The 60,948-nt window shown below is 32.8% G+C and overlaps 7 protein-coding genes and 1 long non-coding RNA gene across 9 annotated transcripts in view; 4 read left to right on the forward strand and 4 right to left on the reverse strand.

The window, feature by feature from the left end:
- The window catches only part of LOC107905487 (uncharacterized TPR repeat-containing protein At1g05150), a 3,196-nt gene extending 2,513 nt beyond the window's left edge, over positions 1 to 683 (forward strand). The window contains exon 1 of the mRNA XM_016832145.2: positions 1 to 683. This exon is cut by the window's left edge and continues 2,513 nt beyond it. Coding sequence (XP_016687634.2) covers positions 1 to 233 — 233 coding nt within the window. The 3' untranslated portion in view covers positions 234 to 683.
- Positions 684 to 2,509: 1,826 nt separating this feature from the next.
- LOC107903174 (RNA-binding protein cabeza) lies at positions 2,510 to 4,623 on the forward strand. Its single transcript, XM_041094056.1, has one exon. It carries the CDS (start codon positions 3,734 to 3,736, stop codon positions 4,391 to 4,393), a length of 660 nt encoding a protein of 219 aa, XP_040949990.1. The 5' UTR covers positions 2,510 to 3,733; the 3' UTR covers positions 4,394 to 4,623.
- Positions 4,624 to 6,810: 2,187 nt separating this feature from the next.
- LOC107905486 (B-box zinc finger protein 21) lies at positions 6,811 to 8,460 on the reverse strand. The gene is made up of 3 exons (XM_016832144.2): positions 8,036 to 8,460; positions 7,468 to 7,935; positions 6,811 to 7,321 (listed from the first exon to the last, which is right to left on the reverse strand). The coding sequence occupies exons 1-3, from the start codon at positions 8,222 to 8,224 to the stop codon at positions 7,049 to 7,051; spliced, it is 930 nt and encodes a 309-aa protein (XP_016687633.1). The 5' UTR covers positions 8,225 to 8,460; the 3' UTR covers positions 6,811 to 7,048.
- A 5,945-nt stretch (positions 8,461 to 14,405) lies between these two features.
- LOC107903173 (uncharacterized) lies at positions 14,406 to 16,832 on the forward strand. Of its 2 annotated transcripts, none has more exons than XR_001685718.2 (3): positions 14,406 to 14,475; positions 15,782 to 15,853; positions 16,610 to 16,832. It is a non-coding gene; the product is annotated as an uncharacterized lncRNA (long non-coding RNA). The 2 variants fall into 2 exon arrangements; XR_001685719.2 differs by having other exon boundaries at positions 14,407 to 14,499.
- A 9,576-nt stretch (positions 16,833 to 26,408) lies between these two features.
- LOC107905485 (S-type anion channel SLAH1) lies at positions 26,409 to 28,429 on the reverse strand. The gene is made up of 2 exons (XM_016832143.2): positions 27,498 to 28,429; positions 26,409 to 26,864 (listed from the first exon to the last, which is right to left on the reverse strand). Exons 1-2 carry the CDS (start codon positions 28,341 to 28,343, stop codon positions 26,589 to 26,591), a joined length of 1,122 nt encoding a protein of 373 aa, XP_016687632.1. The 5' UTR covers positions 28,344 to 28,429; the 3' UTR covers positions 26,409 to 26,588.
- Positions 28,430 to 32,748: 4,319 nt separating this feature from the next.
- LOC107903172 (S-type anion channel SLAH1) lies at positions 32,749 to 34,281 on the reverse strand. Its single transcript, XM_016829216.2, has 2 exons — positions 33,336 to 34,281; positions 32,749 to 33,217 (listed from the first exon to the last, which is right to left on the reverse strand). The coding sequence occupies exons 1-2, from the start codon at positions 34,239 to 34,241 to the stop codon at positions 32,921 to 32,923; spliced, it is 1,203 nt and encodes a 400-aa protein (XP_016684705.2). The 5' UTR covers positions 34,242 to 34,281; the 3' UTR covers positions 32,749 to 32,920.
- A 7,181-nt stretch (positions 34,282 to 41,462) lies between these two features.
- On the forward strand, positions 41,463 to 44,329 carry LOC107905484 (protein SHI RELATED SEQUENCE 5). Its single transcript, XM_016832142.2, has 2 exons — positions 41,463 to 43,213; positions 43,704 to 44,329. The coding sequence occupies exons 1-2, from the start codon at positions 42,634 to 42,636 to the stop codon at positions 44,066 to 44,068; spliced, it is 945 nt and encodes a 314-aa protein (XP_016687631.2). The 5' UTR covers positions 41,463 to 42,633; the 3' UTR covers positions 44,069 to 44,329.
- A 10,602-nt stretch (positions 44,330 to 54,931) lies between these two features.
- Positions 54,932 to 57,132, reverse strand: LOC107941581 (cysteine proteinase 1). Its single transcript, XM_016875147.2, has 4 exons — positions 56,241 to 57,132; positions 56,015 to 56,134; positions 55,512 to 55,758; positions 54,932 to 55,415 (listed from the first exon to the last, which is right to left on the reverse strand). Exons 1-4 carry the CDS (start codon positions 56,460 to 56,462, stop codon positions 55,123 to 55,125), a joined length of 882 nt encoding a protein of 293 aa, XP_016730636.2. The 5' UTR covers positions 56,463 to 57,132; the 3' UTR covers positions 54,932 to 55,122.
- Between the last annotated feature and the right edge of the window lie 3,816 nt (positions 57,133 to 60,948).

A 60,948-nucleotide genomic window follows, 5' to 3' on the forward strand; every position in this document is an offset into this window, starting at 1 on the left:
ATAGGAATCGTCATGAACGCCATGTCTGCTCAGTTTGCCGTTACCCAATTATCGGTTCTCGCTTTAAAGAAGTAAAGTCTCATTTTAGTCTTTGTAATCAATGCTACAGTGAGGGTAAGGTTCCCCCTAACTTTAAACAAGATGAATATAAATTCAAGGAGTATGGGAAGGAAGCTGAAGCAATGAAAGATAAGTGCTTGTGCTTTAATTTGCAATCCCGGAAAGATCCATAGCTAGTTGGTTTTAAAGTCTTTTGCTAATCTTGTACCATTCCATCGTATTATTTTAGGCATCCCGTGTGCATTGTGCAATATACAGTTCATCATTATGTTCAGTGGCCGTGTCATGCTCTTGTGTAATAACCGTTTTCAAGTGATGGCTCTGAAATATCCCTGTTTCGTAATAGTTGTTGCAGAGTATTTTTACTCTTCTGTTCTTGGGGGGGAAAATTTGAGATGATGTATATTTGAGATTATTACACTGTAACTTCTTCTGCTTCTGCTTCCTTTTTTTTCCCTTGGTGTTGAATTTTCCAGGAGAATTTTCAATGGAGAAACAAACGTTATGTTTCTATTGGGCAAAAAAGATGTTATCCTTTGGGGATGCAGAGCATTAATTCTGCTCAGACTATTCAGCTGAAGTAGTTGATATTAATTGATGAATTGCGATTATTGTTTTGCCTACTTGACTCTTGTTGAGTATCCATTGTTAATTTAGAATAATCCCAATTGTCCTTTTATATATGACTACTGAATACATCACTGGTGATTGCAGGCCCAGCAATTGGAGACAACTAAAATGCTTTATCTTTAAGGAAGAGTTGGTGAAACTCATTCCTGTTTTTTCAGTTCGACGGTCTTAATTTAAGCGTATAGAGCTCCAATAAATAAAAGTATAGTGGAAAATATCCCAACCCGGTTTTGCTGTTGTTGTAAGTGCTAAATACCAGTAGTTAATGCTCATGAATGGGAGATTTGACTTTGCAAAATCATCATTCCAGCGGATAACAGTAATTACAGAGTACAAGAACAACCCCCCGTATTAACAACTGTTATATGAGCTTCATCGCTCTGATATTCATTGCTTTCTGAAGAGAGGCTTTTATTGTGTTGCCAGCAGTAATGTCAATTTGCTAAAGACTATGATTGTTATATATTGATATCTGCATTCAATGTAATGAAAATATGAATAAATTATCAATTATTCCATTTTTATGTCCAAAAAAAAATTACTCCATTTTAATATAAAGTTATTACCATAAATCAGGTATTAACTGAGAGTTTCCTTAAGAGCTGCTCCACCGAGTGACCTGGAGCGCACTGAGTCAAATTTATAAATCAGTTATTTAAGAGGAAAACTTGCCATAGTGGTTCATAGCCCCATCAGATCAAACATACATGCATATTCTGATACGTAAAGATGGAATCTCAGCATATTTTGTATACCCTTTTTTATTTCCTATTCGGCATTTTTATATAAAGATCTAAGATTTTCATTAAAAAAAATTAAGATTGAGGGCCTTAATCTGTTGGTAGTTGCAAGTACCTCTAAATCATTCAAATCAAACATCAGCAGCACAGCAGCATTAAATTTTCATTTCGTGATTTCCTATCTTTGGCCCTTCTCCATTATTATTACAAGACTTTTAATGGTAGCGCTATAGTGGAAGCTCTCAACTCTCAAGGCTGTGACAGTGAGGACATCTGACAGCAGTTGTAGGGATGCCATCATTAGTCCTGACTTTGAGAAAGAGAGCAGGTAATACAGTTGACCTATGCTGATTTAAAGTGTCTTTGTCCATTTTTATGTTATTGAATCACTACTATTGCAGTAACAATAATAAATATATTTTGAAGTAGTGGAAAGATTACATCAAGAACCCCCCACCCCCCATATGTCGCAATTAATCTTGCAGAAGAGATGAAACAATTTTTAGATGACCTTCCATTTGGGGGAATACTCCAGTTTCAATTATTGAATACCAAGGTCAAACCAACCACTTGCCTCTGTCGTTTAACGTTTTTCTTTTTATCCTTTTTTTTGTGTGTGTGTGTCGGTTTTTCTCGCCGCGTTCAAATGCATAATTCCAAAAACTAAATTGCTTATTCCACTAACGAAACTTGTGCCAAGAACTTGGGATGGGAAAACTTGTATGTGTCCATCAACACTGACCTTGTACTCACATCTAACTCAAACTGCTGGCGACGCTTAGTAAAACCGATGATAGCTTATACTAAATACTCAATAAATAAGTCAGTCCCAGGATGTTAATGGGCCAGTCTTCCTATCTTGGGATGACAAAGTAAATGTTAAGACAACTTGATATGTCAGGACAACCTGGTCCAAACCCCAGTAAGAGAATTGCAAACAAACGTAGTTCAGGCTTCAGCCCAACTTAGATGGAACGGGAAAGAAAAATATTGAAACTAATCTACTCTTTATATATAAAAATAATAATAAACTCTGAACAAAATCCTGACACTTTGAGTGGTCTCCCAACTTGCTCTTTTGTTCAATCATGTGTGTGTGTGTCTCTCTCTCTCTCTCATCTCATCGTTTTCAGTTTGTCTGAGAATCAAGCAAAGCAATCCATGTTTTGGAGTTAGGACAAGCACTAGATGGCTGGTGGTTAAGGAAGCCATTACAAAACTTGAGCCCGAATCTGAATTAGTGAGTGCCAGATCACTTTTTGGAATATTTTATTTCGGATATGAAGTTGGAGGCATGATGGCACCACCGCTCAATTTGTTATGTACCTTGTGAGGAATACGTATTTACAAGCAAGATTATGGTATCCCCACAACTGTTATTTACTCCACTGCTTTTTTCCATTCCTCAAACTTCAGGGTGAAGCAAGTTTGTCAGGTAAGGAGGAGATCGAGAAATTTTCAAAAAAATAATGAAATACCAAAATTGTCATATGTTTCCTAAATTGCTCTTGTTGAGGTGTAATTTAAAGCGAAAACTTGAACAGGCTAGTGGATGCTATTTGGTTGGTTTGTTTTATTACCAATGTTCAACTCTGCTCAGCTTTTAAACATCCTTAACTACATCAATTCTCTTGGTCCTTTTTCAACTATATTTTCATTTTCCAGCTCTCATCAGATTAGTGCTTGTTATTAATTTCCACCTTTTCATCAAAAAGATCGTTTTTTGATCATTGCATTTGGGAAAAAAAAAAAAGCTGAAAAACTTTTCGATAGTCAATGAATGTCAATGAACATAGCCGCCTTAATAGATTGGTGCCACTATGCAAACAATTAACAAACAGAAGTCCCTAAACATACTCTCAATGTTTCTTCAACTTTCCAAAGAAGCCAACAAAACTGATAAACCCGGAGCTCGAATATGGCTAAGTGTTCACTAAATCGAGTCCATGGCACGTTGCACTTCTCCTTTCCCTTATACTTACATAATCAGGATTTAGGATTCACTGATATTATTCTAATTATGTATCTTGGTTCTCACATGTGCAAGTGGGCGAGGGTGAATTCTGAGGCTTCCGGCATGCGCTAGTCACATTACAAGTGGGGACAAAGTGTGTCCTAAGGCATCTCAAACTTTACCACTTTTTTGGAAGAAAACAAGTAGCAATTGGTTGTTTTGGGTTTTCCTTAAGATCTGGGTCAAAGTGGGACCAAATGTAGCTGTAGTAAACTTTCATACAAACCCAAGTATGTATATATAGGTCGAGCAGGTTTAGGCAACAGTTGCATCTAGTAGACATCGAAGGATGGGGACATTTGTAAAAGGTTACTGGGTCGTCGTCCTTTTCGTGGCAGTGGCGGTTGTTAGGCTGAGAGGCGATGACTTGGTAAATGGTACTGCTGCTCAAGCTCAAGGCAATACCAACTCTTCCTCACCCTCAGTTCTTCTCAAGCATCCCCCAGGTAAAGACAATGTTGAAGCAGGCAATAGAAGTTCCACTGAAGTTGTGCTCAACAACAACAAAAATAGAGGACCTTACAATAGAGGTGTTGGTCGTGGGGGAGGTGGAGGTGGTGGCGGCGGGGGTGGAGGAGGAGGAGGAGGTGGCGGTGGCGGGTATGGATGGGGATGGGGTGGAGGAGGTGGGGGGGGAGGAGGAGGGGGAGGGGGAGGAGGTGGGGGATGGGGATGGGGAGGAGGAGGTGGTGGTTCGTATAAATGGGGATGTGGAGGAAGAAAAGCAGGCAAAGGCAATGGAAGAGGAAGAGATAAAGGCAGCATTGGCAGAAATCAAGCGCATAGGAAGAGAGTTTTCAATAAGGAGGATTATAAGATGGGAGAGTTTGCTCAATGCACGGTTAGAGGCAGGTGCAGAGGCATGAGGTTGGATTGCCCCCTTCATTGCGGTGGACCTTGCGTCTATGACTGCCAACATATGTGCAAAGCTCACTGCAGACGCCCATGATCTCATCAAATTCAAATTCTTCAATAACCTTTCTCATTTATATATACGTTTGTTTCTAATCAGCATGGAGAAAAGAAGATTTTTTAACTAATTAATGTTTGTTTGATTCCATCTTGGATTAATCTTTGAGTTGCTTGCAATTTGATGGAACTGAGATTTTCTGTGTGCTTCTTTTCTTGTAACTGGCTTGTGTTTCAGTGGAAAACCTTAGTGGATGAAAATTGCAGAAACTTTATTTGAGCATTTAAAAAGCTCATTCACCTTATCTTTAAAGCCTCAACCAGTCATTTCCAATTAAGCCTTCATAGAACTTGTTGGACCCGTAGTAAAGCAGAAACTTTTTGGAGCAAAACAGATTTTGGGCTATTGGAGGCACATGTCTCAACTAAAATATACAGACCCATTTATCCACTACACTCCTTTAAGCTACTTATTTTTCTCTTTTTTAATGAGATATAAATAATGTTTTAGTATTTTGGTAATGTTTGATTTTATAATTTTATATTTGATAATTTATAAGTTCATATAATATTATTTATCAAAAAATAAAATAATTCTATTTATTTTTAATCATTTTAAAAAATATATTTTAATATGGTTGAATGAAAGTAATATGAATTTATATATTATATTATTAGTGTATCAAATACAAATTTATTTTCTTAATTAGATAAGTATGAATTTGTATGCATAAATAAATAAGAAATAACCTACGCTAATACAACATACAATCTAACACTTTTATTTATACTACATTATAGCATATTTTTAGTTGTATTTATAAAAAGTTAATATAAATAACAAGTGAGATTTAACTAAATGATAAAATACAAATATTGAAAATAATAGAAGTTTATTATGTAAAATAAAAATATCTTCATCATTACCCAATTGGTTCATGGCATCAATTTATATATATAATACATATTAAATATTATTTAAAAATGACAATTAATTCGAAACGATATACTGAAACAAGTCGATATCAATAAAAGAAATAAAACAATCGCCATTACCATACTAACTACCGTCATAAAAAGCAATTGAAACAAACCTACGTCCGGCACCATGTTTGCTTGTCTAGTGGGCGAAATCGACCGCTACAACGCTTAGAAGAAAGAAGATGGCAAATGATCCAAAACTGCCATAATCAAGCAAATTAAGATCTTGATGTGATATTTCATCCAAGTAACATGGAAGGATAAAAGTCATTTGAGCCCCCCACAAGAGTCAACAAAAAGTTATAAAGTTATGATTGAATTGCTTGTGATTAGTAACAAATTCCGATCCAACCTGATATATTAATATATATATTTTTTATGTTTATTCAAGTTTAATTTGACTGAGTTTAAAATTTTGCTAGAATTTATTTATATTTATAAGAGATTAATTCAAACTTATGTTTATACTACCTTTTTAAAAATATTTATATTATTTTAATTTGATATTTAATAATTTCATATATTTTTTATTTATTGATTTTTTTATATAATCATCTTAATATTATTTTAATATTTACATTAGAATAATATTATGTATTTAGTATATATTTATTTTTATATATTATAAATTACATAATATATAAAAATAATATAATATAAAATATTATAAATTTAAAAATTAATCAAGTCAAATTGGAGCTTTAAATATTCAAATTTAAACTCTACTCATATTTTAAACAGTATAATATTTTTATTTAAACTCCTTCAAATTTTAAAAGGACTTTGTGCACGAATGAACTTAGGTAGGTTGAGGTTTGGGTGGTCTAGACAAAGAAAACCTTTCGGCTCCCCCAAGCAGTCCACATATTGACCCAGCAGTTGTCAATTTTGAACGGTGACTTTCTACTTTTATCCCATTATCACAAAGTACGTTCATAGTGTAAAAACAAGACCAGACTAGAAATAGAAATTATTTCATATTTTAAAGAAGATATTATTTCTGACTATTCATTTTTTATTTATAAAATTTAGAAAGTTCATGATTGCCGTATCTAGAACAGGGACCTCCTTAGGATGTGGTCGGCCCACCAGCCGATAATGCAGGCTGCTTTAGGACAAAACCAGAGCATCCCTTTTTGCCTTCCCCTTACCCTGGCCCCACCCTCCTTTCCTTATCCGATCCCATCATCAGTTTATCATAAACTATCATCTATCTTCTTCCTCTTCTTCCCTTTTCATGATGTCGGTCTCTCTGTCAGTTTCCATTCTTATTGACATGATACATCTCCCCGACCAAAAGGAAAGGGCAGAGATTAATTTACTTTGTTCCCATGAATGTTTGTTACTTGAGACAATTCACTTATAGGTTCTGTTGAGATTTTTTTGATAACGATATGCCATCCCTGCTGTTAGATTCTAGTTTTTTCAAATTGGGTTTTTATTTATTTTTTCATAGTTTCGCCCTATACGTTTTTGTTTGTAAAAGTAAATAAATTTTTGCATTAATATTTACGAAGTCGTTGCATTCTGCAAGTACACAAGGGGTAAAAGAAAGAAAGTGCTACAAACGAAACCGGCTCTATTAGAGTAGGGGGGAAAGGCAAACATCACACTGAAATCTAAATTAGCAAGAAATGAGAAAATGCAAAGAAAGGGCAATGATGTTGTCCAAGTATAAGAGAAGTTGAAGTTTTTGTACTTTGAAAACCTGATCCTACCAGAGACGCTTAGATCTCTTGGAGCTAGTGGGTTGAGGGCTGCTCCAAGGAACTGTAAAGGAATCATCTACCCGTCTCCTGTTAGCTTTCATGCCTATAATTTCGTTTGTCTCCTTCAACCCGATTTGCCCTCCCATTTGTGAAGAATATTGGGGAGGACACAGGGAATATGGTGACTGGGGAACCAAAAGCCCCAAACTTTCTGGCGAGGAAGTAGTCATATTGCTCTCAAGATCAGCATCAAGGAACGGCAACATACAATCATCACTCTGAAAACCAAAAAGAAAACAAAATTATTCAGATCCAAAAGAAAAAAATCACATCATTTCATAAACACAACTTGTTAAAAGGGAAACATATTATTCTGTGTCATGACCTTAGTGGTACGAAAGGGAAACAATAGATCAATGCAAACCTTACAGAAACCAAAGGAAGGTGAAGAGGAATCAAGAAAATCTTCGACGTGCCACCCTGGGAGCGTCTCTATCAAGTATTCCGATATGCTACTCGCTGAACCACCCTCTACACTTGCTAACAAGTTATCTCCACCGCTCTTGTTATTTGTTACTGCAGCAGATGTTGTACTGATTGACGACGATTTAGCAAGCGAAGTTGAATTTAAAATTGGAGTAGAAGCAGAGACGGAGTTCTTGACCGACTGTTGAGACTTGAATTCAGGAACAGAATGGCCAACGTTGGATAAAGAAGCGACTGAGGATGAAGAGGAGGATGTGTAGATAGCGGTGGTAGGAGAGAGTTTAACCCCTGTAAGAAGAAACCTGTTATGTTTCTTGGTATGTTCGTTTGCGGCATGAATTGGAACATCACAATCTCTGCACAGAATTGCTCTGTCTTGCTGACAGAACAAGAAAGCTCGTTTCTCCTAACAAAGAAAAAACAAACCCAAAATCAATCGATCTGAACGCCAACTGCCACATCTACACGGTAACTATACCCAGAGAGCAAGAAAGGGAAGAAAGTACCTGACAGATATCGCAAAGAGGGATTTGTTTTGAAGAGGAAGGATGGGGTAGGGAAAAGCGTTGGTGCTTAGAGGCAAGCTTGTTGGCGTGGTGAACCCGGTGGTCGCAGGCGTCGCACAGGGCGGCTTCGTCGGCGGTGCAGAACACCGAGGCCTCCTCTTTGTTACAGACATCGCACTGGATCTTCATCTGTTTGTTGATCTTTTCACCAATCAGATCACTCTTGGTACCCTGAAAGAGTCCAGATGAGATGGAAAGAAGAAGGGTTTATAAGCATGTGTTGGAGTAAATAGCAAGAGTCTACAGTTTAGGAATGAATAGATTATTTTGACAAGTTGAGTAGTCATATTTCGGATGCTGTAAGAAAGTGGGAGACACCGAAATATAATAAAAATTTCGTTAATACTTTGTCTTTAAAATGTTTTTAAATTATGTCATGCTAGCAATCTAATCTGATATATAAATTTATTTTTAAAATTTTAAGGTATTTATTGGAATTAATTTCTACATTCTATAGGGTGGATAAATTGTTTTCTTGACAATTTTAATATGTACTATTTTAATCAGATTTAACATAAGCATATTAAAAGAAAAAAAGTATTTGTTAAAACAAAAAGGAGAAAAATACTAAAATAAATTCTTTAAAAGAAAAAGATAAGAGTGGGTAATGACTTATTATTTTAGTAACTTTTTTAAGATACATATAATAATATATTATCTAAATTAAAATTCTCATGCGGATGTTACAAATAGTAATCCATTTAGTATGATTTATTTATTTAAGTTAGAAATCTGCCAAATTTCTCAATATTATATTGTACTCTTTTATTTACTTAAGTTAAATGTATTGCATCATCATGGTCGTCACCTAATAAAGCTTTTGTACTATAACCTTTTTTTTTTGTTTTAGCAAAGTTGATTAATCAAAGCAATGGGAAATCAGATTTCTTATCCAGACGGCATGACAGAGATCAACCAGCTCCAGAATAGACACTAAAATGTATTTCCTATTGAACATTTAATTGTATAAAATGATGGAGAAATTTTAAAATTAAGACTGCTACTCTGTTTTGTCTCTCATCTTTTGAAAGATTTATATTATTAGTAAATGGGGGTGCACATTTTCATTTTTTTTAATATTTCTTTTACTTTCTTTTTATGTATTCAAAGACATGAATAAGTTAGAAATTAAGAAGTAAAATGAGATAGAAATTTCATAATTAATGAAGCCATTTCTTTCTTTCTTTCTTTTTTCCTCTATCTTTTGTGAATCTTATTTTATAGGGATAATATAATGTTAAGTGATGCCTTTAAAGGGCTGTTGGTCAATAGGAAAATAAAACCACGCCTTGCCAATTGAACGATAAAATGCAGTAAATATTTCCTACTCGTAGAAATAGCTTCTATTTCTCTGTCAAAATATATGTTTACTGAAATAAAACCAATTTAATATAAAGTATAAATAAATTCAAAATCAAAATTTGCTTATGATAAAATTGATGATTATCATATGATAGCTGTACCTATAGTAAAATATAAACTCGAGTACTCAAAACTAAAAGAATAAACTATCACCAAACACAATAAATTTGAATTTAAAACACCATAATTTTAACACGCACATACTCTAATACTATGCATAAACCCGACATTCAAATTGATTTCATATCTTAGGGATTTATGAGCACTATGTTGATGGCATTGTTATAGGTTTAATTAATTATTATAACTAGGAAATGATTGTATGAAATAATGACGCCATGTTATATGTATCTATTTTTATTCATTTAATGATATGTCAGCTATTAATAACATTTTATTAATGATTTATAAGCTTTATTCAAGCTTATCATATAAATCAAAAAATAGAAATTAAAGCAGTGTAAGGTATAAAAAAATGCATGTTGTTGAGGGTTGTGACTTTCACCATTTAAATTGTGAACTCAAAGTAAGGGCTACCGCCTAAGGAAATGGGAAAAGTACCAAGTTACTTTCTTTCAAAGAATAAAGTTATTTGAGCTATGAAGCATACGTATTTCTCATTAAATTTTGCACATAGAGAGATATCTTGGGGAAAATCACAGGATTTACAATCTCAAGGATTTCTTTCAACTTAAAAATAGCAATATCGTTCATATATATGGAGAAGTTGTGTCCGCTAATAGGCGACCATTCCATTTTGATTCCACTTTATATTTTTCTTTAATTTCTCCCATATCTCTCGTGTGTAAGATTATTTTTAATAATAAAATTATTAAAATATGAGATTATTAAATACATTATTTTGTTTAATTTATTTAATCGGAATATAAAATTTTAATATCAAAATATAAGATTTTTAAAGTTTATTTTATGAAATTGTCATCGTTATAAAATCTTTTCTTTTTCGTAAAATTACAATAATTCTTATTTTTATTAAAATTCGACAGGGTCGAGAGGCTTTTAAGGAGTTGGATTGGGCACCTCCGAAGGATGATGGGTTTGTTTAAACTGTGAGGGGTTGTTAAGAGGTAATGAGGGTTGGCATCGGCTGGGGGATCGTTTTGGAAATTGGATGTTGGGGTACTCGCGGTTTTTAGGTTCTTGTTCCATCTTGAGGCTGAGTTGTGGGGGGTATTCAAGGGGATTACTGTGGCTTGGGGCATGGGGGTTCGTCGACTTCAGGTAAACTGTGATAGAGCTATGGTGGTGCAGCTGTTATCACTACGGCAGGGAAAAAATAGTAGTTTGCTGTTGGTTCGGAACATTAGATCATTCTGTAACAGGCTCTGGAAGGTGTCGTTCAAACACGTCTACGGGGAAGCAAACCAACTAGTGGATGGAATGGCGAAATTATCTCACGCGCACAATCTGACGTTGCTGCAGTTTAAGCATTCCCCGACGCATCTGTGGAGTATTTTTCTCCATGAATCAATGGTTATTCAACTGCTAAAAAAATTTATATATTAATAAGTGTATATATAACTTTGAAATAAATTTAAAATTCGTAATTATAATAATTCATTAAAAGTTGTTACATTGCCAAAAATTGACTCTTAAAATTTTTAGAACTCAAAATAATTATTTCAAATAATGTAATAATTAATAATAAATAGATGGTAAAATAGTTTTTGAAAATGAAACTCCTTCTTAGACTTATATTTTTATTTAAAAAAAGATAAAATTGATTAAAATAATAAAAATGAAAGGTAAAATTATCAAAATTTTAATATTTCATTTAGAAATTTAAAATTACTTAAAGAAGATGTGTTATTAAAATTATTCTTTATATCTCAAAATCTTAGAAAATATTAAATAATATTATATTTCGTTAAATTTAATATCTAAAATAACCAAGCAAATCCACCTAAACTTGATTTTATAATTCTCTAATGTTTTCCTTTTCCCTTCTCTTTCGCTATCCCGTACAAAGATGGTGGAGATCTTAAAAAAAAAGGGAACAACCAGAAGCCTCCCACGTGCCCCCGTCCTTGGAAATGGGTCTAAACTGTAATTCGATTTAATCTGTAAGGAAGTATTGACACTTGATACTTAGAGGTGATTATCTCGTTCAAATAAAAATTTAAGCTCATTTGTTAGGCCCAACTCAATTTAATCCAAAAAATATGATTTAAGTCTATCTCTGATAAAAATATTAAAATTTGGGCTCAACCGTGTCCGCCCATATTAAATTTTTTATATTATATTTTTTTACATGATTTTTAAATATATATAATATATAAAAAATACTAAAAACATTAAAATAAATATTTCTAAATAAATTAAAAATAATTTTTTTAAATGTATACTTAAATAATACTAAGATAGATATAATTTAACAAAAAAATATCTCTAAAATAAAAACAAAATCAACAATAAAACAAGTGTTATACAATATCCAACAACAATAATAAAATAGTAGCAATATAATAGTGAAATGGTAGCAAAATAGAGAGAAAATAACAAGAAAAATATCATTAAAATACAAAAAATATTAGATTTTTTTTTTTGCTATTTAGTGAATTTGGGCCGGGCGGGGTTCGGGCAAAAAATTTCTTACCCAAGGCCCGACCTATTTTTAAAACAGGCCTATATTTATTTTCAAACCCTTTCACTTTTCGGGGCGGGCCTTCGGGTTGGGCCGAGTGGCCCAAACAATGAGCAGATCTAGTCATACTTAATATGGCACTCTTTTTTTTGCATTATAGGTTAATGATTAAATCTTAGATTTTGGTCTTGATTTTTAACGACCCAATAGTCATGGGTATTGCAAAGCGTATTTTCAGGTTTCCGTTTTCGGAAAATGGATTCGTAAATATTTTTAAATATTTACGAAGTTAGTTGTGTGGTTAATTAGATTTTGATTAGGTGAATTTGCTTAATTTAAGAGTAATTAGGTGTAAGGAGTAGATTGCATATAGGGAGAATGTTAAATTATAGATTAGAGAAAAGTGAAGGGACTAAATAAGCAATTAAACCTCAAATTAATAAATGTGTGGTATTGGTAATGACATATGTAACATTTAAATACATACATTTATAATAATTATTACTTACTTATTATTTAAGTAAATATTATTATATTATTATACTATATTGTTATAATAATTAAAACATAAAATAAATGAAAGAAAAAGAATAGAAAAAGAATAACAAAGTAGAACGAAACCGAGAAGAAAAAGAGAGAAAGAGAAAGAAAAAGGAGAAAAAAAATAGGATTTTAAAGGGTTCAAAGCTTAATTGGTATGTAACATCCCAAAATAGGGCCTAAACGGAATAGTGGTTGCGAAACCAAAAATCCGAGGTAGAAAAATTTATTTTATTATTATTTTAAGGTTCATGGTATGATTGCATGATTGTGTGAAAATTTCGTGATGAAATTCCATGCATAAAGTGCTTAAGTTGAGGTTAGGGACTAAATTGAATAATTTGCAAAACTTGTATTCTAGAAGTTTTTAGTATGAAATTACTTTGGAATATTAATTAGGAGGGTTTAAATAAAAATTTGACCAATTTTAAGTTCATGGACAAAAATTAGGACATGGAAGGAATTTTTGAAAGTTTAGTAAGGAGGGGTAATTTGGTCATTTGGATATTAAATGAATTAAATAGGGAAAAATAACACAAAAATGGTCATCTTCTCAATTAGTTTCTGCCCATTTTTTGCTCTCCTCCATAGCTGGGGTTTCTTCAACTTTCAAGGTTCATAGTAAGTGATTCCAAGCCCCGTTTTTAATGATCTTTACGTTTTTGGAGTCCCGGTAACTTGATTAAGCTTATTCTAGCAATAATTCAGCCTAGGGTTCATATTTGGAAAAATACCCATGGCTGAAATTTGTGTATTTTGGTGTCTTATGATAGAATATGAGGTTTTAAATTATGTTAAACAACTTATGCTACTCGGTTTTAAGTGAAAACGAGTAAAAGGGCTTAAATTGGAAAAAAATACCAATAGTCGTAAGTATATGTTAGAGTGTGATTTTGATATTGCCATAGAAGGGAAAAATGATCAGCATGTCATAAAACATAAGAAAATAGGATGAAGTTTAATTTACGAGCCTTGGGGCAAAAGTGCAAATATGTGAAAGTTTAGGGGTAAAAATATAATTTTGCAAAAGTTTGGGTCAAGGACTGTTTTAATAAATGTGAATATTAAATAAGTTAAATTTGCTATGATAGATCAAGAAGAACGAAATTCGGGAGTAGATCGGGGAAAAGAAAAAGTAAAGGACTAAATTGTAAAGTTTAGTCACATTTTGTATCAAGGTAAGTTACAGTAAATAAATGCAATATTCTTTTATTTTACATTATTATTGTCAATTTCCAGCATTTATATACTTATGTTATGAAAATATGTAAAGTCGAATTTAAGGTGGAGTGACAGAGGAAAAGTGTTAGAAAGCCCCGGTTGAACCCTAGGAATGTTAGGATATTAGAGTTGACAGGACAGAACAGAAATGAGCCATGTAAGTCCATATTAGAAATATGGCTTTGGAGACAGGATTGAGCCATGTAAGTCCATATTATATATGGCATTGGAGACAGGAATAATTCATGTAAGTCCATGTCAAAGACATGGCATTGGCAGGATATTGATAGACAGGAACGACCCTAGTATCCTTAGTATTCCGAGTGGTTCAACGGGTCAGGATACGAGTTAAATTACAGTGAATTAACAGCAAAGGAAAAGTAGATTATACTTATGAAAAAGGAAAGGTCAGGTAAGAAAGAAGGTAAGGGAATAAAGAAGAAGATACAAATTGAGAAGTAAAGAAATTTATGATGTTAGATGATATTATGCATAATTATCCATTATGTTGAATGTTGTGATTTATTTGCTTGTAAGCTTACTAAGCCTAGTGCTTAATCTCTTTATTTTCTTATTCTTATAGTACTTATCTAGTCACTCGGGGATCGAAGGAAACGTCGGAGGCCGATCACACTATCAAAGAAATAACTCGGTATAACTAGACGTTTTGTTTTGGGTATGGCATGTATAGAAACTTAGCTACTTTTGGTATAATATGAACAATGAATGATGTGTAAATACTTGCTAGTGATTAGCTAATAAAATAGCCGATGATATACATATTTATTAATATGTATGATTGATTGATGATTATCACATGAAAATTATGAAAAATGTGAAAGTAACCTAAAAACAGATTCAAGTAACAGAAATGACGTAACTTTCAAAAATCACTAAAAATTGCAGAAACATAGTTTGAAGATGAATAATATATGAAATTAAAGCTTATTATGTATATTTTCTTATGGAATAAGCAAAACAGGTAAAGGTATTATATTTTATGAGATATCTGAGTTTTAGTGAAACAGGGTCAGAGCGATTTATGGATCCCCCGTTTCAAATTTGGAAATTCACCATAAATTGTACAAAACTAATTAGAAGGTGTAATTTATATGGTTAGAATCCTTGTTGAATCTAGTTTTGAGAGAAACAAACGGCTTAATCATATGATTTTTTTTACAGGAAGAAACATGGCTCGTAGTAAGAAGAGGCCAGTGTAGTTAAGTTTTGAAACAGGGGAAACTTTAACTAATAAACTGTACTAATTAGCCAAGTCAAAAATTCTAGAAAAAAATTAGTAGATAGATATATGAGTCTAGTTTCAGGAAAAATTTACGGATCTTAATTTTGAGTTTTGAAACTCGAGAAATGAATTTTTAAGCAACCATGATGCAGAAAAATAGTTTATTCCAAAAATTAAAATAAGTGGTTTAGAGTTGTTTAAAAGGTAAGATAAGTTTAGTAACACCTCAAGCTTGACTCCGGTGACGGTTTCGGGCGTGGGGGTGTTACATGGTAAGTCAATTTAGTCTGTTTTCTTGTAATTTTTATGTTTTTAAAATTTTAGTATTAAATACTACTTAACCTATGTTAAAATTTTAGAAAATATTGAATTTTTAGATGTTGTTCATGTTGAATAATTTAAGTATTTGGGATTAAATTGATAGAATTTTAAGTTAGAAATGAAAAAGAGATTGAATTGTAAAATAAATTATAAGTTTTGAGTATTAGGGACTAAATTGTAAAAATTTCAAAATTTAAGGATTTGAGTGAAATTAGAGAGTTGAATTTAGTTTAAAGTGGAAATTGAATGAAAATATGGAATTAGTTTTGAAGAAATAAAGTTAGTCTCGGTTTAGGGACTAAATTAGAATTTAGACAAAAGATGAATAAAAATTAAAATATTCAATGTGAAATTGTATTGTATTGATGAATTTTAATTGTTTTAATTTCTGTAGCTAATGTTGTACCGAAAACTTCGACTAAAAAAGGAAAAGATAAAGTCGATGAGGAGTAGCTCGAAAATTCTGGTTTGTATTTCTATAATCCGAATTTAATTATTAATTGTTGTATTTTGATTTAAATGTTTATGGTAAGTTAATATGATAAGTGTTAACATTTTTTATATTGAATTGAATGTATGTGAAATTGTGACTTATGTGATAATCGTGGCATTAGAAAAGTGAATTGAAACCCTATTAACTGTATCGAGCTGAATCGGATATAGATGGCATGCCATAGGATTGGAAAAGTTCAGGGATACTTCGACTTCGAGTCGATGAGACACTGGGTGTCAAATTATTACTTCGGATAAATTCAATGAGGTACTGGGTACCAATTTACTTCGGCATAGCCGATGAGACACTGGTGTTAACTTATTGCTTCGAATTATCCGATGAGGCACTGAGTGTCAAACTGGTGTGTTTTGGTTAGATCCGTGTATCCGTCCGAGTCCCTGTCAGGTTAATAGGGGTTATTGAATAAAATAATGTTATGATTGATATTGAGCGGTGATTTGAAATATGGTTAGAGACACATGATTTGTGTATTTATGAATTGAATATGAATGAACAATATTGTTGTTCAAATGATTTGTGCTAATATTGTGAAAAGCTATATGGGATAGCAAATGATAAAAATTGAATGTGTTATAAATACTTTATTTATGAATTGAATAATTGTATGACTATAGTTATTGTATGTTATATTATTTTATTTTTAAGCATTCGGATTATAGAAATACCACTAAGTTTATACTCAGTGTACAGTTTGTTTTCCGTGCACAGGTTAGGTTAAAGTCAGATTGCCGATTCAGCATCCATCAATGATCCCGAACTCAAAACGTGGTGATGTATATTTTTTTTGTGTCGGCATATACCTAGGATGTCTTATACTTGTGATTTTGGGAAGTGAATGTAAATGATGTTATAAGATGATGTTGGCTAGTTATATACATGATGAAACGTGTTAAGTTGAGGTTTAATATGAAATGTAGAAGTTGAGGCTTAATTGGATAAACACATCAAACCACACTATCCAACTTGTTCCGGTAGTTTTTGCAACACATATTATGGTTTATATGGCATGTATAGGGGTGTTACAAATATATATACACTTACTATAGCATAGTACTAAATTACACCAAGTTAGAAAACGTACCTCATATGTATTTTCAACTACTATTTTGCCTTTCATCATTCAACCACAAATCATTCCATACATCAACATTTTAAAGCAAATTATGAACATATCAAAATACCAAAACATAAGTCAAATGAGTGGCTACACTCAACAAACACATATAGGCCAACATTTAGCCAAAAATAACCTATACATGCCATTATAACCAAAATCAAAACATTCAAAAGTACCGATAGAACCGATGGATAGTGTGATATAACTCTGACAAGCTTCCAACCCAATTGAGCTTTCGATAATCTGAAAAGTAAAGGAAAACAACTACATAAGCAATGAATGCTTAGTAAGTTCGTATAAACTTTAATCATATCAATTCATTTCAAATATGAAATTTATATATATCAGGAATAATCCAATATTGATACCACAATACTCATGAATTATATTCAACAACTCACAAGGTAAATAAATCCACAGCATCACTTATACATATTATTCCTAGCATAGTAGTATTTTAAACAACTTTAACTCTTCCAACTTTCTTTATTTTCATTTGCATTTCTTTACTTTCCACAGTCATTCCATATGCATAACACACTAGTCATAAGCATATCATTCAACCATAGCCACAAGCTAGTGCATTTAAACATATCCTTTTTTGAATTAATTGCATGATAAGTCATTTCATAATAAATTGCATAAATTAAACCTTACCACTCTTTCATGAGCACTAGCATATTTACATTTGAGCACTTACCCTTTCAATGCATCATATAAATAAACATATTACCATTTAACCAATAGCTTGGTGTTTGCCTAAGCATCAAACAACAATACTTGTTAGTGTACTTGCACATATTTCATATAAATTTAACATTGATAAATTTATTTTCTCGACATGTCACACTTGAGTTTATTACTCGTCTCAACTTACATAATTTCCTTGCAGAGTCATATAAAAAATATTCATATATGTACATATCGTGATACATATCATTCTCTTACCATTTCTTCATAAACATATATCATTCATTTTATTATATCAATATATCATGTATCATCATTTCTATGTATTTCGTATATATATATTTCGGTAATAGTTCGTATCGAACTCATACTATCTCATAATAGAACATTGTCTGTTGAACCATTTAGAATATCGTTGGATACACGAGTAGTACACACAAAGTGTACAAACTGTAATCCATCAATTCATGTACATGTATGCTCATACGAGCATGTAAACAAGAAGCTCTTCCAAGCCATATAATGGGAAGCTCATGTGAGCCATGTAACGGGAAGCTCATAAGAGTCGTAATCAGGAAGCTCATGCAAGCCAATATCGAGAAGCTCCAGAGAGCCATTAATCAGAAAGCTCATGAAAGCCAATTATCGGGAGCTCATACGAGCCATAAATGGGAAGCTTAAGAGAGCCATTAATCGGGAAGCTCATGAGAGCCATATAACGGGATGTTCATAAGAGCTAAATAACGGGAAGCTCGTGAGAGCCATATAACAGGATGCTCATAAGAGCTAAATAATGGAACGCTTTTGCAAGCTGTGGTGTGTCCACAATACATGCAAGACCACAACCAATCGGGAACCCTTAATGTCAATGTCATTTGTATTCATCGAATTTCTTAGGTTCAACGGGACTTAATACTTGTGAGATATATTCAGATATGTGATCAATGCTTATACATAGAAATCATACATTTCACAATCATAACATTCAATTTAGACATATAAACATACAATTTAGTTATACGAACTTACCTGGCTAAATTGCAGAAATACCAAAGTTCAGAGGCGTTTTAGTAATTTTCTATTTTCCTTGATTTTCTACCCGATCTTGATCTAAATTAATAATTTTATTTAATATATTAATTATTAATTTAGACACTAAAACAATTCATTTCATGCAATTTGGTCATTTTTGACATTTTTACAAAATTACCCCTAAAGTTTTACTTTTATTCAATTTAGCCCCTGAACCCAAAACATGCAAATTAACTATTTTTAATACAAATCCAAGCTAACTGAATATTCATGGAATTTAATACAACCCATTTTTGTAATAATTTCACAACAAATCCTTGTACTTTACTAATTTAACAAATTAATCCTTAATCGAAAAATTTATCAAAATCACTTAACAAAATACTTTTAATAACAATTAATATCTTAAATTCATCATTTAATATTAAAATTCACAAGATTTATCAATGACAACTTTCAAAATCTTTAACAGTTTCAAAATCGAAGGTACAGGCTAGCTAGATCTAGTTGGAACGATCTCAAAGACATAAAAATTATTAAGAACGGGATGAAAATCACTTACTGATTGAATTTTAAAGCTTGGCCAAACCCTAGCTCTATTTTCATGGAAGCTTTCGGTAGTAATTGGGAAAGAAGATGATAACCACACTTTTTTTTCTTATGTTTTTAATTTAATTTAATTTAATTTAATTTAATCCATCAAATTACCATATTACCCTTAATTAATAATTAATTTAAAACACCAAATCTATTCCCATATTTTCCATCACATAAATATATGGCACAATTACCATCAAAGGAAGGTTTAATTTCACAATTGGTCTTTCAATTTAATTAAATTCTAACTAAATAAACTTATTTACAATTTAATCCCAAACTTATTAGGACTAAAAGAACAATTAATCCAAAAGCTAGTGGAATCAATCATAACACCACTGCTTGGAAACTTTGGCCATGGTTTAGTTACCATTTAAGTCTCTTTTCCTTTATCAATTACCCATTTAATTAAATAGAGATTAAATTTTATATCTTTCACAATTTAGTCCTTTTTAATTAATTTACTATCGAAACGTTAAAATTTTTCAATAAAACTTTAATACCACCTTAATGTCATTCTGTAAATATTTATTAAAAAAACTTACCATTGGTTGAATTTGTATACAACAATAGTTTCCAATCGAGTATTAAAATGGCTCCGTATGAAGTTTTACATGGTAATAGATGTCGATTACCTGTTTGTTGGATGGAATTGAATGAAAGAAAAATGATCGGGATGAAATTTATTAAGGAAACATAAGACATTGTTAAAAAGATTCGAGATAGATTAAATGTGGCTTTTGATAGACAGCAATCATATGTAGATTTGAAACGGTGGGATATTGTATTTTCTGTCGGCGATAAAGTATTTCTTAAAGTTTCGCATTGAAATAAAATTTTGAGATTTGGGCGAAAGGGAAAATCGAGTCCTCGTTTTATTAGACCGTATGAGATTACAGAAAGAGTGGGACCAATTGCATACCGTTTGGCATTGCCTCCGGAATTACAGAAAATTCATTATGTTTTTCACGTATCAATGCTCAGAAGGTATCGAGTAGACCCCTCTCATGTTATTTCGATAGAAGATATTAAAATTTGACTTGATTTGCCATATGAAGAAGAGTCAGTTGAGATTTTAGCACGAGAAGTAAAAGAATTGCGTAATAAGCGAGTTTCATTAGAGAAAGTATTATGGCGTAGCCATAGTGTTGAGGAAGCAACTTGGGAACCGAAAGAAACAATGAGATCTCAGTACCCTCACCTCTTTTCAGGTAAATTTCGAGGATGAAATTTATTAAAGGGGAGAATTATAACGACCTAATAGTCACGGGTATCAAAAAATGTATTTCATGTCTCCGTTTTCGAAAAATAGATTCGTAAATATTTTATAAAAATATTTACGAAGTTAGTTGTGTGGTTAATTAGATTTTGATTAGGTGAATTTGCTTAATTTAAGAGTAATTAGGTGTAAGGACTAGATTGCATATAGGGAGAAATTTAAATTATAGATTAGAGAAAAGTGAAGAGACTAAATAAGCAATTAAACCTCAAATTAACAAGTGTGTGGTATTGGTAATGACATGTGTAACATTTAAATACATACATTTATAATAATTATTACTTACTTATTATTTAAGTAAATATTATTATATTATATTGTTATAATAATTAAAACATAAAATAAATGAAAGAAAAAGAATAGAAAAAGAAGAACAAAGTAGAATGAAACAGAGAAGAAAAAGAGAGAAAGAAAAAGGAGGAAAAAATTAGGATTTTTAAGGGTTCAAAGCTTAATTAGTAAGTCAATTTAGTCCATTTTCTTGTAATTTTTATGTTTTTAGAATCCTAGTATTAAATAGTACTTAACCTATGTTGAAATTTTAAAAAATATTGAATTTTTAGATGTTGTTCATGTTGAATAATTTAAGTAATTGGGATTAAATTGATAGAATTTTAAGTTAGAAATGAAAAAAGAGATTGAATTGTAAAATAAAATATAAGTTTTGAGTATTAGGGACTAAATTGTAAAAATATTGAAATTTAGGGATTTGAGTGAAATTAGAGAATTTAATTTAGTCTAAAGTGAAAATTGAATGAAAATATAAAATTAGTTTTGAAGAAATAAAGTTAGTCTCGATTTAGGGACTAAATTGGAATTTAGACAAAATTTGAAAAAAAATTGAAATATTCAATATGCAATTGTATTGTATTGATGAATTTTAATTGTTTTAATTTCCGTAGCTAACGCTGTACCGGAAACTTCGACTAAGAAAGGAAAAGATAAAGTCGACGAGAAGTAGCTCGAAAATTTTGGTTTGTATTTATATAATTCGAATTTAATTATTTATTGTTGTATTTTGATTTAAATGTTTATGGTAAGTAAATAAAATAAGTGTTAGCATTTTTATATTGAATTGAATGTATGTGAAATTGTGATTTATGTAATAATTGAGTATTGGATAATTGTGGCATTAGAAAAGTGAATTGAAACCTTATTAACTGTATCGGGCTGAGTCGAATATAGATGGCATGCCATAGGATTGGAAGAGTTCAGGGATACTTCGACTTCGAGTCGATGAGACACTGGGTGTCAACTTATTGCCTCAAATTATTCGATGAGGCACTGGGTGTCAACTTATTGCCTCGAATTATTCAATGAGGCATTGGGTGCCAAACTGGTGTGCTTTTGTTGGATCTGTGTATCCGTCCGAGTCCGTATTAGGTTAATAAGGGTTATTGAATAAAATAGTGTTATGATTGATATTGAGTGGTGATTTGAAATATGGTTAGAGACACTTGGTTTGTGTATTTATGAATTGAATATGAATTAACAATATTATTGTTTAAATGATTTGTGTTCATATTGTGGGATAGCAAATGATAAAAATTGAATGTGTTATAAATACCTTATTTATGAATTGAATAATTGTATGACTATAGTTATTGTATGTTATATTATTTTACTTTTAAGCATTCGGATTATAGAAATACTACTGAGTTTATATTCAACATACGGTTTGTTTTTTGTGCACAGGTTAGGTTAAAGTTAGATTGCCGATTCAACATCCATCAACAATCTCGAACTCAAAGCGTAGTGATGTATATTTCTTTTTGTATCGGCATGTACTTATGATGTCTTATGCTTGTCATTTTGGGAAGTGAAAGTAAATGATGCTATAAGATGATATTGGTTACTTATACACATGATTATACGTGTTAAGTTGATGTTTAATATGGAAAGTTTAAGTTGATGCATAAGTGTGAATGATATAGGTAAATTTGGGTTGAAATTGGTATGAATTTAGAATTGACTTAAATGGTGTTTTATTTGATTGTTTTGATAATATATGTGAAGTACCTATGTGCGTACATTGGTTAGGAAAGTAGGATGATTGTTTTGACATGTTTTAAAGGTATTAAATTGTGTTTTAAAGTGATTGAACGATTGATTTTTGAGTTGCTTGGTATTTAAGGTTGCAGGGAAGGGTAAACTTGATATTTAAGGTTCATTTTGAGTCCACACGGCTAGACACACAGGCGTGTGACTGGACCGTGTGAGACACACGACTAACACATGGGCGTGTGTCCCCTGCACCTAGGAAAATTTTTAAAATTTTGCGAAAAATTTTTGGAGTACCTGATTTGTTTCTAACAGATATTTTGGGCCTTGAGGGCTCATAAAAGGGACAATATGATTAAATTATGATGTGTATGCTAGATGATTATATAATGTTCGTATTTGATCTGAAAAGTCTGGTAATGCTCCGTAACTCTATTCTGGCGACAGATAAGTATAACATACATTTAAACGAAGCAATTGGATAATAATACAAGTATAACATACATTTTACTTAGTTGTGTATAAAATCAAGCATAAAAATTCAATTAATAAAAAAAATTCAAATTTTTTAAGAATATTTTTTAAAAATTTATCACAATTAGACGACAATGTCATTTTCCTCATCTTCAACCTTTAGCCAGGTCAATTCAACCTCGTTCAAACCCGATTTCATTAATCAACCATCTCCCAATATATACATAGAAAATTTAAAACAGCAAGACAGAGACAAAAATGACTCTTACACCAGTTGTTAGAAAATCTATAAACGATATTAGATATCTCTAGATATCTTCACAACTTCTATATTATGATTATTTGAAATGACATATTACTATGTTCGATAAATGTACGAGTTAAGGAAGAAAGATAAGTATAATTTGTGTTAATCAAAAACATGTAAGTTTTGGTTACATCATTAATAATGTATTTAATTAATATAACTTAAATCAATAAATAAGAAAAGAACATTTGAGTGTTTTATATATAACAGTCAATGAAAAATAAAACTTACAATGAAGAAAAGTAAAAATACATGACATATAATTTACTCATATCTTAATTCGCAATGGGGAAAAAATGAAAAGACTGAGATAAAACAAGACAACTTTAGTTGATTTTTTTTCTTTCAAGAAAAGGAAACCTGGGAAAAGAATTGAAAAGAAAAATGAAGATTAAGGCTTCTGTATTACAATTGAAAATTGAATCTTTCAGAAGAAAATCAATAAATTTCTCTCTTATTGGGTAACTTTATCAGGTTTCGTTTTATCATCTATTAAAAGGTATGTGCTTTTACCGAATAAATAGCACAAATTTTTAGAAACATTCTTAAATCTCTTAAAAGTTAATTATTTTAACTTAATTTTATTGCTGCCAAAACAACGCACTTAAAAAGATTTATCAGCTAAGAAAATTGTAACACTCTAAAGAAATAATTGAGGTCCAACAAATCGTTTGCTCCAGAAAAAATTGGGTTCCCCACTCGGCCAGTGGCCACACCCATGCCCGTTTGCTTCTCCAGCACTTCGGCTGCAAAATTTAACATCCTTCACTTGAGGGTCAAGAGTTAGCGACCTTAGGCCAATCCTTGGGCTGGAAGAATAAGAAGGGGCACCAACACTTCCATGGGCTTGGCTCCAACTCACCCAAATTAAGATTTAGCCATCTTGAAATTTTTACTCATCATATAATCCCAAGACATCAATTTCTTATTTTCCATAACCTATTACTTCATGCAAATCGGTTTATTAATGAAGTAAAAGTACGACTACATTTCCAATATCTTTTAATAAATTCTGTGACTTAACCCAGGACCTCTCTGTTCTAGACCTCGTACTCTGTTTTTACTCTTTTATATGTGGAGGAGAAAAAGGGGCTTGACCATCTTGAAATAAAGCTGAGTCAACATTCTTCCTGCATCTAATAGAATTGCAATAAAGTTTTAGAGAGGTACAAATCTCTAAGCTGAACTTTATATGGAGTTGGTAAGCTTTATTTATGGCACCAATGAAAGGTGGATTTTGGGGGTGGGTGCACTAACCAAATCAGGAGCTGGACCATCTAAAACTGAAGATGACCAAGCCGTTAAAGCATACTGCATATGACGATGATATAAACGGGAACCAGAATTAATTTAGACCGGTTTCAGTGAATTCCATGTGCAATGTTGTGACTTCCAGGCTGTCTTAAATGTCATCAATTGTGATGCTGATGCATATCTATGAACGAACCCATCACATGGACAATGACAAGGTTTTTATCTGTTGTTCGATGCCCCCATACTTTCCATGTTTGAAATTTATACACCAGTAGCAGCAAAGGGTGGAATTAAGAACTGGAGCAAAAAACCAAGTTGGAGGGAGAGTTTAGAACATAAGGGATATAAGATAAACAAGGGCACAATACTGTTGGAAGCTAGCGTTTGTAAGGGAGCTAAATATCGGTTTCCAATCCAAATTGAAATACAAGCAACTTGTGTAGAGAAATTGATATATAGACAATAATATTGAATTACGTTTCTAGGTTGCATGCAACTTGGAAGAAAGGCAACATCCCATGTAATTAATGAAAATGCAGTTTATCCTTATATGCAAACTGTATTGTTGGAAGACAGCAACTGGGTTATTATCCTTTTTTCTCTAATACAGTTAAGGTAGAGTGAATATTCTTTATATTTCCTATTTTATATATACTTTTTAGAGTTTTATGTGTTAGTCACTTAACTTCAAAAATTTATAAAATGGTCATTAAACTATTAAAATTTTCATTTAAGTTATCAAACTATTTGAAAGCTTTTATTTAAGTCACTAGACTGTTGAGTTATTATTATTATTTTAAAGTCCAACTCTAACCGATGATTCAATAATTGGTACAGTGGGTTAATACTCATCGACGAATAGAAAAACATATCTTAAATCCAAGTTAATCTAACGATCAATGTTGAAGATCGATATAGAAAGCTGTTTAGATTTTAATTCGTAAATTTATAACATTCAAGGTTATTTAATGGAAAAAAAACTAAACTGTAAAAAAAAGAAAAAAAAACTTTCGTTTAATGTAAGCGGTGCGAACGAAAATGCCATACATTAGCGATTTTAATAATAATTTAAATAAAAATTTTCATATAATTTAATAACTATTTTATAATTTTTTGAAATTAAGTATGTACGCGTTAATTTTATAGTAACTAAATAATATATTACCAAAAATTGAGGTCAGATGAATGCATAAACTTCTTTAGCAGGAAAAAAGTCATAAACATTTGATTTTGACATGTCTCGTCAAATTTGAGGTAGCGAACAACATAATAAAACAAGTTACCATATAATATCATGACTCTGAACATAAAGTCATAAGTTGTGCACCTAATCCTAGGAAGTAGACAAGTTTAAAATTTTATAAACATTAAATTAAAAGTTTATGCTGTCCAATCAACATCCCTGGTTAACTTACTAGTCACCTTCATGATATAATACCATTTTCAAGATGATTGTGCTACATTTGTTCTTTTCTCGACTTCATCTAGGGATTACCATATATATGTTTTCCCATGCCTTTTATTAATTGAACAAACGTATCAGATGATTTAAGCAATTCAAATCGTCCAAATCTATATGTAATCTAAAAGTCATACAAATCGAATTTCAACGGCAGTATTATATGAAGATATTATCGAATTAGGTAAAATCTTATTTTAAGTATACACATCATAAGCTTCCAAACCTGAAGGGAATCGGCACATTTTCTTTTCCTCAATATTTAAATCTCGATTAACGTAGATCACCAAGCTATCATTTTTGGATGTCTAATATTTTATTCTTACAAAGAAATGGGACTGTTTACAGATGAGCATGCTTACAATATCTACAAACAAACTGCAAATTTTATAGCCTCGACAACTAGTAAACGAGACCTAGTACATAATATTAATTGCAGGTGACTTCTGCTGCTTCTTCGATCCGGGGCTTTTTAGATTATGGAGAAACTGTTGGTAAATGGTGGAGAGTGGAAATTGGATCGTTGTCGGGTAATAGCATTCTAGTGTTTAGCAGCGTGAATATGGTGAGACCAAGCGAGACTAAAACGGAGAGAGCTAAAAGAAGAAGCATAAGGAGGTGTGCGATGCTGCCTTTTACTTCTTCTGCATATTCGGTTGAAGCTAGCGCCAGTATGGTCAAGGGAAATGAGTAAGCCCACCAGGCAACATTGAATCTCCTCATCGATCTCCTGAAAAGAGCTGGCCGGCAAACCTATTCAATACCACAAAAACTCAATATATAATAGGGCGAAGTAAAGAAAATTTAATTTTTTTAAGCTGAAATTAAATTATATATTTTTATGATAGTAAAAATATAATAACTTTATAATTTTTAAAGGATTAAATAAAAATTTTATCATTTTTAAGAGTCAAAGTATAATTTTATTTTTATTAATTTAAATTTTATAAATTATAAAAAGTCTAAATGGAAAATTTTCCATTTTTAGGGACAACCCCCGTCTATCCCCCTGTATATAATATATGTATAAAGCTATTGCATTAGTTCTATAAACCTATTCAATACTACACCATTCCGAGTCTGAGTACTGATCAAACCGGGACGAAAACGGTCAAGATTAAAATAATATAAAGGGTCCTGGAAGGACCACTGGTGATGCAAGGATGAAAAGTGGCATACCTTAAAATATTAGCAGTTCTTTTCATTGAATATGCCAAAACAAATAAAAATGGCCTTGGGGACCAAATATACTTTAGTCCCGTATGAACCATGAAATGACTTAAAAAATTTCCGATTTATAGTACCACTTAAGTCTACGATGCTAACTAGCACATTACTGCATGACAGTATCTTGATATGCAGTATTTTCCGATTTATATACATTACCAGAGAGATGAAGAGGAAAAGGGATAGAAAGAAAAGCATCTTGGATGCGATATCAAAAGCACCAGTTATGGATTCCCAAGCCAAGCTTGCCACGCTCGGTGCAGCAAAGAACAAGAAGAAAACCGGCCTAAGCATCGCTGGAATCCGATCACTGCCTGAAAACCGCTGGTAGAGAGTCACCAAAAGCACTAAATAATGCACCATTCCCAGTGAAAACAAGCAAACGGCGCTTTCTTTCCACCCCATACTTGCTGCAGCTAGTGCTCCCACCAGATTCCCGATAACTGATATTTGGCTCGTTGGATTTGCCACCGTTGACAGAAACTTCTTCCCTTTGGTAAACCATTGCCCATAAATTTTCACATCGAGTGCCACAACGGGGACCGCAAAGAACCACCAGAGTACGTAATAGGAGGTTGTCTTTGGTGTGGCAAATGGAGCTGATTGGAGTAAAAGGAGCCAGGAAATCCATGGAGCGAAAAGGTAGTTAACCCCTACATGGTGCAAGAACTCTGCTTTGACCATCTTAAAGTAAAACAAGCATCTCAAGATGTAAAGAAGAGAAAGCAAAATTAGGATAAAGAGAGCGAAAGACCACAATACAAGAAAAGCAGTGGGGTGGAACTTGTGGACCAAATGCCTTAGAGTGCTTTTGTCATGAGTTGGTCCGATCAGAGTCTTCCATAATAAAGCCTGGCCGCCTAGAGAAAGGCTTATCCTAAAATAACCTGCATGAAATTTGGTTAAGATGGAGCTTAATGAACGCTTAATCCTGTCGGTAAACCTACTGCTCTGAGGAGTGTTGACCTCGGGTTGGGATCTTTGGCTGGCCATTGATCGGATCATGAACTCGATGAATTTGAGCCGAAATCTGGTTCACGCTATGGCTCGCCTCTTATAGAGCTATGTAGAGATCGGTGATAAGGAGTGAGACAAATTGAGACATTAAAAAAAATACGGACGGATGAATATTGAATTGCATGTTGAGTAGACATTACCTTGGAAATTCAGGATATTTTAATAAAATTATATAGGGAAGGTAATATCCCCAGCAAGATGCATTGCGTGCAAATGGATACACCCCGCAGACCTATTACTGAGAAATTGAGAAAAAAAGGGAGGCATTTTCGTAAGCTGTCGCGACTCATGACGGCTGACGGTGAGGGTAATAAAATGCAGACTTCAAATTTGTATTTCCTGTGGAAGACATGAGATCACCAAAAGCAATAAAATGTGATTGGTGTGAATAAGCCAGTTTTTCTTTTTCATATTGCATGTTCCATCGTCACGTTTTGAACGTTGAACATCCATATAATTAATAACAAACTCGGTTTTTTCTTCATAGAATAGAACTGAAAGATCCAGGGAGCCGCGCTGAGCTGAGACACTAGCAAACAAGGAGTCTACGCTACCCTAGGTTTAGCACTCCCAAGAATTGGTTCAGTTTCTGATTTCTCTTGGGAAACATGGAGAGGACCAACGATTGTTTGCATCGGAATCATGTTGCCGCAGACTCACGCAGGCCTGACGGCAGTCAGGCCAAACACTTTCAGGCCATTAATCCAATCGAATCATGGCTTGCCAATGGGCTTTTATGGTGACGTTGAACACCTTATTTAAACTATAGCAGTTGCAAACCCAAAATACCTTGGCTGGCTTTTAATTTGCTATTCCTATCTTTCATTTTCTTTATTTTTTCCGCTTTGATAAGGAACAAAATGGTCAAAATATGTGGCTAATCACTATACGTTGACAAGATTTTAAATTTTAGTCTAAAAAATAAATCTTTTCACATTTTTATTTTAAAAAAAATTGAATTATTGATGAGATTTTTAAATTGGAAGTTTTAACCTACTTAAAATTTTTTGGCAGATGTGAACACAGAATTCATGGAAAGGTTTAATTAAGGTTAAAATGGAGAACAGAACAATGTACAAAACAACTAGAAATCGTGTAAATAGACATTCAAGTATAAAACCCTAAATAAAAATAAGAAAAATTTGGAATTTTGAACCAAAGTCTTTCGCAAGTTGTTCGGATAAATAGGATGGGACGTCTTGAAAATGAAGTCTCAGAAAGAGAGTTCCGTGGAAAGGCTGCTAAGCTATGAAAGGAAGAGGTTCTTCACACGGACGGACAAGACAACTCTATTCTTTGCTACAGTTGTTGGGGGAAATTTCCTCAACTTAAAAGCTGCTTGACTTCATTCATGGAGGGGGAATTGACAGCTTGAACTAACCAAACCCCTTTCACAATCAATTTGACTTCCACTGTTATCTAAATCTTGGTTTAATAGCAAGCGACAAAATTTTGATTTTGACATATATGGATCAGTTGCAAGAACAGACAAGCTTGGAATTATCAGTTTTCAAGATATATCTATTCTACCGAATCTAAACATATCGACGGCTTCATTGGATTAAATTTTTCTTTATTGTGAAGTTCATCCCTAGGCGGATCGATTATAAATTTAACGTTAACATCCTTTGCTTGTTGTTATCTTCTATGAATCCAAATCATACTTATATGCTAGCTGTTCTCCATATCATACATCAGATTATTAGCTGTTTTCCGCATATAGATACTAATATTTTTTTAGGGCCCTCAATGTTTCTTTTCTGTTCTTCAAAAAAAAAACCCAATTTTTTTTTCCCTTGAAAGAAAAACATCTTGTTATAAAAACAATCAAGCACAAAGAGAAAAGTCAAACGAGAGGAGAGAACTAATTTAAATCCAAGTCGAGAGACTTATCTATACACTCGATCTTAAATTCCCGTCACAATAAAGACATTCAAATTAAGAAAAGGGATAAAGAACTCTAAAAGTAAATCCCAAATGGAAAAGCTTGTAAATTAGAGAGTAGCTCGAGCCACAGTGTGTGTCACCTTATTATTGTCTTTTCTCGTCCAAGAAAAAACCAAGTTACAAAATGGAGCTTTAAGCTCCTTACAGTCGGCAACTGCCAATCCGAACCCAGCGATAATCAAACTACGAGTCAAAGCATTAAAAACAGCAAGCGATCCAATTCAATGATAACTAAATCCATACCTTCTTGCTGAAGCCACAAAAGAATATTTTAACAGCAACAACTTCAGCTAGTCGAGGCTCCAAAAGGACTCACCGATAATTGATCTGTCGTATTCTTATACGTCAAATTTTCAATCTTTTATTCTATTCAATTTAGTCCCTGTTTTGAAATTCAGCTTTCAACCAAAGCATTTCAACTCAATAACCATTAATAACTTATCTCAACATTATATAATGCAAAATGTCATGAATATACAGTAGTCAGATTGATCTTTAGTCATAGAAATACAAATGGAAAACTCGTAGCATGTCATTAGATCTCGTCTTTCCCTTTCCTCTAACAACATATTCTGAAACTCTACATCCATGGACAGAGGCAACCAAACATGGAGAAAACAATAATTGACAAAGGATAAGTCGTAAACAAAGAAAACAAAAGATGGCGGTGGGGCAAGACAAAAAGAAAATCCCAAGATTAAGGAATATCGTATTGATGATGTTATTTAATAGGCAAGGATGATAAGTTTTTATCAAAATATGGGGATACGGCATGTAATTTGTTAAATTCTGAGATTTAATTTTGTATTTAAAAAAATGAATATTGATTTTTTTTATTTTTCAAAACATATTTTTCATCCATCAAAGAGCTAAGGACAAACCTAGATTTTAACATCTTTGAATAAACTTTTTCTGGTATTTGAATTTATTCAAAAATTTAAGAATTTTGACAATTTTTTAGACCTAAAGAGAGAGAAGATATATATTTGGAATGAATGATTTGGAGGCTATACGTGATAAGTATGCAGGCAGTAAAAGGTAGGTGATCTCAAAGCGCATTTCCATTTATCATATCACCAATCTCCTTCACATAATTGTTAGGCCGTCAATTGATTTGGTACCTTGTACTTGTCCTTACGTATACCGAGAAATCGCTTTCAACTTCAAAAATAAGAAAAAAGATGCATTTGTTGCAGCCAGTCAGTCTACATTCCAAAGATTATTGGCAAACGTCAAAGCACAAGTTGCTAAAGCATCAACGTTAATGCAAGTGGAAAATTTGAATTGTTACTCTCAAAAAACTGTCAGCGACTTGGACACCTACATTATTAACTTATCCAAAAATCCCATAGATTGTTCACTTCCATCCTATACTTATCATGTTCTTTTTTTTCTCTCCAAATTGATAAAGAGGTAGTAATTTGAGACAAAAAGTTATCATTGCTGACATGCGCACTTTATATCTAACTAGACCAACTGTGAGAGTAGTGTGAACCAATTGAATTATATTAAAATGTGTAGTGGAGGTAATGGAGAACCCTAAGAGATCTCGCCCATAACTTAAACCTTTTCTCTTTTTCGGCCTAGAAATGCAAATGGAAATGTTGTGTGGATTGCTTCGAATAGTCTGATATGCTTCTCACTAAAAAGTAGCAAAATTTTCTTAGATTCCTTGGCAGACTTGGAACTTTAGCCATATTCAATATGACATTCACTGGGAAATCCAAATTTTCAATGGTAAAACCTTTATGACTTGGTTTACCTGGACAGCATCTATCTACCACAGTCTTTTAAGTTCTTCTAGGATGGAAAATGACCGGTATGAGGGGCAAGAACCAGAAGCAATTCAGCCGCTATATTTTTTTATCTCAATACATGATTAAAACAAATAGAATCAAAATTAGTTTGTGATGCAATATCTCCGGCAACCACAAAAACACCCCAAGCTTCCTCTCAACATTCTCATGGCTTTTAAACAATCAAATTCAATAATGATATCTTGCTAACCTAACCTAATTGCTAGAGTTTTTAGCCACAAATGTGTTCAATGATCATGCTATTGTGCATTAATACCATCAATAATGTCGTCATTACTATCTCTCACAACAGCCACAAGTCCCATCATATTAAAATCTCCAATAAATGAAGAGTTACAGTTAATGTTGATGACATTAGGTGGAGGGAGAAACCATTGTGTAGAGTTGAAGTTCTTTTGATATATTCAGAAAATTTCACAATATCTCTTACTATCTCCTGTATTTGGTGGGAGATAAATGCGATGAAGCATTGAGGGAAAACCCAAGAGATTTTTTTAATTGATTGTCGCACAGTGCAAGTTTGTAATGTAAATACCATTATTATAGATGTAAATAAATGTCTTTGTAGAATGTGGGGTAGAAGGCACAATTGAAAATGTATGGCTACACTTTGTATCATGTTTTCTTTTCGATTTCGTATACAAATTCAATTATAAAAAATAATAAAACGGGTAACTCAACATCTAAGATGTCCATCATCTTTTATGTAATTAATAAATAAATTAAATTTCTCAAATAAGAGATGAGAGACCATTTACCATACGTATATACAATTGTTTTACACATAATCTTTTAATCTAATTAAACACTTCCTGTAGTTGTTGAATTGCTGCGTAGTGTTGGCCACCTTGAAATAGGATCGGAATTGTGGGGTAAGACCAATATGAGGGTGTTGAGCAGACTGAAAATGATCAAACCAACGGAGACGATGACAGAAGATGTTAAAAGAAGAAGCATTAGGAGATTTGCAGCGTCGCTTTTCACTTCTTCTGCATATTCCATTGAAGCCAGAGCCAGCATTGACAAGGGAAACGAGAAAGCCCACCACGCCACATTGAACCTTCTCATTGATCTCTTAAACAGTGTCGGCCTCAAAACCTGTCCCAATACCACTATGACTATTAGACAAAACAAAACCATGTTTTAAAGCTTCAAGCTGTGCCATTACCTTAATGACTTAATTGACTGTAACTTTTAGCATATATTAATTAATTACCAGTGACATGAAGAGGAAGAGCGAGAGAAAGAAGAGCATTTTTGAAGCAGTATCAAAAGAACCAGCAATAGATTGCCAAGCCAAGCTCGCCATGCTGGGTGCTGCGAAGTACAAGAACAAAGCCGGCCTTAACATCGTTGGAAGCAGGTCGGTGCCTGAAAAACGCTGGTATAGCGTCACGAAGAGCACCAAATAATGCACCATCCCTAGTGAGAAAAAGCAAATGGCACTCTCATTCCACCCCATATTTGCCGCCGCTTGTGCACCGACCAGGTTCGCTATAACTGACAAATGACTCGTCGGATTTGCAATCGCTGACAAAATCTTTTTGCCCTTAGTAAACCATTGGCCATAGATTTTAACGTCGAGCACCACGATAGGAACCGCAAAAACCAACCAGACAACTACGTATGTGTATGGGTTGTTGAAGCAAAAGAAGGGTGCTGATTGAAGCAAAAGAAGCCAAGAAATGGATGGAGCAAATAGGTAGTTGACCCCTACATGGTGCAAGAACTCGTCTTTCACCATCTTAAAGTAAAATAAACACCTCAAAAGGTAAAGAATGGAAAGCAAAACAAGGGTAACGAGTGCGAAAGACCAGAGTAGAGTAAAAGCTCTGGGATGAAACGTATGGAGGGCAAGTCTAAAAGTGCTTTTATTATCGGTTGGCCCTATTAACGTCTTCCATAATAAAGCTTGGCCACCCAAAGATAGGCTTACCCTAAAATAACCAGCATGGAATTTGGTTAAGACGGTGGTGAATGATTCCTTGATACGCCGAGCAGCAATGGTTGAGAGGCTACTACATTGAATTTGATGGGTAGAATCGATGCTGCTGGTGTGGGATACAGTACTGTCTACTACGAGCTGAAGCACGGTTTGAGATGTTACGATGGCCATTAGCATAAAATGTAGGTGAGTGAACTTTGTTTTCAGATGAACTATGAGTTTGAAGAGATTTTTCTTGGTTAGCATGGTGATTTATAGGGGTTGAGCAAAGGCGAAGTACACAGTAAAGCATTAAAAAATTTTAGAAATATACTAAGTACTGCCTTGACTATAATTAGGGGATATATATCCAAACTGTTGCAGGTCAAACAGCACAACTGTAATTAGGGGCCATCAAAGTGCAAATTGCTAATTGAAGCAAAGCAGTCAAATTTGGATTGTAATACTATTTTTTTCCCCACAGAAAATGACGAGGGAAGATACGTTTATCACTAATAAAAAATGTCTGTTAAATGGACCCTTTTTCTCCATTTCCGTCTTGAATATTTTAAACGTATACCATGAATGTACTGTCCACTTGACACTAGGAATTCATGTTCATTACCAAAACGACTTTAACTGTAAATGTTCATTTTATATATTCACCAGCTTGTTAAAATCTTAATCTTGGAGTCGAGATAGAGAAGATTTAGTGGCGGAGTAAGAAAATTTTGTTGGGTTGAAATTAAATTATATATTTTTATAATAGTAAAAATGTAATTCTTTATTATTTTAATAAAAAAAATTACGATAAATTTTTTATCATTTTTAGAGGGATTAAAGTATAATTTTCCTATTATTAATTTAAAATTTTATAAATTATTGCAACTGGACGGAACCTATAGAATTTGTAGGAAATGAAGTCATTTGGTTTAAAAGAGCGCGGATTTAGGGTTTGGAGAATATAATAATTTAGGTTAACAGCATATTCTCTTAACACTTGAGCCCGCCATGCAAGAGCGAACCTACCATTAGAAACTCAATTTATTGAAATAAAACCCGGAGACGAATGAAATATTGTTCCAACAGTGGAGGCCCATGGGATACTGGATTTTGCTTTTCGGAGTGGAGTAAATGTTGGGTGTCCCCACCGTTCCTTGAGAATATCAACTTGTAAAAAAATATAAAGTGTTGGGTTTTTTAAACTTAAAAGGAACCATCGTAACAAATAGCAAGTAACAGTAGCGGCTTTTCTTAAAGAAGAAAAGACCTTTGGGGGAAATGAGAAAAAAAAAAGAAGTTTCTTTTGTGAGGCATCTGTGGTTAAGAGGCAAGCGGTTTTAGGTTTGTGTCAAAAGGTTAAAGTAGTAGGCACGTGATAAGGAGTTTTGTAACCTCCCTCTGAGACAAATATGTCATGCAACGCCTATTTACTCAAATAATAATATGCTTAAAGAGCAAAAACCTAATGCCCTATACATTTCGACCTATAAATCCTCTCAATCATGTCCATCACATGCAAAAGCCCAGTGGGTCCACTCTAACCCCATTCCCTCCCAACCCCATTGTTTTGAACCCACTCTAACGCTATGTTTGATGGATAATTAGTAAAAGAAAAGAAAGAAAAAAGAAAAAGGGTTTTTAAAAGAAATGAAATAAGGCATCTTTTCCCTTATTCAAAATGCTTGATAAAAAGGGAAGGAAAGGAAATAAATGTTGGTCCTTATAGTTTGGGTAAAAAAAGAGAAGAAAACTATGCATTTTAATGAATATTATTTTAAAAATATAGGAAAACAACAAAAAATCCAGTACTAGTTACTTGCAAGGTTGAAAGGCAAAACTCTCTTAAATTGGCATGAAATGCTCACGTGTACTGAACATGGAGGGAAAGAAATAAGAAACTGTCAATATTACTCTTTGTATAGCTTGAGATATTAAGAGTTAGGAATTAAACGTTTACAGATGATGTATTCTTTTTCTCCATAAATTCTCCCTTTTCTGGTTTAATGAATTTAAAGCTTATAAAAAGAACAACAAAAAATAAGTAGAATAATTTTGCTATAATTTTCAATGTCAACTACGTGAAGTATATGAGTTTACAAAAGCAATAGTTATTTTGATGAATATGAAATGGTAATATTGATATTCAGATTTGATTTGGTTTTTTTTTTTGAAGTTTCACTTCCTCTCTTTTTCTATGATTTGCAGTTATGAAAAAGTTGAATGGTATTTATATATATATATAAAAGCATCCCATTTTCTTTTAATTTAATTAAAATGTTATTGAAATAAAAGGAGGTTTCCTATTTTTCCTGCTTAATTCCCTCAATTTAAACATAGCGTAAACGTTCGAAAATCTTCCAAATCCCGATGCCAAAAGTTGTAGAATTGTACGTAGATGAATGTGAAAGCAAATTTCAAGTTTTACCTAACCATGTTAGACTAAAGGGTTTTAAAAAAAAATACGTATTTTCAAAGGTCTTGAAACCAGAAGGACGTTGTATGATATAACAAAGAGTAGTGGGTGGATAAAGGCTATGACTCTATATACCTATATCTCCCCACCCACTGCACTTTAAAAACCTTCACCTAAATTGTACGCAGTGTCTCCTCTGGCCCTCCTTTGTGGTTGAGCTAGGCGGCATTGGTTAACGCTAGGTAGGGTGGGGCTCAGCTGTGCCTGTGTGCGTGTGTGATTTGGAGACGGACCCCTACATGTACCCTGAATAGGAGAGTTTAATAGCCGGCTTGGGGTCCCCGGTTCACTCTTTTACAGGTAGTTTCTAAAGGCATTCTACTACTACTACTACTACTACTACTATCTTTTATGCCCATCTTTTCATTAATCCCTCTCTGAATTTGTATCTATATATGCAAAATCACGTGAACCTTTTTAGAACTGAATAATAAAGAATAATGTAGAAAACGTTATATTGAAAAACATATATAATGATGCCATATCTCTTTAAAGTGTACAAAAACAGTGATAAATTGACACTTGATGACACAGGGATTCACTTATAGAAGTTTTTTATTCCATTTTTAATGATGTTATAAATAATTATTCTGTTCATTAAAAGGACATTTGATAAGAGAAGTTTTTTATCTTAATGTCAATAATATTATAAATAATTATTTTGTTCACAATGAAGTAAAAATTAAAATTTAGTAATTGATTCGAGGATGGTTATTTATTATATCATTTTAAACTGTTTTGATATAATTTTTTTACGATGAATAGGATAATAATCCTACTTATTATTATTATGGCAAAGGTAATGCAATTTTAATTTGCAAGATATGGTGGCTAGGCCAGACCTCACACATGGATTGGAGAACGTGTAATGAAGAGAGATTAAAGGTTCAGGAGAAATAAAAGAAGCCAGGGCCTGCACTAAATCACCTGAATGCAGAAACAAACCCCACAATTGGCTTTTCAATAAAGGGGACCTAAGGGTTTCAAACTTTCAAACAGTCTTAATATGCAGCTCTGTTCATATATTCCCTTCCCTTGAATCTTCTTTGGAAATTAAAACTGTGAAAGGTTTCGTATGTATTACTATATATTCTCGTCCCCAAAAAACAATTTTTGATTCGATGAAATTTTTTTTCCCATCTACTTAACGACATAGTGGGCAGGCATCATCTGGCCATTGATGGAAAGTCTATAGTTTGACGTGACTTCACACAACCCCTTGTAAATTTTCCATTTTTTTTAAAAAAAATTTTGATTTCCAGGGTCAAGGAAATGTTCAAACCCCACACAGAAATCTAGTGGAATTAGGGTTATTATAGTTCTATTTTAATGACTGATATAATAGGTCTTTGCTAGGTCATATGGTTCAATCTTTTGTACAACAAAAATTTTGGCTTTGATGAACAGTACAACACTTTTGTCTTTCTCTTTTTAAAGGACGGAAAGCTAATGATTAGTAATGAGAGTTTAAAAAATGAAAAAAGAGCATATAGAGAAAAAACTACAAATAAATTATAGTCATTTGCTAAATGGATGGCTAAGCTTATTAGCTATTTAGCTTTGTCGAGTTCATGATGAAATGAGATGACTAGTTCCAAACCCATGAGAGGGGGAAAAAGAAAAGGAATCGTAATGAAACATCACTTTAAGTCATCTAATCTTAGATCTGTCATTAAAATATCTCTAAAAAATTATGCCGAAAGTAATTGTGTTTATGACCCCTAAACGTGCAATTTCACTGCATCCATCTAACACCAGATGCACAATTTCGTATTATTGAAAAAAGTCGACAATTCCAACTCGGGACAATTGCACCTTAATGTAATAATGTCAAATTACAAATAAATTAAGTGTTGGAAGGGGAAACGCTTGGCCCTGAGAGAGTCAACCAACCAGGAGAAAGCAATGCAAAGCAAAGCGCAGGGCTCGAGAGGCAAAAACACAGACACAATTATTGAGACCCTCACACATCATTCAATCTTCCAATTAAAACCCATCTCTCTTTTTTGTTTTTATCTTTTTGTTGGTCGCTCTCTCTCTCTTTCTCTCTCGGTCTCCCCTTTTTATCTTTAAGTTATGTCATATATCCCCATTTTGGCATTGAGTTCACTTTAACGACGGATGGTTTACTCAAATTCTACAGCCGTTTAACTTTCACTCAATTTGAGGAAAATGGGTGTTGATCATTATCTGCAACTCAAATTTTGATGCTCATTATTCTTCCCACTATCTTTGCCTTTTATCAAATCAAAATCTCGGTTTTAGTTTAGATTAAAAAGATGTGTGGAATACTAAGTTTAAAAAAAAAAATTCTAAAGGTCTTCTTCCTCTAATTTGAATTCATAAATATTTGGTATCCTAAAATAAAATCATAAAAGATAAGTTTGATTGACAAGACTCAAATTAGGGAAAACGTTCAAGATCCGACAAGGCCTTTTTCTTTTTTGTTTTTTTAGCAGACTTTTCCATATTTTTAATTTACACCATACGCATTTATGTGAATAAAGAAAATTACCTCTTTTATGGTATAACATTTTATTGAAAATTTAATTTTAATAATATAAAAAAAGAAATCGCAATCTAGCAAGAAAGGTGAGAGAAGAAAGGATGGTCAGAAGTGTTGCTTTGGAACCTAATGCAATACAAGTTGCAGATAAAAATGTTTTACTTTAATGGTTCAATGACGTCCAAAGCACTTTTTTTGGAACAATGAGTTAAAATCATTAATCACCCAACTCTTAATCCTATTAAAGAATTACATTACAACTTCCGGGGGTAAGCATGATGTAATAACCAAGTCTTAAATATTCTTTAATTAAATATAAAACCATCAAATCCCCCGCCATGCAATGCAACAAGAAAGAACCTAATTTCCCAACTAGTTTAGTGATGTGAGTGCTCCATCAAAGCTTTATTTAGAACAAAATTAGTAAATTACATGCAAGATAAGAAAAAAAATGTCGAAAACAAAGCATATTTAAAGAGGAACAAAAAAAAAGCTAGCTAGGTTCCTCAAAATTTGCATGAGCATGGTGCTTACATAAAACCAGACAGACCTTTTCCTTTTGCAAGACAATGACTCATTTAATTCCAAAAGAAGGAAGAAAAAAGAAGGTAGCTTTCATCGTACCTCGAAGAAGGATATATAGTAAGTCATAGTAGTGGTTGTTTTCATTCATGTCCAGAAAAAGGCAAAATTTAGGGTCCCTAGTTTTAAAAATCATGAGCAGATCAGCTTCAGCCTTAATATATTTCATCAAAGTTAGGAGCTCCATGTCTGCTACTATATTCTAATAAACAATCTAATCGACTATATTAGCATTAGTCAACAAGGCACAAAAAAAAAAAGGGTTCATCTCCTCGGGCCCCTAATTACTATCGGCATTAAATTTAATTGACCTTTTTTGGGGATTAATTAGTAATAATCATGATTACTTTATCATAGCAAAAGTTTGATTAGGCATGGCAAAGCCAGTTTTGTCCAGCGGCTGTGACTGTAGGGTTGGGACTAACCTAAAGCCGCCGTCCGTCTTGTTAATAATCATAATTATAATTTATTAATTTAAAAGTTAATTAATGTCTGACGAGAAAAAAAAGATAATTGCAATCAATTCATTTTTTATTGAATTCAGTAAAAGAATGTATCAGAAGTAAAAAGAGAAAACCAAAAAAATGTAATAGTTTAATTCCACCAATAAAATTTTATAAATAATATTAATATATTATAACGTATATTTTAGTTTTTTAATATTATATTATATTTTGCTGTACTCATTATTAACATGCATTAATCAGTTCGATCCTTGTTTTAAGTATGAAATAGTTTTAAAACTTGTGATCAATATCTATCTTTTTAATAAACTTATAAAATACAGAGAATTAATTATTAAGTTCATTGAAATAGATGCCTTAAAAAAATAAAAGAATATTAAAATCCAGTAATTAGTGGCAACTAATTTCACGCGGTTTACACGTGATTGTTTGTTTATAGAAACCTTCTGTTTTTTATGAAAGATTATAAGGTAACTTTTGTCTTTTGGTTCTTGGGTCATGAAGTCATTTTCTAGTTAGGCATGATCATGATTTTCTAAAATTTACTTATTTACCCTTTAACCTATGTACGCGATAGGTGTACTCATTAATTAAATTTAAAAGCTATCCCATTTTTTTCACCTCTACTAATATCAATTTATGAATTAGTCAAATATATATTCAATTAATCAATTTAATTTAAAATTATAATATAATAATAAATTACGTAACACTGACTATGCGTATGAAGAAAAAAGATATTATATTAGATATATTTATTTTTCAAAATTAAAATTATAAACACTCTTGAAGCATTTGTTGAAATTTCTTTGTTAATATGAAAGCAGGGGTCTTGCCTCAAAGAAAAAATTATCTTTTTTAATCCATTAACAAACGGTGAAATACAAATTAAAATCACACTTTAATTTAAAAATATTATAATTCAATTTCCGTCCAGAAAAAAAATTAATTTTACTCTTGCAAGGTTTAAACCTTGGTATTTCTGTTGTTACATTCTTCTCTTTTCCATTCAATCAATCAAATCAAATATGAAGATTGAAACCTACAACTTTTAAGTCACATGAAAGTTAACCCAAATTATAATGACAATTAAACCAGTTGTGTTAAATTATTTTTTTATTATTACTATTCATGCATACGGTTACTCTTTTTTTAATTATGCATACACTTACTTTGATATTTCTTAAATAAACATATTCTTATATTCTTATATTTTTGGGAATTAATATTTTCTTATTATTCATGCATGTAGCCACATTGGTATTTCTTAAGGTAAACATAACATCAAAGGTGTTGACCTGTATTTTATCAAATGGAATTGTAGGGGTTTTTTTTTAATATTCCTTTATATAAAAATAAATAGATTTTGGGGTCAAATGGTAAATGATTACATGAAGAATTTTAAGAAGAATACGAGGGTTTTACGGAAAATAAAATACCCGCACGGGACATATGCAGACACGGAAATTTTGCATACTAACAAGATCTCAATTCTCATTACAGAACATTTTTTCGCCGTTGGATTCAACATCACTGACAGATGTTATGTGAAAGTAATCCATGTTTTTTTTTTCTCTTCTGCTTTTCTTTTTTAGTTAAGAAATAGATTGCTTGTTATATGAGAAGATTAAAGGGGCAAAAAAGAGAGAGTGAGAAGGGGTGAAAATCAATCAAATTACAAGGACGGTCAGATAAAGTACTAGCGGGTTTTCCGGTGCAAGGACGAATAAGGAAAAGCTGATGCTGTGCCACGTGGGGAGAATAAGGAACGTACGATGGACATGCAACGGCGGAGATTCAAACCTTTAGTTGATTAGATTCATTGAAACTGGAAGTGAACTGTAGACTGTAGAGAAGTGCCCAGAGACATATATTTTCTTGCATCTTTGTGTTTTTTTATTTTCTTTTCTTCTTTTTTTTTCTTCTATATCTCTCTCTTTTCTCACTTGCATTACTCAACAAAAACCAAAGATTTATATCAAGTTGTTCTTTTTGTTAGAATTTAGACAGAAATAGAGGAGTGGGCAAGTTTTGTAATAAATGAGCTGAGAGTGTAGGAGAGAGCGGGGTGCAGTTCTCATGGCGGCGTTGCAGGGGCTCTAATTCCGTGCCATTATTGCTGGGAATTGAAGGGAGAGAGGAGGGGGTGGGAGTGAGATAAGTCCAGGAAACCATCGTCGTTTGTTTTTTTTACCCTAAAAGTTTTTAACCTCAAAAGTCGAAAAAAAAAACCCAAAGATCACAAAAGAAATTAAAACAGGCCCTTGTATTAAATTCTAGTTATTGAGGGGGAGGGGAGAGGGGTAGATATAGCAGAAATAGCAAAGATCGGGTCAAAACAAAAAAAAACCCCCTACAAACATTCACAGACTAACAGTGGGCTTTAAAAACTGACCAGAAAAAGCTTCCACAGTTGAAACCCATAAAGACCCCAAGGAAAATCCAACCAGCTCATCACACTAGTGTGATCTGGCGGTGGAGGGTGTGGGGTACTAAATAGGGTGTTTCTGCTATGGATTTTTGGTCAAAATTGAGATTGGTTTCAGCTTTTGGGTGCAACAAATGGCTGGCTTCTTCTATCTAGGTGGACGTGAAGGAGCTGCTTCAGGCAAACAAGAAGGGGAAAATAAAGAAGAGAACCTTTATTTTTACAGAAACGAGGAGATCTACAACAAAGGGTTTGAGATATGGCCGCAGTATTATTACCAACAGCAAAACGTCAACAATTTGTCGTTTGGAGCGGGTCCTAGTCGAAGAACAACCGGATTTAATCTCTCCGATGAGTCGTCTTCGAGATCAGCAGGGTTCACGGTTATGAGACAAGGAGGTATGAACTGTCAAGATTGTGGTAACCAAGCTAAGAAAGATTGTGCGCATTTGAGATGCCGGACTTGTTGCAAGAGCCGAGGGTTTCAGTGCCAAACTCACGTTAAGAGTACATGGGTTCCTGCTGCTAAAAGGCGAGAGAGGCAGCAACAACTCGCAGCTTTGCAACAAACACAACAGCAGCAGCAGCAGCAGCAGCAGCAAAATCAACAACAAGAACACCAACAACTGTTTAGAGGAGACAATCCCAAAAGGCAGAGAGATAATCATGGTTCTCCCTCTCTTGCCTGCACTCGTTTATCCCCCACCACGTCAGGTAAAGTCGTACTAGTTCACAATACAAAGACAAATCCAAAAGACACCCCCCGCCCCAAAAAAAAAGCAAGAAAAAAACATGAATGCAAGTTTTTTGGATTCTTTTGAAATGAAACCTTGTAAAGGTCTATGATGGAGAATTTTCAAGAACCGCGTATTTGCAAACATAGACAAAAGTGTAATTTGGTAAGTTGTTGAGGAATTCCAATGACTTCCAGCAGTACCTAGTGCCCCAACAAGACCGTATCATTTGCGTGTGAGCAAGTCCACCTCCATAGTCACCCAACCAACTGCTTTTCCTTTTCTTTTTTCTTCTTTTTCCCATTAATTCTGCCACTGTTTGCTGGAAAAACTGACGAATATGTCCCATAAAAATCGGGAAAAATTTTCAAACAAATCTTCTTTTGTTACTTTTCCAGTTTAGTAAGTTTGATTATTAATATTATTATCGTTATTATTTTTGTATGCTGTTGAACTTTGAAAAATATTAGGGTTGGAACTGGGTCAATTCCCTCCCGAAGTTAGTTCTCCAGCAGTGTTCCGCTGTGTAAAAGTAAGCGCTATGGACGACGTAGAGGGGGAGTTTGCATATCAAACGGCTGTAAACATCGCAGGTCATGTATTCAAGGGAATTCTCTACGATCGAGGCCCTGAAAGTCGTTATACTAGTGGCGGTGAAAGCTCTCAGCAACTCAATCTCATCACAACTGCTTCTACTACTGCAGCAGCTGCTACAACGACAACAACAGCTACTTCCAGCGATCCAGGCACAAGTATGATTGACCCTTCCCTTTATCCAGCTCCACTTAATGCTTTCATTGCCGGTACGCAATTCTTCCCACCTCCAAGGTCTTGATTTACAGGCATGTCTCCAATTGTTCCACTCTCCACACTGATCTCTATAGGAGCTGTTCCCTTTCTTTTAGCAAAAAACTTCCATTTGTCAGAAACGACACTAGATTGTTGGACTTTAGTTCTCATTTTTATTTGTGGTCCTTTTTTTTTAATTATCTAGTATGTCAAACATTAATTAACACCCACCGAAGAGCATTGTAATTGAAATGAGAATTTAAACTTTTGAGGATGGATATGAATATTGGGGGAGGGCGTTGGTTGATTTTTGTTTTCGAATTTCAATTCAGATTTCCAGTGCTTTTGTTATTCTTCCCATCGATGATTAGCCCTTTGTTTTTCGATTTGAGCGCACTTAATGTAGCATGTGGATGTGCGCTTTTTTGGGTGTGAATTATTTTTTTGTTTCTTCGTGTATATTTGGAATTTGGTTGGTTTTGAACTCGAAGCCGCTTTTCCCCATTTATTCGTCTGCGTGCCGGATGGAAATGGGACGAGAAAACTAGGTTTCGTGTTCGGCTAACCAAAGAATTTTAATGTCTCCTTTTTCTTCAATTTTTAAATCCCTCAAAACCTTTACTGGGAAGAGAGAGAAAGAAAAAAAACAAAAAGAAAGGAAGCCGAAGCCCATGAACCAGCTTTACAAGTCTTTCATGCATTGGCAAATGAAAATCTTGGCAATCCATTCCATTCCAAAAAAGCAAAACCATGAAAGATCTCATCCTCCATCTCCCTCTCTTTTTGAAAGAGAATGTACGTATTTTTATACGTATTAATATATCAACTTCTATGGGGCATTTATATCAGCTACTGATTACCCCCTGCAAATTAGAAATGCAGGCACTTGAATAGACCTGCATGGATGTGATCCTCTGCTAGAAGGGAAAAACCCTTGCTCATTTGCCAAAAACTTTTAATGCTTCTGATCTGCAACTTTGTGCATGTGATCACGTTACATTTAGCCTGAGACTGATGTCTTTGCGGCTATCTAGTGAGATGCTTCTGTTTTTCTAGGCTTCTAGAATTATCCCTTGGGGGAAGCAAACAGAAAGATTATGAAACTTTCCTAAGTTACTAGTTTCTGGCTCAAAAAATGTGCTCTGGTCGTCTTTTTACTTGACGTTGTTGAGTGTAAGGGAGGATATTGACGGAGGCTGTCATCATCCCAATGATATTGGAAGTTGGAACTTTAATGCATCGTTTTGTTACCATGGAAAATCTTTGATTCAAAGAGTAATTCTAATGGAGGGTATAAGAATTCACCACCATGACCAACATTTTCTAGATGGTGATGAGTCTTCATGATCTTGAAATGGCGGTGAATAGGGAAAACAACCTTAATTGTTGTACTGATAGAGGGGTGTAGGAATTGTTTTGGAGAGGTGCTTCGAGTCTTTGTTGGATACGTAGTTAAGTTAGTATTTGTTTAAATAGGTTCTGTAGATAGTAAAGAATACTGTCGCTGCATGAAGTCCATGCAGCTAAAACTTTATAGAAATGCGTCAGGTTTTAAGATTATCATAATACCTTTACCGTAATTTATCGGCATAACCTTACTAAAATTGCACTTTTCGATTTCCTAAGTTAAAGATTGTTTTTAGCAATACTAGGAACAATACAAATGTCTTAATTATATACTAGGTGTACACCCACGTGGATGAAAAGGCTGAAGGATAAGTATTTTGAAAGCACGGTTCTTAGGATCAAATTTTATCATGGGTCACTATTTTTTTGATTTATTTGAAAAGAAACATAAAATTACGGAGACCAATTTATTTTAAAATTGATATTCATGACTGTATCTTTACCCTATGAGTTAAGTCATAATGGAAATTTCTGCATGCTAAATTACTGTGCTAAATATTATGAAATGATGGTAGTTCAAATAAAGTACTGGTTAAGATCATCACAAGAGGCAAAAATATTATATCATACTTAAGGTATAGGGGCATGCATGGCTGGCTATTTCGAAGCAAGAGTCAAGTTTCTTTCTCGGATTCCTTCCTCCATTTCATCAATGTAAAAATCCCTCACGTTTTTCATACTGAACCAAATAATGATGAATATAATAGAATTTTCTTTTTTATTTTATTCAAATAATATAGATTTTAGAAATTTAAACACAAATATATAGAAATTTTATCGGTTAGGGTTTTTTTTTTTAAATTTGGCTGTTGTTCTAGAATTTGAAACAATAAGCTTTGAAATGCAAAAGCATATTTGTTTGTTTGATTAAGCACCGAAATGTGAAGACAAAATTATGGCTACAGTATGTGAAGAGACTTGACGAGGGAATTATATTCATAAATCTTTAAAAGAGGGTTTGCATGTGGGAGGTCGATGGGGAAATTATAAAATTTCTAATATTTGATGAATGACAGCAATGCATGTGGGCTTCGGCATGCTTTCTTCTTCGTGATGACACCACTTGTAATTGACAATCGCTATCCTAAATCAGATGCATCCGAAGAATATGGCACCTAATTCTTCAGTGAAAAGCAAGACTTTCCTGCGCATCCCCCACAATACTAGAAAAAAAGGTAAAAAGGAAAGCAGCTAACTACTTATTTCTTATAGGTTGAAATAAATACAATAATTTGGTTTACTGTTTTAATATATTATTTTTTGTTTTTTTTGGGGGTTCACGTGTAATTTTTTAATTATCCATATAAATTGCACCATCTTGAACTTAATGTGATAGTTTATACTTTAATTCCAACTTAAAAGTTAATTATTTTATATATTAAGCTTAATAATACGATTCTCAATGAATCTTAGTTTAGGTAACCGGTAGGTAAGATGAGTTGATGATGTGGGTGAGTATAAATCACACGATTTGGGACAAGAATTAAATCAGAAAAGATGGTTTATTTGGTTTCAACATTGATGGAGACTGTTGAGACAGAAGATCTCAGCTTGGCCATACTTGAGAGTAAAGGAAAGGACCGATTTAGCTGACCAATGCTAACCGAGTTTGGCGTAATCATTAACCATCGAGAGGGGACACTGTTGCTACCTTTCTTTTCCGGAACTTGCCCAAGTTATTGAATTGACAGCTGACACTTGAAAAAGAGTGTTGGTCCCGATTTGAGGTCTCGCGTAACAAATGGTGCTAGGGTTTCCAGTATCCTACAATAGGCTGTTATAGGGTTGTGAATTTAAGGTTTTTGGAATAAGGACATATCGTCAACAGCAGCTTGTGAATCCACATGTAGTAGCCTCTTGTGATATTGGCTGTGTGTTTGCTGCTCTGCTGCAAATTTTTGTGGTCCAAAAACTCGGTTTTGTTTCATCAGAATGGATCGTTGTGATTTCCATGCCTAAACAGATTGTTGGGCTGCTCTTTGCTTGTGAAGCTATATAAAGCTCATTGCACCTATTGCAGGCTTGAGCGAACTGAAACATTGGCAAAAGGACTTGAGAATTAATGGAAGCGCCATTTTTATTTTTATGCATGTAATTATGATGCAGATAACCGGAAAGAAAATTAGTACATGAAATTCACGCAAACCTTGAGACTTTATGTTGCTATTGCTACAGAATTAATGTTTCTTATGCATAAATTGTTTTTTCTTCCCTTTGTCTAATTGTCTTAGTTAAGAATAAATTGTTGGAGTATACCTGTTCTGAGAAACTCCAAATTCCCATGACAAAATTGGCTTGGAAGCTTTAAGACCGATGAACATCAAACATGTCTGTTCTATTTTTTGCAAAAAAAGATTAATGAATAAATTTACTGCAAATCATTCCCTGGCCCTGTTGGGCCCATATTACAAACATTCAAATGGGTCATAAGAAGGGTCCATTCTTTTTTATCCTTTATAAATTGGAGAGTTGCTTTTGTTAATTGGAAAAGAGAATTAGCGACAGTTGATCCACAAATGAGATGCCTTTGGGCCCGTCCGGGACGACGTCGTTAGGCATTTTCAATTTTCCTTGCACTCCACCCAACAAAAAGCGCTAGAAAGCGACGGTGAAATAGAGAGAGTCAAATTAGGGAAGACGAGCAAAAACAGTTAACCAATCATCACCAGCGGTCGTGAGGCGCCTGAGTACCCATCTCCGGCTAGGAAATTTCCTAAGCTTGTATGACACATTATATAAATTTAATTTAAAGGGTAAACTACACTATTAGTTATTAAACTACACAAGTCATCAAAGCATCATTTTAATTCAAATTATAAACTCTCCAAAATAGATCTTATAACTTCATTTACAATCAAACCACAAAATAACTAATATTTAGATACTCTAGGTAAATACCGACACAAAGAAATAAATATCACAATATTTGAGTTTGGGATCGTTGTTGGATGCTGAATTAGTGATCAAACTTTAGTACTTAACCTGCACACGGAAAACAAAACCGTATGCTGAGAAAAAACTTAGTGGTATTTCTATAATTCGAATTTTTTAAAAAATAAAACAATAAAATATGTATAATAAAATGTTAAGCACAATTGAACATTTAAAATCACACGATACTCAATTGCCATCAATATATAATACATTTCCATAATTTATTCACATAACATTTAAAAAATGGCACTATCCATTCCACAATCAATTTATGAATATATAACTCATGTATTTCATGTATTTACAACATATTTCACATTCTATTTTTAGTTTACTATATTATATTCTTAGCCCAAAGTAGATTTTATAAAACACACTGGATATACGAAACAAATACAAATGTGCATTATTATGCACTAATGAACAGAGAGCACTAAAGTGCTATACAGTGAGCACAGATGTGCTAAACGGAGAGCATTGTCGTGCTAGTAATCAGAGAGCATCAACGTGCTAATAATCAGAGAGCACCAACGTGCTAATAATCAGAGAGCACCAACGTGCTAATAATCAGAGAGTGCGCTAAAGTTCCTTAATGACATGCCACTAATATCCCAGTAGTTCTAAATTTCGTCTACTTGGGCATTAAAACTGAATTTTACACATATAAAAAACAATCCAATTATCATATTTGCACAATTTCACATTTACACATATATATTCATAATATATATATTCAATTCGATTCAACCAATATAATTTCATCACATATCAAGACAATCCATTTCAATTATAAAACACAATAATTCTCACCTCAATCACTTACTATAACATTTAATCAAAATACAATAATTAATGATTAGATTCGGATTATAGAAATACAAACTAGGAATTCCGAGCTATTCCTCGTCACTATATTTTTCCCCTTTTTAGTCGAGAATTCCAGTACAACGCTAGCTATAGAATTAAAATAATTAAAAATTATCAATACAACACCATTCAATCTCACATTAAATATTTCAATTTTTACTCAATATTTACCTTTAGTCCCTAAACCGAGACTAACTTTTATTCTCAAAACTAATTTCATATTTTCATTCCATTCCCACTTTAAACTAATTTAACTATCTAATTTCACTATAAATCCCTAATTTTGAATTGTAACACCCCTTACCCGTATCCAACACCGGAATAGGGAACGAGGCATTACCAAAACACATACACTTGTAGACGTATTTAACCGAGTTATAAAATTTCATCTAAATTAAAACTTTCAAAATTATTAACATGCTTTAATAATTCTTCATAATATATATAATGTAACATTTCCTGCCAACTACAATCTCAAATAATGAATTTATCCAATCTAGCTCAATATCAGATGTCAACTTATATTCCAACATTTAGCTTCAATTGTACTACAAATACTTGTCAAATTAAGGATCGTCTTACGGATTTGAGTACATCGTTTGCTTGGTGCCACGATTTGTTTGAATATTTCACATTGCTATAACTCAGTATGGTTTTTCTTTACCGAAATAGCATACCTACTTTTCACAACTCGGTATGGTTTTCTTTACCGAAATACCATACCTACTTTTCACAACTCAGTATGGTTTTCTTCACTGAAATACCATACCTACGTTTCACACTTTGCCATGGATCCACCATGGACTTATTCGTCAATTCATCATCATTGGTTACCGAACGTATGTACTCAATCCTGCGCATCCCTTAATTTGAACAAACAATCTCATTTTATTCTTATTTTTACCATAATCATAATTCAACAACAATATACAAATTGATACATTATATCATTCCCACATTAACAATTAATCATAAAAGTTCAGCCATATGAACTTACTTTTCATTATCTTCCCACACTCGTTTTCTATGCACATCACACAAGATATAAACATATCATTCAACCATAGTCGCAAGCTAGTGTATTTAAACATAACTCTTTTTGGGGCTAACCACATAATAAACCATATCAATGCATAACTTATAAATTTAACGTGGCATGGTCTAGCCACTACTTGGCCAAAGCCTAAGCATGTATACCAAATATGTTAGCCAAATATACATATAGCATAAGCATTATAAGTATGGATGAGCACAACATTTATTCAAGTATCGGGCTTACCAACATGTTTTAATTCATAAACCATTCATGACATTATTTCATGCCAAATCATATACCGAATATACCATCCACACATACTATGAAACTTTATTTTCACACATGAGCTTAAACCATGGCCAATAATGTACAAATATAAGCATCATTTCTATTTCATCGTTTATCAATTATAATCAAGCATATGACCAATTATTCACAAATCATTCATATATTTCCCAATTTTCCTCCATCTCCTCTCCATTCCTCATCCTTATTGTGTATAACACATTTAAACAACATTATTCATACTTTCACAATTTTCTTGTATGTAAAATTCAAGCTGTCCTTCTTAGTCAGAGTCACTAAATTATTTTTATCCGGAGATACAGAGCTCCAAATAAAGATCCGTAAATTTTCTCTGAAACTAGATTCACATATCTTCTTACCATAAAAATTTCAGAATTTTTGGTTTAGCCAAATAGTACAGTTTATTCTTTAAAGTTTTTCCTGTTTCACTGCTAGACAGTTCTGACCTCTCTTCACTAAAAATTAATTATCTCATTGTACAAAATTTGGATGATATTTACTTTTATTTTCTTTGAAAATATACTCATTAAGGATTCTAAGAATATAAATTATAACTCATAATTATTTCTGTACAATTTTTAACAATTTTCCAAAGTCAGAACAGGGGAACCCAAAATCATTCTGATATTGTCTCACAAAATTTAATATATCTCGTGATTTACAGTTCCATTGCTTACACCGTTTCTTCTATGAGAAACTAGACTCAATAAGCTTTAATTTCATATTTTATTCACCCTCTATTTCAATTCTCAAAATTTTTGGTGATTTTTCAAAGTTACACTACTGCTGCTGTCCAAAACTGCTTTAGTGCAAAATGTTGATTTCCATTTTGCCCCAAATTTCACAGTTTATGCAATTCGGTTCTTTCTCAATTAACCCCTCAATTAATCTAATTTTCTCAATTAATACTTTACCTAGACATTATAAGTTGTTTCACAACTATTGAAATTCGAAATTTCCACATATAACCCTATCTTCAAACTCTTTTTCTATTAGGTCCCAAACATTCACTTTCTAATAAATTCTTTCAATAAAATTAGCATATGAACAATTTAAAGCTCTAATTCCATGCTAAATCATCATATACTTCCAGTATGTATTCATAGCAACTTTCAACTTCTTTCATAGAATCAAAAACTAATGAAGACAATAAGTGGGCCTAGTTGTAAAAGTCATAAAAACACAAAATTTTCAAGAAATAATCAAGAATTGAACTTACCTGCAGTAAAAATAGGAAGAACCAGCTTAAGGAAACCCTTTTATGGTGTTTTTGCTGATGAGAATACAGAAAAATAAAGAGAAATCTAGATAATTCCACTTTAGTCCTTACTTTATTAAGTAAATTTTGCAATATTCCAATTTTGCCCTTAATTCTCCTGACTTTGTTGCTGATTTCATACCCTTGCCGTCCAGCCCAAATAGACTTTGGGTCTATTAAGCCCTCCTCCTTTTATCATTTAAGTTATTTAATCATTTCCCAAAATTTTGTATTTGTTATAATTTAGTCGTTTTTGTTCAATTAATTACCGGAACTTTAAAATTTCTTAACGAAACTTTAATACTAACTTTTTAACACTCCATAAATATTTATAAAAATATTTATGGCTATAAATATTTATGGCTCGGTTTAAAATCTCTGAGGTCTCGACACCTCATTTTAGATTGTAATTATTTTAATATTTATTTCTAGTGCACTATTCACTATTTCAAAAATTTTCCTAACTTCACATTTAACTTATACTCACTAAATTAATAATATTTTCTATCAATTTGTCGAATTTAGTGATCTCGAATCACCATTCCGACACCTCTAAAAATTCAGGCCATTACATTTTTTCTCGTCGGATTTGTGGTCCCAAAACCACTGCTCCGACTAGACCCAAAATCGGGCTGCTACATGAATTCTCTCAATTTAGTCCCTACTATTCAAAACTTATGTTTTATTTTACAAATCAACCCTTTGCTAACTCGTAACTTGAAATTCAATCAATTTAACCCCTAATTCATCAATTAATTCCCCTAATTCATCAATTAATTCAACATGAACAACATCTAAAAATTTACTAACTTTCAAAATTTCAACTTAAATCAAATAGTATTTTGTTCTAGGATTCCAAAAACATCAAAATTATAAGAAAATAGACTAATTTAACTTACCAAATGAGCTTGGAACTTCAAAACCCCAATTTTTCCTTTAGTTTCTTTCCCTCCTCTTCTCTGTTTCGTTTTAAGCTTTCTGTTTCCTTTGTTCTTTTTATTTTATTTCTTTATTTTGTTTTGATTAATTAATATAATATAATAATATTTTAATCTAAAATATCTTATACTTAAATAATAAATAAATTATACATATTATTATAAATGTATGTATATATTTTTATTACACATGTATTTTATTATTACCACACAAATGTCACATTTTTGGTTTATTTACTAATTTAGTCCATTGATTTTTTTCTATTTCATAATTAAACTTTCACAATCAATTTAATTTAGTCCTTTTATCTAATTAATCTTAATTAAGTCAAGCTCACCTTATCAAAGCCTAATTAACTACACACAACTAGCTTCGTAAATATTTATTAAAAATACTTACGAATCTGATTTACCGGAACGGAGTCCCGAAAATGCATTTTAAAAAAAAAATTACATTTGACTCGTAAATATTATTATTTAATATTTACGAACTTACTCATCGGATTTAGTGGCCTCAAACCACTATTTCCGACACCACTAAAAATCGGGCTGTTACATAATATAAGTGACTAAAAAATAACATTTCAAATATAAGTGACTAAAATGTAATCAGAGATAAATAAAAATGACTATTTTAATAGTTTACCCTAATTTTTTAAATAAATAAGCACTAGTTTTTTTAGCCGTTAATTGTGTTAATTAATTTATCGTTTCAAGAAAATATGTAGAATTAAAAATTTTAAACTGTGAATTTAAATTGATTGAAATAATTGGAATCATAAAATTGTGATAATGTATAAATAAAGATAATTTTTTTTTGGTGATTATTTTGTACAAAAGGCAATAGAAAGGTTTCATTCTACACGCGGAGTTAAGATTTTACAACATATTTTATCTATTTAAATGCAATTTAATGACACATGTCAAATTTTAATCTGCTTGTGAAAATAAAATTTTCGACCACAAGTGTACTAAATAGTTATCCTTATTTAATTTTTATATAAATAAATATCAAGAAAAATATTTGGTATATTCTTTTAATAATTTACAATACCTCTATATGACACTTGTCACCTCTCTAATCCTTCTTATTGAGTCTAAAAACTTCACTGATAGTGTCTCAAATATTTCTCTTATTTATATAATGGCCTCTTCACAACTCTCAAATAGGAGGATATTGTGTTTTAGCGCACTCGAACCCACATCCTCTTGCACCGACAACAATGTCGATGTCAATAAGTTAAAACTCAATTCAACATCATTTTTTATTTTTTTAACTAATCAAAGAGAATCTTAAAATTATATCAATCCATGTTTATCATTATACGTTTATTCTTTGTATATAACCATTTTTTGTTTTTAAATTCATAAAAGACAATACACCGTTTTAACATTATATATTTTATTTCAAAAATTAAATATAATACATAAAATAAACTTAAAATAAATAAAATTTAAAAGATATATTCAAGATTTTATCATCACAAATATTCAAATTTAATTACTATTAGTATAAATAATGACATTTTTCCTAGCAAAAACTACAATATTTTCAAGAGATTCGAATTCTACTTTCCAACTATGAAGTAAATTTGGAACGTATATATAATATCATTTATACATATTCTTTTATTTTCTAATTTCTTATTCATATACAACAAATTTGCAGCGACAGAAGGATACGGTGGTTAAAAACGTAATTTGTTTGATTTGAAACCAAAATCTTTTCAATTTGGTGAAGACGAGTTAGATAAAAGAAGATTTGATAATTATTAAATCTGACTGCATTTTTTTTTATATTTTTAATTCATTTCGTTTAAATTATATTTTATTTATTGTTGAATCAAATGAAAATTGAATTAATAAAAAAAACCCAGAAAGATCAATTAATTAAAAGAATACTTTTTTACCCTCTTATCATTATAAATAGAATGTTTTTACCGGTTTAAGTCTCACACTCTACCTGTAATAAATTCTTTATACATTTGTAAATAGATATGTCGGTCGGGTCGTTGCAAACTTGTAAAATTAACAACAAAATAGTAACAATATAATAGCAAAATGGTAATAAAATAGTTTGTTTGAAATGATGATTTAAACGTGTAGTGAGTTTAATGGCTTCATGTCTAAAATATTAGATTTCAAATATAAGTGACTAAAATATAATCGGAAGTAAACAAATAGTTTCCATTTATATATATATTAAAGGTCTTAGAACACAAACATGAACATTAGCGATCTCCGACGGATAAGGTTATTGAGTTTCAAGGCACAGCATAGCGGGAAATAATACTTACTGATATATGTATTTATAACAATGCTAATGCTACTTACCATTTAGTTACAAAGCCAATCTAGTGTGATAGCTGCTGCCTTTTTAAAATATGCAAGGCAGATACACTAGACACCATGGAGTCCACTCCACAAACATTGTTACCTCTACAGATCTTGTAATATCCGTTCTCCCCCCAATTTTCTCCCCATGAATTCTTTATGATCCAGTAAGGCTTGTTCTTAAATCGAACCGGTGCATAACCAGCAGATCCATACCCTACAAGGAGGACTCCATGGTCCAAATGTTTCCCACAAATATATGGGCATGAAACCCCGTGAATGTATGTCTGCATGAAAACGGCATTGATACCCACTGCAATAACCAAAGCAAACCATATATATTATATATGCATTCAGGCTACCAAGTTATGATGCCAACAGCCAAAAGGCATGAATTATCAAAATTTACCTGCAAGAGGGCCATGCTTAACCAAATTTGCAGCGATTTGGTCCTCATCAATGGATATGACGCTGAAGTTAGAAACAGAGGCAGCGATTTTGGTCTTGTCAAATTTGCAGGGACCACGGGCGTTCCCAGTGTAAGGATAGTCCTTCTCTCTCTCAAGTCCACCAGCTTTTATAGTGTACTCAAAAGCAGTAGTCATAAGCCCACCATTACACCCTGAGTCACACGCACCATATTCTTGTGGATCACACTGCAAAAATACCCAATTGTTGATGTTTGTTAGATACAAAGCGCCTAATATGAGTTTTATGGCAGTAGTCAAGGCAACCACCAAGAACACTGATAGTTTTAAGTTAAATTTGGCACTGGAATTGCAGCAAAAAGCCATGCAAAACACAACAAGAAATGATCTTCTAGGGATTAAATGCAGCAAGGGGCAGATATTTCCCTCCTCTAAAGCATCAATTTACAGATTTAATAATAAAAGAAAGGGAAAAAAATGAAACCTCGTGATCACAATCAACAAGCTGCTGTTCGCTCAAGCTGACAAGCTCCCCTGTCGCCAAATAATGGGCTCCCTCCAAAGCTCCAGTCGTACTAAAGGACCAGCACGACCCACACGAGCCCTGCTTATCAATGCAATGTTTCAAAGCCATCATATTAGATAAAGTGAGGCCAGTTTTTTTTAACTAATCCATAGTAATAGAGCTAAAAAACTAAATTTGATAGTACCTGATCTTTAACGCCGGTAACGGCGCCTTGGTCGCGCCAGTCAAAGTCATCGGGTAAATCATCAGTCGGAAGAATAGGAGCCTTTTGAGCATCAGCCGGGAGTTTGAGCGGCTTCAAGCCGAGGAACTGACGACGGAACTCCGATGGAGTTAAATCGGAGAACTTCGTAACGCCGTGAACGGCAGTGGGGTCCAGGAGCTGATGACGCTTGGCCCGGCGCATGTTAGCCTTGAAGACTCCCAATCGGTAATCGTGTTCCTCCTTGGTAGCGTATGTTTTCCTGAACTTAGACTTGAACAGCGTAAAGTGGTGCTCGGCGTTGAGGAGTTGGTCAACAAAATCTTCTTCGGCAACTCCGTCGGATACCACTTGGCGTATCAGAGGGCCGTCGTTGCTGATGACTTCCGCGACCACCGCAGAAGCAACGACTGAGGAGTTTAATGTGCAGAGACAAAGATATTATAACAGTGCTTCCTAGATTACTGCGAGTAGTTTTGACACGTTATCTGTTTTCATTGGTTGGGCGCCTGACAACTTGATCTAACTAAACAAAATGGGAAAAAGAAAATTGTTTTTTCATTGAAATAAAATTTTAAATGATTTTAAGAAAATTAAAAAAAAATTCTACCTAGAATATTTCAAATACAAGAAAATACCATTGTTTTCAAAAAAAACTTAATCTATAATCCATAAATCATTTTCCAAAGTTATTTTCATCTGAACAGATATAATCATAATAATATAGAGGTGAAGGTAGAATCAAGATTGTGGCACTCTAAAAATAAAATAAAAATTTAGGGTCTGTTTGATAGGGGAAAATATTTTTTGGAATTGGTTTTCTCCATTTTCCAATGTTTGATTGGAGGAAAATTTTTTTTCCTTTTGGAGAATCAATTCCGCAACACGGGAAAATCAACCCATATTTTCGGAAAATGTCTTACCCCTTAGAAATCGGTAAGACATTTTCCACAGCTCATCTATTCACCCTTGAAACCATTTCCACAGCTCCTCATCATCTCTGCCTCATCTTCTCTGCTATTGTTGCTAATTTTTAAGCTGTATCCACAACATTTGTGTTTTGTTTTATTGCCAACAGTCTTCCCTAACCCTATCTCCCCTCCTCCATTTTTTTCCCAAATCCAAAATCAAGGCATCAAGCTACCTCCATCCTCCATCGATCCACCTCCACCGGTCCACCTCCGGTATACCTCCGGTATACCTCCGGTCCTCCACCTAGTTCCAGAATCAAGCATTTAAGGGTTTGTTTATTTTTGAATCGCCAACAAATTTGTATTTAAGGTAAACCGTTTGTTTACTCGTTGATGTTCATAATTTGTTTGCGTTGTATTTTGATTTTTTGGGTAATAATGTTGCTAATTTTAACTTTTGCTTTACTGCCCTACAGTCTTCCAAATCTCTAACCCTATTGTGCCCTCCTCCCTTTTTTTCCCAATTCCAAAATCAAGGTAATGTCTATGCCCTGAGAATGGTTTTTCGTTGGGTTTTTAAGCTGTTTTATTCGCGTTGTATTTTGCATAAGGTAATGTCTGTGATGTTTAATTCTATCCTCTGTTTGTCCTTTATATTGTATTTTTTTCGTAATGCAAGTCTTGGTGTTTTGCTTAAGCTTGGTAAGTTGGAAATGAATTGACAATGTGAGTCTTTTAACAATGCTTCAGCTTAGTAACTGAGAAATTAATGGAAAATGTTGCATTTTAGTATAGTTTTTAAGTTATTCAATGTGATTTAGGAACTTGATTGCATTTATCTACTGGTTCTCTATGAGTAATATTATTGAGATTGTATTTTAAGATTGAGATATCTTTGAATGTTGTTGCTAAAGAATCTGAATGCACATACTATTAGAATACGTTGTTATCACAACAAGATTATTTGCTTTGTTAGTTGTAGCCGTCCAGGCTTAGATTATTTTCAAAAGTTTGAGAGTCCTATTCTTGCTGTTGTTGTCAGCTAGACCTTTGAATTTATCTCTGAAACCCTAAATCGGCTTAGACCCAAAATGATCGAACTTGTATTGACCTGGTATAAAAAAACCTCAGCCTCCCAAACCTTAAATGAAGACCTGGAGCAGAAATAATCCAAAAATTTTAAAACTCAAGTTGATCTAATCTAAAACAAATCCGATCCATTCAATTTACAGGTTTATTGGTCTGACCATTTTTACATACTTAACATCACTTGTCTGTTTAGCTGGTTTAGTTTCATTGTTAAATGTTTGATTTATCAGTGATTTATTTGATTCATTATTGCATCCTGAATAAATGTATTATTGTGCTGTGGGCTATCAGAAAGCTTAGCATCTGTGTAAATTTCAGTCTTCCTAGTTTGATTATGGTATTAGTTACCAAATAGCTAACACTTTATGCTGATATGGATTTTTTTTGTTGTTGTTGGAAAGGGTGTTTTTAGCTGTATTACCTATTTGTATTAATTAATGACAATATAAAGGTAGGAAAAAATAAATTATGTCAAATTAAAGTACATAAAAACTCAAATATGAGTATATTTGAGGGACCAAAATCATAATAACCTAAATATTCTTCCTTTGGATGAAGGGACCAAAAGTCTCAATTGAGTATAATTGTGTTGTGACGCATGTTAATAAGGTTATGGTTGAGGGGTTAGGAATGAAGAAAACTCATGATCAATCGTCATGTAGGCCTAGAACAACTTGTTTAACCATTTCAAACCATACGCTTCAGCGTTAATAGTAACCTTGGCTGACATTAAAAAGGACCTCAACCTTTTTCCAAAGCTGCTCACCATGTAACAGTCAGGCAATGGTAGAAGTTATCCTGATCTTAGAACTGGTTTAGAGGATTTGGGAATACTTAAAAAGTATATATATTGCATTTAGAATAAACTCAGCTTTAGTACACAAGTGGCAACAAAGAAAAGGAAATAAAAAACCTTAGATGCTACATGAATGATGCATTTGGTGTATTGCAGAGGCCTGGATAGGATAACTCTTATTTCTTTTCTTCTTCTTTTTTTTTCTGAATGTCAGATATGATAACTTTTATCCAAGAACACATATGATGCTCCTTTAAAAGGAGGATACGAGTACCAATTTGGTTTCTCATACAATATGGCCTAGGAGAAGCTATCCTCTTTATTCCTTCAAATCTGATCATCTTCATAATCCACTTCAATAAATGCACCACCAATGGTGGGTGAAAAGGAATGTTGAATGATAAGATAGCAACATATGCATATGACTTGGAAGAAAAGGAGAGGAAATACTTGATATACTTAAGATATATGGTTTAGAATTACTAATCATGTAGGTCATATATTTGGATCCATATTTATTGATTAAGTTAGTAAATGTATTATTTATAACAATAAATGCATGTTTATGGCACTCTTTAAAGTTAGTAAATGTATTATTTATAATAACATTGTATCATGTGCAATAGTTGACAAGTTTATTCATTATTTCCAATGTTTCAGAAGATATTACTATATATTAGCAAAATCCTATTACAAAATGTAATTTGTAGACACAAAGCATTTGTTATTTAAAATATTCCCAATTGCCTAGAATATACCACTATTCACTTTATGTAAGAATATATTAATTAAAATATTCAAAGCTGTTTTATTTGGCCTACAAATAGGCAACAATTCGCAAAGCTGTTTGAAGTTTTTAAGAAATCATTAACAATTCGCAAAGTTGGTCATAATTAATTAAATAGGTAGTGAATTCTAATCTAATGGTGATTAATTAAATAGTTAGTGAATTCTAATCTAATGGAAAAAATAAGTAATCTTATTTTATTTTTTGTTCATTATATGCTTATCAAATATATTGAAGTATTGTATTAACCAAATCATTTATTGAAGTATTGTATTAATTATGGCAATTAGCTTGATATACCACTATGCATAGTCATGGTAACTTTATGTGATCTTATGAAAATCTTGCATCTTTTTTGTAGTGATCATATATTTGTGTGGCATAATTTTGTGTAGATGGATCGTAATCAACATCAAATGGCGATTGCCGGAGTCGTGGCTTTAGTTTTAGCTTTTAGGGCTCTTTGGATTAAAAAATTAGAAACTAGGAAGAAAATTGCTTCTCGCCCTCGTGTGAATCGAGATTATGAAAGAGAAAATTATATTAATAGTATTTTATATAGTGGTGACCAGCATTGTATTGATGTGATAAATATGAGACCAATCACATTTTTTAATTTATGTGATATTCTTAGTAGGAATAATTTGTTACAATCATCTAAATCTGTCAATATTAGGGAGCAAGTAATTATATTTTTACATATAATTGGTCATAATGTAAGGTTTCGAGTGATTAGATCTAGATATTATAGATCAACTCAGACAGTTCACCATTACTTTAGGGTTGTATTGAGAGTTATTTTGAAATTGTATAGACTAGTTATTAGATTACCTTATGAGTCAACTCCTAGTGAAATTAGAAAAATCCAAGGTTTTATCCTTATTTTAAAGATTGTATTGGAGCATTAGATGGAACTCATATTCGTGCATCCGTTCCACCTAGCATGCAAGGAAGATTCCCTAGCCGTAAAGGGGGGACGACACAAAATGTATTGGCCGCCATTACATTTGATTTGAAATTTTCCTATGTTCTAGCTGGTTGGGAAGGTAGTGCACATGATTCTCGTATTTTAAGTGATGCGCTTTCACGCCCAACAGGATTAAGAAT

The sequence above is a fragment of the Gossypium hirsutum genome, chromosome D05 (genome assembly GCF_007990345.1).
Source record: "Gossypium hirsutum isolate 1008001.06 chromosome D05, Gossypium_hirsutum_v2.1, whole genome shotgun sequence".
NCBI classification, from domain to species: domain Eukaryota; kingdom Viridiplantae; phylum Streptophyta; class Magnoliopsida; order Malvales; family Malvaceae; genus Gossypium; species Gossypium hirsutum.

What these genes read in the sequence shown, in the direction of transcription:
- LOC107903174 (XM_041094056.1), top strand. Translation starts at nt 3,734, where the DNA reads ATGGGGACATTTGTAAAAGGTTACTGGGTCGTCGTCCTTTTCGTGGCA.
- LOC107905486 (XM_016832144.2), bottom strand. Translation starts at nt 8,224, where the DNA reads ATGAAGATCCAGTGCGATGTCTGTAACAAAGAGGAGGCCTCGGTGTTC. An exon ending in CTCTTTGCGATATCTGTCAG is followed by an intron (nt 7,936 to 8,035) that starts GTACTTTCTTCC and finishes TTTCTTTGTTAG; the next exon opens with GAGAAACGAGCTTTCTTGTT. An exon ending in CTTCCTTTGGTTTCTGTAAG is followed by an intron (nt 7,322 to 7,467) that starts GTTTGCATTGAT and finishes TTTGGTTTTCAG; the next exon opens with AGTGATGATTGTATGTTGCC.
- LOC107903172 (XM_016829216.2), bottom strand. Translation starts at nt 34,241, where the DNA reads ATGCTAATGGCCATCGTAACATCTCAAACCGTGCTTCAGCTCGTAGTA. An exon ending in TCTTCCTCTTCATGTCACTG is followed by an intron (nt 33,218 to 33,335) that starts GTAATTAATTAA and finishes GTATTGGGACAG; the next exon opens with GTTTTGAGGCCGACACTGTT.
- LOC107941581 (XM_016875147.2), bottom strand. Translation starts at nt 56,462, where the DNA reads ATGCGCCGGGCCAAGCGTCATCAGCTCCTGGACCCCACTGCCGTTCAC. An exon ending in TTACCGGCGTTAAAGATCAG is followed by an intron (nt 56,135 to 56,240) that starts GTACTATCAAAT and finishes ATTGATAAGCAG; the next exon opens with GGCTCGTGTGGGTCGTGCTG. An exon ending in TTGTTGATTGTGATCACGAG is followed by an intron (nt 55,759 to 56,014) that starts GTTTCATTTTTT and finishes GTATTTTTGCAG; the next exon opens with TGTGATCCACAAGAATATGG.
- LOC107905485 (XM_016832143.2), bottom strand. Translation starts at nt 28,343, where the DNA reads ATGATCCGATCAATGGCCAGCCAAAGATCCCAACCCGAGGTCAACACT. An exon ending in TTTTCCTCTTCATCTCTCTG is followed by an intron (nt 26,865 to 27,497) that starts GTAATGTATATA and finishes GGTATTGAATAG; the next exon opens with GTTTGCCGGCCAGCTCTTTT.
- LOC107905484 (XM_016832142.2), top strand. Translation starts at nt 42,634, where the DNA reads ATGGCTGGCTTCTTCTATCTAGGTGGACGTGAAGGAGCTGCTTCAGGC. An exon ending in TTTATCCCCCACCACGTCAG is followed by an intron (nt 43,214 to 43,703) that starts GTAAAGTCGTAC and finishes GAAAAATATTAG; the next exon opens with GGTTGGAACTGGGTCAATTC.